The sequence below is a fragment of the Pinus tabuliformis genome, chromosome X (genome assembly GCF_031772625.1).
Source record: "Pinus tabuliformis cultivar Carrire ecotype Pingquan chromosome X, CPIR1, whole genome shotgun sequence".
In the NCBI taxonomy this organism is placed as follows: Eukaryota; Viridiplantae; Streptophyta; class Pinopsida; order Pinales; family Pinaceae; genus Pinus; species Pinus tabuliformis.
In genome coordinates this window covers 82,411,884-82,483,972 of record NC_142308.1, presented here as the reverse complement: position 1 = coordinate 82,483,972, position 72,089 = coordinate 82,411,884, and the positions used below count along the sequence as shown (strand labels likewise).

The window sequence follows — 72,089 nt, the reverse complement described above, 5'->3', positions numbered from 1 at the left end:
CTTCGATCCCAATTTACTGGTAATCCTGGCAGCTTTAATGTGCACTCTGATATTCGCACTATGTATACATTTTATTTTTAAATGGACACTTCGTTGCAGTGAAATGATTGCAGTGAGGTCTTCGGGGGACATATACAAGGAAGTGCCTAACTGTAATGGCTTAGATAAATTGGCCATGAGAGCCCTACCTACCCACTCTAGTCTATGCCAACACACAATCCCAACATGCCCAGAACGATTGTCCTGTCTGCTTGGCAGAGTTTGAAGACAGAGAATGTGAGACTTTTGCCCAAATGCAATCGTTATTTTCACGTAGTGCAATGACAGATGGTTTCTTTAGTTGTAGACGGTATTGTATTGTTCTTGATGTCATGGTTGAATGTCCAAGCTCGTGGAGGGCTTCTAGAGAAGGTGACTATGAACACTGTCAACATACACCTGGGGTATGTCTGCCTGATAAACTGTATCGACGATGAAACTAATGAGCAAGCACGAAAGAACGAGAAGGTGTTGTTAGACAAGTTCATAGTAGGGAATCGGGATTCCTATTTTGGCCAAGAAATTGATGAAAATTCAAGGGAGAAGCATTAATGAATCTTTGTCGGCGATTGCGAAGAAAATAGTCTCCATTCTCCTGAAACGTGACTAGTCTGCTGCAGCATCTGTGCAATACGGGTGAGACCGACGAGCTGTTCTACAAGCGACTGAAGACAATGGAAGAAAGTCTCAAGAAAATTCCTATATTGAAACTTGATAAACAACATTGATATATTCACAGAGTCCAAAAATATTGTTGTCACTATAGTGGACCGGATTGCAAAGGTTTAAGACATCATATTTCCACCATTGATTACATTACACTCTTCTTTTTCCTTACCCTATAGCGATTAATTGTGCTGTGAAGATTAGCGTAATATTGTAAGCAGACTATTAACTATGTATCATCTTCAGTTAATATAAAGAAATTATATATATTTTCAAATCGTAATTTTTATTAATTGTGCATGTTATAATTTTTTTGAAAAAATTAATATTCTTAATTATTAGATTCATTTATTAAATATACATTAAAATTATAAAATGAATCTCAAAGCAAGATAAATGACTCATTGAACCTCCCTTTTTGACAAAGAATTTTCAGCATTTAATTTCCTTTTCTTTACTTTTAATTTTTAAGATTATAGCATTGTAAATCACATTTATTAAAAATATTTGTTACTTCTATGAAATATAAAATTCAACTTAATTGAGATGTCTTATCAAATTGATTATTTAATAAAAAAATAATATTTTTTTTCATTTTCATTAATTTGATAATAATTTTTTTATTTTATTTTTTAAATTTCATTATATATATAAATTATATTTAATAATATAAAAATAAAGATTTACTATTTTAATATATATAAATTATATTTAATATATTTAATAATGTAAAATAAAGATTTACTATTTTAATATATATAAATTATATTTAATAATACAAAAATAAAGATTTACTATTTTGATAGAAATTTAATATTTTATTTTTTAAATTTCACATAAAAATAAAAATATACTCTTTTAATATATATAAATTATATTTAATAATACAAAAATAAAGATTTACTATTTTGATAGAAATTTAATATTTTTTTTTAAATTTCACATAAAAATAAAAATATACTATTTTAATATATATAAATTATATTTAATAATTCAAAAATAAAGATTTACTATTTTGATAGAAATTTAATATTTTATTTTTTTAATTTCAATCTATATAGATTATATTGAACGATATAAAAATAAAGATTATTTGATTAGTTATTTTAATAAAAAAATCAATAATTTTTTTTATCATTAATTTGGATGAAAAATTGAAAATTCTAATTATTATTATTATTATTATTTTTTTTAATTTAATATTTTATTCTAATATGGATTTTATTGATGAAAATTTTAATATTTTATTTTATTTTATTTTTATAAATTACATTTTAAATAGTAAATAAATATTAACTAGATATAAAAATATAAAATTTCAATAATTTTTTTTAAATATTTTGTTTTATAAAAGTTTATTTTATTTATATAGTAGTTTAAAAATTAGATTCTATTTTATATATCTTAAGAGATATATCTCATTTAAGTAGTTGAATAGCTAAATATTTTTTTAGTATTATTTTATTTTTATTTGAATTCTAATAAAATGGAACATTATTTTATTTAATTTTCATTTTATTTCCTAAAATTATATTTAAATTTGTAAGATTATGAATTGTAATTTTTTAGAACAAAATATAAAACTCAAAAAAACATTATAGTCAAATTATCTATTTTAAGTCCACGGTGTTCTGGATAAACGGTGATCAAGTGCTTTGTTAAGGCACTCCTTGATGTGAAGTAATCGGTTCAATTTCCCGCACTCATGTGAAGTCACCGGTTGACATGATGAAGATGTAGGTGCTCTGTTAAGACACTCCTTGATGTGAAGTAACCGGTTTCATTTCCCTTGACATGATGAAGATGTAGTACTTCCAGGCTTACAATTTTTTTATTATTACCTATTTTAATAAGAAACTAAATATTTTCCTCAAACTATTTTTTACTAAATAAAATTAATTATTAATCTAAATTTATTTAGATATTTTCAAGAGTACAGGATCTTAATATGTTGTTCATTGTTGTGTATGTATGTATAGAATATGGCCACTTATAATGGTACTTTTGTGATACATAAGCCATAGTCTTTATTAGTGGAAGATATTTTTCAATATAATTTGTTAACTCATTTCCTTATATATAAAAGATTGAATGGATTAAAATTAATTCAAAATAAATAATTTTTTATTTAATTTTTTTTATAGTTATGGAAATATTTTTATTAATTGCCAAATTTGTGTTCGATCACAGTTGTATATCAAGAGTTACACTATGGTATCCTTCCAACTTTAGATTCTTGAACAAAAATTGTCCTCCCAAGAGGAATACAACCTATATTAAGCATATACAAGTTTTTGGAAGTGAATACCTTTCAATAGAACCCAAATTTAAACAAAACTTGCATTACATATAGCCTACTTCAAAATATAGTCCTTGATTACAACATATTTCCCTCGATCCACTAGATTAGTCAAGTCTGAATACTTGATATTAGAGTTGTTGAAACTAATTGAATCTTTCATATTTAAGACCAAACTATCGACCAAAGTTTTCAATTCTTCAGCATGCTAATAAAGGGGTTTGATTTCTTCCTCATGTTTATCCAATTTTCCTCTCGCTTCTAGCCAAAGGTCAATGATTGTGGAGGCAGAGGTAGTGTGTTCATCATCTCGTAACTTGAACATAATGAGATCAACCTTGAGATTACACAGAGAGTCATATCACTGTAGACCCACGACTGAAGTCTCCCCGAGAAACAAATAAAGCACTCTCTTCATTGGCTAATTCTTGAAGAAAATCCAATTATGAACTAAAGGCTTTGGGAATCCTTCCAAAAGCTAAGACTAGAAACATATCCATCCAAACACCGTCTCTGTTTGCACCACCGTCGCAATCTTGACATTTGAACTCGCCTGCGTCCCATCTCATACCATCAATTGCCCATACCATCATCCATACATCATTCATTTTGAATTTTGTAATTGGGCGCGCAATAATTTTGAAATCCATTCAGGTTCCCTTCCTTCATTCTGCGCTTTACTCTGCAATCTCCTTGCTGCCATTAATGGGTAGCTTCTTATGGGGAGAAGCTACCAACACTATCATATATGTTCAAAATAGGAGCCCACAACAAGCTTTGGATTTCAAGACACCTGAGGAAGTCTTCACTGGTAAGAAACCTAATGTTTCTCATTTTAAAATCTTTGGTTTTCCAGTATACTTTCATGTCCCTAAAGAGAAAAGGAATGCGTTAGAAGCTTCTGGGAAGGAAGGTATATTTCTCGGCTACAGTGAAAATTCAAAGGCATATAAAATGTATGTACCTAGTCAAAGAGATATGGAAGTGAGCCGAGATGTTACCTTTGATGAAGGCACTACCCTAGGGAAATCCATTGATCTCCCTATCCCAAGGAAGGATGGTGATGATGTTGCTGAAAAACAAGACGAACCTTTGATGGATGAGCCTATGCCTAATATTAATGTCCCAATGGATCCTATTTATCCACCTCTTGATGATTCCTTTACCTCAAGGAAAATACCTCTATGGCTCAAAGGTACTCTCGAAGATGTTGAAAAAGATACTACTCCAAGAGTGACATTTCATGAAAGTAAGAAGTCAAATAGGTATTAAAGGTACTTGGATGTCATGAGTACTATTGTTCAAGCTGGACCTTTCACGTTCGAAGAAGTCGTAAAGAACCAAGTATGGAAAAATGCGATGAATGCAGAATATGAATCAATCATGAAGAACGATTTTTGGGACATTTTGCCTAGACCTAAGGACAAGTCTGTGGTCACCTCCAAATGGTTTTCTAAATTAAACATGGAGTTGATGGAAGCACTTAAAAATACAAGGCCAGGTTCGTTGCTCGTGGCTTCTCTCAAAATAAAGTAGTGGACTATGAAGAAATATTTTCACCGGTTGCTTGAGACATCACTATCTGATCTATAATTTCTCTTGCTGCAAATCAAGGATGGAGCCTACATCAAATGGACATCAACATTGCTTTCTTGCATGGCTCACTTAAGGAGGAAATCTACTTGGAACAACCTTAGGGGTTTGAAGTACAAGATCAAAGGACACAGGTAGGGTTGAAGAAAGCCCTCTATGGGTTGAAGCAAGCCTCTAGGGCTTGGTATGAAAGGATTGACATTTATCTCATGAAGTTGGGGTTTACTAGAAGCTATGCTGATCCAAACCTATACTTCAAGGTTGAAAAGTGTGTGCCTCTTATTTTGGTCCTTTATGTTGATGATCTCTTTCTGACCGGTGCAGGCCCTCTCACTTATAAATGTGAGAGGGAGTTGACTCCTAAATTCGAGATGAAGGACCTAGGACTTATACATTACTTCCTAGGTTTGGAGGTCTGGAAAAAGTCTGGCAAGATTTTCCTTTCTCAAGAAAAATATATTGTGAAGTTGTTAGAAAGATGTGGGATGGTGGAATGCAAGTCTATGTCTACTCTTATGGAACTCAACTTCAAGAAGCTATATGGAAGTGCTACTAGGCCCGAATTGGAAAAACCTTTTGAATATAGACAACTTGTGTGGGCCTTGATGTTCTTGGTAAAATCTCGACCGAACATATTTCTTCAACATAAATAGTTTGAGTCAATATATGGTTGAGCCTCATCACATACATTGGGTTGTTGCAAAGAATCTCTTAAGGTATCTTCGTGACACTATCAACTATGGACTGAGATACCCTGCTAGGAGGAGCCATGCTTAAGAGTCTAAGGACTGCGGGTAAGACTGTGAAGCAGTGCGCTACTTCACAACCTTGCCTATGACCCTTGGGCCCCCAGGCATGGCTCACACTGCTTCATATCCCTACACACGACCCTCAGGCTCCTGAGCGGGGCTCACTTTCTTTATGCAATTTTCTACATATTTATATCACTGAGTATTATGATAAGCAGCATTATCTAATCCATTTCTTTGTGCAATTTTATTTATATTTCTATCTCTACAACATCGTTTCAGTGTGTCCTTGGTAAATATCAAAAATTCTGACTTAGGTTGTGAGATGTTTAAGATGTAAATCTTAATGATATATGTTCCTTTAGGGAGTAAATTAATGAAAAACAAAATGATATTTTGGGTTAAATTGTTTTTAGAAATAATATTTTATTTATTTATGGTCATAAGTTTAAATGGTTTTTTTTTGCTAAGATTGGCAGGACCTAATTTTTCTATTGATTTTAACATCAAGTTACAACCAATTCTGAAATTTTTTAGGTGGCCTCAACTTTCCCTGTGGGAAACCAAGTCCGTTAGCCACCTAACAACATGGTATGCCATCAAAAAAAAATACATTTTGAGTCTTTCTATCCAAGCTACATATGACTGTATGTCCATATTTATATCTCTATCTAATTTCCTACTAACATAACTATAATTACAAGTAAAAGTAAATTTTATCCACATCAAAATCTACAAAAAGATAGAGACATCGTTTCACTGATCTGCTTCTTTTGCTGAGGCAGATTCAACTAGAGTCGGGTCTTTTGCATTCGACCTTAGGAGTTCATCTGCTGGCAGTATGCATGGAAAAATATTTTTGATTCCCTGGAGTTGCCCATCTTGCTTCTGCATATGAAACATGAGTTTTTGGAAGTCCTTTTTGTAGTCTGAGGATGTCTGCACTGTAGCAATCATATTCGAAGAAATTTGTTCCAAGGCCTTGCCTAGTATTCTCTTCATCGACCAGTAGAGGAAAAGAGTGTGTTTGAAATGGGTCACTCAGCCTCGGGTGTGCCCTAGTTCAGACACTAAGACCCGCTAGTCGTTAGATTCAATCTCCATAGAACCTGCCTGACAGTTCAGGTCTTCCTCCCACTTCTCTATCAACTTTTGAATTTCTTCATCTAAGCCTTCATGATAGGCTTTCGGTGCTTCGTTGATGATATTAACAATTGGTTTGTGACCTCTCGGCTTTCCCCTAGGATTGTTGGGTTTCCCTTCCTCTTGCTTTCCCTTGCTTTTCCAGCCTCAACCTCGACCACGCAAGGTTGGGCTGCGAGAGTTAGTCGTTGCACAAACCATCTTATCCCACTTCCTACAAGGTGTTCTATGGCGATGGATGCTCTCTGGAGGAGTGAGCCCCCGACCTTCAGAATACCCAAAACTATTTCCAAACTGCTTACTTGTACAAAGAGCAACAAGCATACATAAAACTTGAAATAATTTCTTACCAGCCATCTAAGGTTCAGAACATATTTTAATGTAATTCCTAGAAGCGACACATGCCAATTCAGACTCAGAATTGTGGTTTCCAGGTGTTTGGCTCCATATATTATACCTTGCTTGAGTGCGACTTGAGGGAATAACCTCCCCATGTTGACAGGAGGTTACAACCACAAAAATATCCCCATGCACCTGGTTACTCTACTCTCCCTCGACCGAAGTTTTCGCGGACTTCTAACACCAATCATACATAGGCTTCGCTAGAATTACCCAATTATTTGTCGAGTCAACCCTGCTTAGTTGCAAAGATGAGGCCACAATTTTAACAAGAAAGCGACAATTTATGGTTACATGGATTCGCCCACTCCCCCAGCATAAACCATTTCCCAAGGCCATTCAGCCAGAAACCCAGCAGGTCACATGCACGCAATTCCCCAACCCTGCCTACCCTCCATGCAAACCGTCCCTCCATTCCAGGCTAAGAAAATGCCCCGACAGGACAACCATATGCCAAATTGCATAGAATGGTGACACCTCCTAACCAATTCCATATATAGACCCCCCGACTCTACACAAACCCAGACAGTATAGGACCTAGACTCTCAGAACCCCACTGAATTATGCCCAGCCAACCCAGAACGTAAATCCAGCATACTTTCAACATTTCGAAAAGTGAGATGGAGCAGACAACATACCAATTCACCCACGCAGTGCCTAGTTGAGCTTTCCCCTGGTCCGTCCGATCTTCGCAGCTGTGAACTCCTTGTAACCTCCAAGTTTCTAACCTCACGCAATCACCCATCACCTCACAACGGAATTGAATACGCCTCATGTTGTCACCCACATACGTATTTCTCTTCCATCTGCCCGACGGGACCCTGCCAACCTTGCCACGCATGTGGAGGGTGGTGGGTTATTCTTTTGAGGCCATTCCCATTAAAACATTTGATTGGTCGAGATTCTCGTACGCAACCCGATTGGGGAGTCATAAGTTTAAATGTTATTTGAAAGTATATAATGTCATTTCTATCATTTTAACAATAATAATTTTCATATTAATATATTTAAGGTGGTGTAGGAGGGTGAGGAGTCTTTTACGTATGCATGGTGTTTGTGGAAGATGAAAAATAATCAGGAAGAAGTTTATGGTTTACTCCAAGACATTTTTCTTTGCAAATAATTCCATGTCTCTTCTCCCATTGCTTTGGGTGACTCCCTTTTAATAATTCAGTGTTTGGTCAAAGTATAGTGTTTTGGATATCTCATGAATATGATTAAGAAGATATAAAAATATATCCCAAAAATGAGTTTGAAGCACATTATAACTGATAATAACTAGGAAGGTGATCGATGTGCCAACCAAAGTTGCAATTTGAAGTTTGGAGAGTTGATGGTTAATGGCCAATTAAGACCATCCTCCACCCTTTAGTGGATTAAGCATGAATCCTATGTTCAAATATTAAAAAAATTGAAGGGGTGTGCTAGTGAACTTGGCACCCCCACGTTGTTAATGCATGCATACTCAAGCTTTTGTATGTGCCTCCATTCACTTCAGACATGTCACAATTATGCTACAATCATTCTTAGTAGTGGACTTAGGATAAACATCAATGAGGGAGTTATGAAATAGTACCTTGATGCGATTTGGGAGCAGTGTGGGATCACTCAAATGGTGAGAACATAGACTAATCCACCGTAGGTAATGGAAGATTTTAATGTGCGTTCAAATTAATGTCCTAATTAGAGGGATGGATATGTTTCTAGTCTTAGCTTTTGGAAGGATTCCCAAAGCCTTTAGTTCATAATTGCAATTTCTTCAAGAATTAGCCAATGAAGAGAGTGCTTTATTTGTTTCTCGGGGAGACTTCAGTTATGGATCTACAGTGATATGACTCTCTGTGTAATCTCAAGGTTGATCTCATTATGTTCAAGTTACGAGATGATGAACACACTACCTCTGCCTCCACAATCATTGGCCTTTGGCTAGAAGTGAGAGGAAAATTGGATGAACATGAGGAAGAAATCAAACCCCTTTATTAGCATGCTGAAGAATTGAAATCTTTGGTCGATAGTTTGGTCTTAAATATGAAAGATTCAATTAGTTTCAGCAACTCTAATATCAAGTATTCAGACTTGACTAATCTAGTGGATCGAGGGAAATATGTTGTAATCAAGGACTATATTTTGAAGTAGGCTATATGTACTGCAAGTTTTGTTTAAATTTGGGTTCTATTGAAAGGTATTCACTTCCAAAAACTTGTATATGCTTAATATAGGTTGTATTCCTCTTGGGAGGACAATTTTTGTTCAAGAATCTAAAGTTGGAAGGATACCATAATGTAACTCTTGATATACAACTGTGATCGAACATAAATTTGGCAATTAATAAAAATATTTCCATAACTATAAAAAAAAATTAAATTAAAAATTATTTATTTTGAATTAATTTTAATCCATTCAATCTTTTATATATAAGGAAATGAGTTAACAAATTATATTGAAAAATATCTTCCACTAATAAAGACTATGGCTTATGTGTCACAAAAGTACCATTATAAGTGGCCATATTCTATACATACATACACAACAATGAACAACATATTAAGATCCTGTACTCTTGAAAATATCTAAATAAATTTAGATTAATAATTAATTTTATTTAGTAAAAAATAGTTTGAGGAAAATATTTAGTTTCTTATTAAAATAGGTAATAATAAAAAAATTGTAAGCCGAGAAGTACTACATCTTCATCAAGTCAAGGGAAATGAAACCGAATACTTCACATCAAGGAGTGTCTTAACACTACATCTTCATCAAGTCAAGGGAAATGAAACCGAATACTTCACATCAAGGAGTGTCTTAACAGGGCACCTACATCTTCATCATGTCAACCGGTGACTTCACATCAGTGCGGGAAATTGAACCAATTACTTCACATCAAAGAGTGCCTTAACAGAGCACTTGATCACCATTTATCCAAAACACCGTGGACTTAAAATAGATAATTTTACTCTAATGTTATTTTGAGTTTTATATTTTATTCTAAAAAATTACAATTCATAATCTTACAAATTTAAATATAATTTTAGGAAATAAAATGAAAATTAAATTAAATAATGTTCCATTTTATTAGAATTCAAATAAAAATAAAATAATACTAAAAAATATTTAGCTATTCAACTACTTAAATAAGATATATCTCCTAAGATATATAAAATAGAATCTAATTTTTAAACTACTATATAAATAAAATAAACTTTTATAAAACAAAATATTTAAAAAAAAAAATTATTGAAATTTTATATTTTTATATCTAGTTAATATTTATTTACTATTTAAAATGTAATTTATAAAAATAAAATAAAATAAAATAAAATATTAAAATAAAATATTAAATTAAAAAAAATTATTAGAATTTTAATCCAAATTAATGGTAAAAAAAAATTATTGATTTTTTTATTAAAATAATTAATCAAATAATCGTTATTTTTATATCGTTCAATATAATCTATATAGATTGAAATTTAAAAAAAAAATATTAAATTTCTATCAAAATAGTAAATCTTTATTTTTGAATTATTAAATATAATTTATATATATTAAAATAGTATAATTTTTATTTTGATGTGAAATTTAAAAAATAAAATATTAAATTTCTATCAAAATAGTAAATCTTTATTTTTGTATTATTAAATATAATTTATATATATTAAAATAGTAAATCTTTATTTCTATATTATTAAATATAATTTATATATATAATGAAATTTAAAAAATAAAATAATAAATTTATTATCAAATTAATGAAAATGAAAAAAAATATATTTTTTATTTTATTAAAATAATCAATTTGATAAGACATCTCAATTAAGTTGAATTTTATATTTCATAGAAGTAACAAATATTTTTAATAAATGTGATTTACAATGCTATAATCTTAAAAATTAAGAGCAAAGAAAAGGAAATTAGATGCTCAAAATTCTTTGTCAAAAAGGGAGGTTCAATGAGCCATTCATTTGTAATTTTAATATATATTTAATAAATGGATCTAATAATTAAGAATATTAATTTTTTCAAAAAAATTATAACATAATTTCTTTATATTAATTGAAGATGATACATAGTTAATAGTCTGCTTACAATATTACGCTAATCTTCACAGCACAATTAATCGCTATAGGGTAAGGAAAAAGAAGAGTGTAATCTAATCAATGGTGGAAATATGATGTCTAAAACCTTTGCAATCCGGTCCACCATAGTGAACAATATTTTTGGACTCTGTGAATATATCAATGTTGTTTATGAAGTTTCAATATAGGAATTTTCTTGAGACTTTCTTCCATTGTCTTCAGTTGCTTGTAGAACAACTCGTTGGTCTCACCCGTACTGCACAGATGCTGCAGCAGACTAGTCACGTTTCAAGAGAATGGAGACTATTTTCTTCCCAATCGCCGACAAAGATTCATTAATGTTTCTCCCTTGAATTTTCATCAATTTCTTGGCCAAAATAGGAATCCCGATTCCCTACTATGAACTTGTCGAACAACACCTTCTCATTATTTCGTGCTTGCTCATTAGTTTCATCGTCGATACAGTTTATCAGGCAGACATACCCAGGTGTATGTCGACAGTGTTCATAGTCACCTTCTCTAGAAGCCCTCCACGAGCTTGGACATTCAACCATGACATCAAGAACAATACAATACCGTCTACAACTAAAGAAACCATCTGTCAATGCACTGTGTGAAAATAATGATTGCATTTGGGCAAAACTCTCACATTCTCTGTCTTCAGACTCTGCCAAGCAGACAGGACAATCGTTCTGGGCATGTTGGGATTGTGTGTTGGCATAGACTAGAGTGGGCAGGTAGGGCTCTCATGGCCAATTTATCTAAGCCATTACAGTTAAGCACTTCCTTGTATATGTCCCCTAAAGATCTCACTGCAATCATTTCACTGCAGCTAAGTTTCCATTTAAAAATAAAATGTATACATAGTGCGAATATCAGAATGCACATTAAAGCTGCCAGGATTACCAGTAAATTGGGATCGAAAGTGAGGGATTACCTTTAAATAAAATGACAGGAATCGATGTTGTGTTAAGCTCCAGGATTCTTCTACCAAGGGTTTTGTACACGCTCCTATTAGAATTTGGTCTGGAAAATCCATGTCCAAGCGCAAATTGAGCAACCAAATCCTGAGTACTCCTTCGTTATGCCTCTGCCAGTGACCTAAACTCTGATGATATTGGAAGATCCGAGACTGTGATGAAAAAATTACTAGTCATGCAGCGAAAACTGACATAAAACCCATTAATGGCAGCTAGGATATTGCAGAGTAAAGAACATAATGAAGGAAGAAGACGCTGAAGGGATTTCAAAATTTAAATGCGCCAAATTTCAAATTTCAAAATTATTGCGCGCCCAATTACAAAATTCAAAATGAAATTCAAAATGAATGATGTATGGATGATGGTATGGACAATTGATGGTATGAGATGGGACGCAGGCGAGTTCAAATGTCGAGACTCCGACGGTGGTGCAAACGGAGACGGCGTTTGGATGGGTAACAGAATCATGGAAACGGGAAGATGAACACGATAACATCACAGATACCAAGATGCCGGGAAAATGCGCTTTTCGGGTGACCGGAATTTCCGAAAAGTCGCATTATAGACTACTCCTTAAAAAACTAGTTTAAATAAAACAAATCAAAATTTCACCACAATTTTTTAAAACACATCAACATTTCAAACACATCAACATTTCAGCATAATTTTTTCCACTTAAAACTCCAAAAAATAACACTAAAATCAACTCCAATAACAATTACTTTTTCCTAATTATTATCTCAATAATTTGGCACATAATTCCTCGTCATCTCATTCATTCTGCCACTATCAAGAGTTGATTGAGTGCCTGGTTGTGATGGACTAGCATCACCAGAGTCCTTTCCCAAGGAACAAACCAAATCGTTTAAAGTAAAGACTATCAAAATCATAATTAAACGGCTCCGCCCAACGCCCAACGCATAGGGAAGCGAGCTTGTAATATATCTCATACCGTTGTGACCTCCACAACCTGGTTAATAATTCAATTAGATTTTTGTTTACAAAGTGCAACTGAGATTTATATAAAGGACACTTCATCCATTATCTGGAATTCCAAAATCAAATATCTAAATTAAAACATAAAGAGTTTCACTATTCTCGCGCAGTGCTCCCAAAAACAAATTCGCCACTGTCATATTTGTGAAGTGCGAATATCAGTGACGCAATTGCCCGTAAGTTTTTCACAGTACTTTAAAGTTCACAAGTTCACGCGGGTAGTTTTTATGAGGGCACGAAAATATCAGTGACGCAATAATATTGTTCGGATATGCAAAATTGACACCAACCCATGTATTCGGTTGAGAGTGGATGAATTGAAACACTCCTCCAAAACCATTACAGCCATAAATAAATATTTTTGTGTGCCCTGCCGGGATTCTATCCATGAGTAAAAGGTACTGGATTACAACAATAAATAAATCGATTGGCCCTGCAAGGGTCTTGACGAAATCACTATGTTCCCAGATTGCTCTCTACGTGAACCTATTTTATTTGATACTGCTGCGCTTTGTAGTGAATGAAGCAGATCATCAAGCAGCACCCAGTGCTAAAAATGAAAAAAAAACACACCACAGGAAGCCAACCTCTTGAGCATGGGCATTCATGTAGGACTTGCGCGACGGGCTCAAATTTCAAATTTCTGTAAACTTAAATTTCAAATTTGAAATAGAGGGATTGTGCCCCGTCAGTGCTTCAATTGAGTCGACCCTGCAGGACAATACGTGGCATTAAATGCAGGTATTCGGGCCTCTGTCGGAGGAGCTATGTGGACAAGGGCAAGCCATATTTCCCATGCTATCGGGCTTTAAATGAATGGCGGCCGTATATGCCGATCGTTTGATTTTGCTAAGGCCAAAATCGAACGGTCGGCATATACAGCTGCCGTTCATTTAAAGCCGGATAGCATGGGATTTATTGGTTGCCTTGGACAAGTACAAGAGTACTAGAGGCGCGTGGATGAGAAAGAGATGGAAATATTGGGCCTGTAGGGTTGGAAATATTGGTCATCTTTACTAGTGGTCATTAATAATTTGGTTGTTTTTTTGTCGTTTGTATGGGTTAGGATTCAAGGGGACACTATAGCCTGGTGAATAGAATTGAATCCTGTGCTAGCTTCTTACTAGCAAGATTGGAATTTCAAAACTGTCACACCAATCAAATTTGACAGTTTTCGCACTTCCCCACCAATATTCACAATTTCAACAAAAAAAAAAAACTTTTGAAAATTATTACCTATATTTGACCAGCAAATCATTCCATAACAAGAAATTTACCTGTCAAATTCCATCTCTACCCCGGAGACAATGACAGGATGTGCACATAGTTTCCGTAGGACCTGAGGGGATGTTGTAGCCGGATAGGTGGAATTGAATCCCATGCCTCGAGCTCCCTGCGAGACAATGACAGGATGTGAAACATCACATAGTTTCTGGGCGCAAAAGTTTTCCGATGATAAACCATTCCGATAACAGTTGGAATTTGGATTCCTCTTTACTCGTCATATAATTTTTTTTTTACGTTTTAGGTCTTTATTCTTCCCTTCAAGAAACGTTATGTTTAAAATTTTTCCCTTCAAGAGTGATGCTTTTATAATAAATTAACCCTTTACCAATAAAGGTTTCATTAAAAAATTACCTTTCAATAACACAATTATGTTACAAATTTTCACATATTTATGATAAGATAAGAAAAAACAAAATGACCATAACAAACAAATGACTTATTGAATTCTGAATCTTGGTTTGAAATTATATGGAACACTCACAATAAAATATTCATAACTCTGAAATCAAATGTCCTAGACCAGGACATGCCATAGCATTTGTATATATAAGATATGACTAAGGAGATCTTATGTGACATATAAGATGACCAACAAAGTAAAACTATAAGATGGTCTATCCCTTCCATCCAATCATAATCACATGGAATCAATATGGAGGTCCACCATGGAGAGTTTGAAGTCAAGCAAGCACAATGTATTAAAAGTGTTTTAATATTTCATAAGTGGTGGTAGATGTTGTTCTTCATGAGCCGATCTTTCAGAGCTTTTAAGTGATATGTTGAGACACTAAAGATCTGGTGCAGACTGTAGTTGAAGCGACACTTCCATTGTTCCACAGGTGACACGTGACATATGATAACTTTCATAAGTGAGTGTTATTGACACTGTGACAGACCCCCCGCCCAAATAAGCCAATAAAGATGGGTGGTGAATACACTCAGAGAGAGCAAGTGGCAACAAGCAGGATTGTGGTCCAAATTCATTATGACAAGGAAGAGGTTTTGTGCTTTCAGCTACGTGATGCTTTGGGCTACGTAGGTTCGATGATGCACTAGAACACTCAAGAAATGATTGTTTGTTTCATTCAAGTGGGATTGTTAATGATTTTTGCATAAGAGATAAATGGATGTTCATTGGATTTCAAGGAAACTATTTGGACTTTGATTCTAATCCAACTTACCCTGGTCAAATGAACAAATTGTGATTGATTGAATGACATTCCTTCCAAGGAGTATGAAATATGTATGTTTTTTCCCCTTTTCCCTAAGGTGAACATAGTGAACGTCTAGGTGACACCTACGAGAATTAAATCATACTAGATCGAGCACCTGATGAGATCTCATCATGAAAAAAATATTTTAAACCAAGCCAAATTTGTTATGTTGTGAGCATATTATGTGTGTGTGTGTGTGTGTGCGTGAATATGAATGACAATATTTGATATAAAGTCTTTGTAGACTAGATGTTTATTAATCACTTATTTTTGTGGACATATATTTAAGGAGACTAGGAAATAACCTTTGTTGAATGGTCTCATATCCATTTTATGTGGTTGTATGTTCTTATGCTATAGGTGCTTTTGCACAAGTTGGATGTATTTTAATTCCTACTTGAATGAAAATATGTTTTTCCTTCTTTGTGTGCACATTCAAATTCACTAGAGAGCTCCCTTCAATTCAAATGATCCACTCACATGCACCTCAAGTTGCATCAACAAGGAAAGGAATCAATCAAAGGTGAAAGGGGGTTAAATAGATTTACCCATGAAAAATTGAAATCTTGCAATATTAATGGCACAAAAGCAAATAGAGAAATACTAAGAATGTGAAGTCTAGGAGTAAAAATGCACAAAATCTTTATCTACAAGTTTATAATTTCTATTTGTAATAATTCTTAAAGCATAAAAAGAGCCAAACAAAGGTCATTTCTAGATAGTTTTGTCGAAAAGGTTTCCAAAGTAAGGTATCTACATTATCATCATGTTTACAATTGAGTTCTTCAACACCATTTCTACATTTATTAATTTTAATAAATGGTTTCTAGTGATGTTTTAGATTCATTTCCTTCTTATGGTCAAATTTTACAATTAATAAATTGATTTTTAATTTATTTAAAGTACCCCTTTCATAAAACACAAACAATGACATTAGTTAAATATATACACAGTTTTTACAAATTTTATAAACACATTTATAAAAGAATTGTGTTTATAAAGTGGAATTGTTGACAATTTTTTTTTAGGTCTAGAGTATGTCTTAAAATTGTTTTTGTTTGGCTAAGAGTTTGAGTTTATGAGACATAAAGAAACAAGTTGATGGACGTAGAAGTAGAGGCATTTGGTAAGAGTGAAAACCAGACCCAAACCACTAGTAGGGTAATTCCAGGGTCGTGATTTTTTGGAATAACTATGATGAGTCAGCTTGCATCTTGCATTATGGATGACCTTTCTGGAATAACTATGATGAGTCAACTTGCATCTTACATTATGGATGACCCCTAGGGATGATTATCCATAATATGAGTTTGACAATTGAATTATAATCTTTTTTCCCAATATGTTAAAAAAAAACTAGATAGAAAATATTAAAATATTGTGGAGAACAATTGGCTATTGTTTTAACTAAAACATCATAAAGAAAACATACTAATTTTCCCTAATATGTTAAAAAAGGAAAAAGTAGACAAAATATTAAATTACTATGGAGAGCAATTCACTAAATATATTTCAAATATGTTTTTAACTAAATCATAAAGAAAACAAGAATTGTGTTTATTAAATTCTAATTGTTTAATGTTTGAGAGATTTTTAAACATACTAAATTGATTTATACATTGAAAAAAGTGATTTAAACAACACAAAACTACAATTTCATTAAAAAATAGATTACTAAATTCCAACAAACAAAAATTAAATAGTTAATAATAATCGTCATATAAAATTTTAAAAAATACACATATAAAATAAACATTTTTCTAAATTTTAATTTTTTATATCAAACACAAAATAACTCAAAATAATCCCAATATAAAATTTTAACTCATATATATAAATAAACACTTTTCTAAATTTAAATTTAGTATACCACCACATAAAAAAATATTATATCTATTAATAAATTCAAACCAAAACTAACAAATAGCATTAAAAAATAATGATTAATGAGAAGTTCAATTCTTTAATGGTAAATATGATCTTTAATGCTAAATATGATCCAGTGTTATTTAAGCTTTTTAAAACGTAAACCAATTAATTTATATGGAAATCATATTGTGTACTTATTATAAAATGTAAGTGTAAACCATACCAATAGATTTACATTTACATTGAGTTAATTCATAATGAAAACTCACCTTAAGTTCAAATCTTAGACTATGACATCCACTGATAATCAAACACTGCCCCCACTAAGAGTATAGGACATACAAGAATTTCTTATTCAGGGTAGAGACTCGTATTCTATTCTGAGATCGCGAAGTTTCTAGTATCGATGTGATGACTCCGGAAAAATGTAAATGTGGGAATTTTACTGTGGTAAGAGATAGAGTTGAAAGTTTGTTGTCTTTTATTTTACAAAAAAGAAAAAAACAAAACTCTAATCATATTATCTTATTGGTGAATTTAAATATATTGGAAATATATATTTCTTGGAATGCTGGCAGCTTCTGAAAGGAGGATTTAAAAAAAAATAAAAAATAAAAACAGTTATGAAAACTGACTGAAACTACCCTCCCAAACGGGGAAAAAGTCCTGGGTAGTGAGAGGAGGAATTCTGTGCTGTGGGGACAGACAGAAGGATTCCAGAAAAAAAATAACAAGAAACTGGTTAAGTCTGGTAAGGACCAGATGACCAGGCACAAGGTGCATGTATCTTGTTGAGGGCTGTAGGCCTGCAAGATAGCTCGGGGGGAGAATCCAGTCTTAGCGATGGATCTCAAGGTTGGGTGGTTAAGAGCGAATATGGATTGCAGGTGAATTTTCTGAAGTGCCTATTCACAACACTGGCGAACCAGGTACGAGTTAGCAATGAAGAGAAATTAGTTCAGTAATGAATGTTGACCACACTGCAGATAAAATTTACAGTAGTCGACAATTTAGACCCTTGTAACATATATCTTCCTTTGATATCATATTGCTTAGTATATTTGTATCAGGTGAACATTTCTATTAAAATGTCAGAATATTTAAATGCTAGACAATTATAAAAGAGATAACCAGTGCGCTAAGGGTAGTTCAAAATAAAGAAAGCATATAAGAATTTAACACGGACCAGAACACCGTGGTGGGTATTCAAGCAGTTAAGTATACCAAGAAAACGACTGGAATATCTTAAGTTCCTGTGCAAAGGAAAGCCAAAGACCATAAATTTCTTTTCCATTAGAGCACAGACAGAAGTACGCCAACTGAATACCATTAAACAAATCATATAACTAACAAACTTCAGAGTTGAGAATCTTAACGAAACTGTGACTGCAAGAGGAAATGTATAACCAGACGATTAGACCCATAGAGCAAACTGCCACCGATAAGAGTAAACGCTACGAAACTGTTGTATAACAGTGAAATCAATTGCAGATAACCGAAACGGTACTAAGAAGTAAACATTTCAAGAACGAATGCAACCACTGGAGGTGTTCAACCGTGGCTGTGAACACGGCCGCGTAGATAACCACAGGTGTAATCATACAATCAACAGACAATATGCATATGTATGCGCTGTAACAATACCATAAAACTTGTTATAACCTAAACTCAGCAACAACTGGTAATGAAGCATTTCGCCACTGCATGAATAGGATTTAAACCGAAGAATAGTAAGAAAAGGAACCGCTAGCATTATTGAGATGATTTTACTATATATATAAGTAGATCGAAATTCCATACCGTTCACGGAGACGGACATAACATTTAACTATATCAGAATGACAAACGACATTATCAAATGGGCATACTGCAACCGTCCAAGAAGGACCAGGAATAAATTAGCAACATAGAACGCAAGATGATTAAGAGCGAAGGTCTGAAAACGTAAACATTGAAATATATATATTCAAAAAATCAAAATATGTGTTCATTTGTCCAGATAAAAATATCCTTAACCAGCAAGGCCCGACACAGCGGCCAGTTCAACAAATGTCTTCACATATATATACAACAGAGGCATAAAATGCCTAAAAACACAGGAAGGCAAGATTGCCCCCAAATCGATCAACTGCTGTACGAGATTTAGGCACAGGAGAAATCTGCCTGTAGCTCATAGCTCAACAGGGTAGGTCGAAAACGTAAAACCCTGAGAATAGGAAAACACATGCAAGCCATGAGGATCTCCTCTGGAAATTCCTCGTCTGGTATATAACGGAAGAAAAACAGCACAAATAGGAAACATGCGGTAATATTCACAGTCCTTTGGCACACCATGGACAGAGTAATCCTTGGACTTCGCACCCGGTAAAAGGGTCGACTGCTTACCTGGAAGGAGACGAAGGAGTCGAGACGCTGGCTCTGTCATCCCGCAAGCGGTAGGGGGGTTTGTAACGAGCCTCATCTGCACACAACCGTAACGAAAACTACCAGTCAGTGTGAGCTTTCAAACAGTAACAACCACATTCTAAACGCATGTAAGACCTGAGCCGAGTTGAAGATATATAGCCTGTAGCAAACGACTGAGTCGAAAGGCAGAAAACCATTAAAAGTAAACTGAGTATGGTACCTGTACAAAGCCCTTGAAGGGCAAACTTAAGACCTCGGAGCTGTAGACAAAGTTCAGGGGCGGCGTTGAATGAGAAACGAACCCGGTGCTTGAATGACCAGAGGGGTGCCGAGAGGCCCTCTTGTTCCAAATGAACCTCAGGCACGTTCTAAGGGGTTTATGTATGACCCCCAAACCCTTAAACATTTTCCAGCCCTCCGATCTGAGCAATAGATCTCCGCCGTTGAAGTAGCGCGGGAATCCAAAGCGTGAAGGCCAAGAGTGCAGAAACCAACGAGTCACATGGCCAAGCGGGTGAGCCATGCCACCTGTCGAAACGCTGACAAGAGAAATAAATGCTGCCAACAACTCAACGCCGGAAAGGGCTACGGGTCGGACATAACGTTTTTCTGATTGCCGTTCAACACACATGTCACCCATGCAGTCAAGCCAACCTTAAGTCAATGAGCTGTATAAACGTTAAACATTTATCATAGGTCCGAAATATATCACCACATTGCAGTTGTGTAATTGTTAAATCGCGCAGTGAAGATTATGGTAGAAGTTGAGTTTTATAATAAAGTTACCATTTGTTTCATTTAATTTTTTTTTATATTATACAGGGGTGTGACAATCGATGTCTCCGGATAAGATATTAAGAATGTTTTCAAAATATTATAAGCACTGAAAAACATTGTTTAGATAATCTTCGGAAAAATCACATAACCAATCTTTTGTCGACGCGTTTCGAACCAACCAGTGTGGTTCATCGTCAGGACAAAAACCAACCAGTGTGGTTCATCGTACCACACTGGTTGGTTCGAAAAGCGTCGACAAAAGATTGGTTATGTGATTTTGCTGAAGATTATCTAAACAATGTTATGAATCACAGAAGTCTAAATTCCTTAAACACTGAAAAACACGTTCTTCAGTCTTCAAACCACGTCATGCCAAACGGTCATTTAAAAATTTTCAACATATTTAACGGCTAAAATGGCCTCTGACGAGCAAAATGCCCGTCAAATTCCAACCCTGATTCTGATATAAGTCTTCAAGGTCAGAGGTGGGCTCACACTGCCAGGCAAGTAGGTTGTGCGAATGTGCAATCGGGACAAGGGAAAATAAAATTATCACACGGTACTGGACATAGTGCGCGCCAAGGAAAGACACAAAAACGCTGCTCCTGAAATTGTTATATATTTTCACGGCCTACTTTGAACTTTGTATTCGCCAGAGGTGGCTCGTTTGATGATTGGTGAAATTATGGCGATATCTTTATACATTAACCTCTCGCGCGTGTCTGATTCAGTGAGTCTGTTGAACTGTTCCTTCGGCAGTGCAGGTCTGCTGCTGCTGCTTGGTCTGGACGCATGGATGTCAAAGAAGAAAAAAACCCATTGGATTCTGGGGGACTCTCTCGTCCTCGGAGCTCTTACTCTTCAGCTGCTGGGATTTTTGTACCTCCCTATCACGGATCCCGTTTCATGCCCAGACAATTCTATGTATTGTTGCGTGGACCAAAATTTACAGAAGGAAAATAGCAATAACCAACTCCTGAATCTGGGCGGAAGAATCCTGATGTGCGTCTTTTTTGGAATCTTGTTATCCGATGTTGCCCGATCCCGCCACAGGAACGTTTGGAGCGACATGTTGGCGTTGTCTATCAGCGCCAGCGGCGTGCTCATTCATCTGTTTTCCGAGATATATATGATACGCATGGAGAGTGGTCATGGAGATTATTATTCCTATATCGACGAGAGGAAATGGGGATCGATTGATTGGATTAAGGTATCGAATATAATCGTTTTCGCTTCTATTGTGCTGCTCGTTCTTTTTCTGGGCTGTGCGGCTTTAGCCGGCCAGAGTATTCAGGAGTTTGTGGCTCAACGAATTCGGTTGGTCCTATTCCGGACAGAGTACCAAAACCCCAAATTTGTGGTTCCGTGGGAAGCAGTCGAAGAGCACGCTCTGCGCTCATGGATCGCGGTACGGACGCACCAGCCCCAGTACATCATCGCCCGATCAGTCCTGAGCTCCTCCATCGGTTTCCTCGTCACGGTTTGCATCGCGGTTTCTTCCGTGGCATCTGTGAAGTACGGATACACATTCGTGAAAGATGAATTCGACTCGTTGAGGGTCACGGCTCTCGCCCTGCAATGGATTTTCATCTTGTCAGGGTGGGCAATCGTCTGCTGGAGATGGCTCACGGCCGTTGTCTACTACCCAAGACTTATGGGTACCAAGGGTTTAAGTCTCCGGGAATATTTTCGCGTCGAGGATTTCTGGAAAACAGCGATCCTAGAGATGGAAGAAGATTTCAAGGAATTGGATGGAGAATCGATCTATAGGTCTAGCTATATGAAGAAATTGCTGATCATGTTTGCTAAGAAACTCCGCCTGTACAAGCTCTTGCCCATTTTGCTTTGTCTACAGGTTTTTCTAGTACTTTTGAGCAAATTTTGTTGGCTGATTTCAGAGATGCTTTTCTCTAATCGCTACATGCGGAGGCTTCTGATGGGTCGGGTTTGCCATGTTGAGTTTTCGGTGGTCTATAATCTGCACAACAACCGTGAAGTCACAGGACCAGGAAATCCTGGCGATTTCGTCAAATACTCGGAGGTTGTGATGCACATGCCCGAAGAGAATCCTGCAGGAGTGTGGATAGCCAATCGGAAATCTATCAAGGATATGAAGGCGCGGCTGAGAAAAGGGGAAATCGATGGCAAAAATTGCAAAGCTCTGATTTCTTTGTTGGAAAAAACAGGAACACGGAAGTTTAGTTTTGCGGAGCCGTTTATAAGGAAAGAAGGGAATTTCAACTTGGAGAAGAGTTCTTCTAAGATGATGGTCGTTTCCCTACTCACGATTGTCATCGAATTCTCTGCGTTTTATGAGGGCTCTGGTGGCTCTTTTGCTGGTCCTTCCACGGATACAGTGAATGACTGCATACAGGCATGCTGCGAGGCATGGAAAATCATAGACCTAGTGGAAAATTCTAATACTGAAGCCGTACTGGTGAACAAGCAAGCCGACAAACTATTCCGTGGTTTGAAAGAATCGCGCAAATGGTTCGGCCTAGATCTCCCTATTAACAACTTCCAAGCTAGAACTGTCGAGGCGGCCAAAAGTGCCCTCCAGGTGCTCGCAGACAAAGGAAAACAAACTGCAAACATTGGTAATGAATCCAAGAATTGGAAGGCAGTAATCGCAGGTAATAGCTTGTCCATGCTGTGTGAAATAATGAAAAATAATTCGGTTAACGTGCAAGAACTGTTGGATGGAATACAAAGTTCACTGGCCGATGTGATTAGGAGTTGTATGTTTAAAATGGGAGAGATTATCGTGACTGAGAGCAGGTCGTGGGCAGAGGAGTTCATGGAGGAGAAATTATGGGATGCGTTCTACGAAGCGGGAAGGGCCAAGGGAGTAACTCAACAGCTGCAAGTCCGAGGGCTTAGATTTGGAAGGCAACTTGAAAAGCTACACTCATTTTAACCCGAGAAACAAAATAATTCCCAAATTAGCCGATTGTTACATCTTGCTCAAAAGTGTAATCCTATGTGTCTATGGGACGAAAAACTCCTATGGTGGAATTAACTACTAAGCCCTCATTTCTTAATCCTCTGATGTTTTTGGTTGATATCATGGGAATGAGGTTAAGTTATTGTGTTTTGAAATGAAATGGTGATGTATTTTTTTTTGGTTTTCATCTATAAAGATTGAATTTTCAATCTTATTGTTTACATGATATAAAATATTATGAGAATTATCAATTAAATTGTTTTTTAAGTTAATTTTTCAACTTTCTTAATTTGAATTTCAAACTTTAGTTTACATGATGTGTTATATAAATGTTGAAAAAATATTATAACCAGATGTAATATAAATGTTAAAAAAATATTACTAGCATTTGCATCTTATGTTGCAAAGGAAACGTCGTTAAGGCATAGAGTGGGGAAGAATAGCGACATGTGAATGGGCATTGTTGAAAGCAAGGGTGGATGATAATGTGTATTCTGAAAATGGATATTTTGTTATGGTCAACCTAATGCATTCATTAATTAGATGACAACGAAAAAGTTTCGAGCCCAGGTTAAACCAACACAGATCTTTTCTACAAGACTGAAATTGCCTAAATGATTCCTCAATCAATGGAAATAACCATTTCCCTCCTCTGATACCTAAAATACATTGTAGGAAACTGATTTTTCAAGTAACTTAATATAACTAGCAATTGCCCCAAAAAGTGCAAAGAGAGGCCGATTATAGACAAGTTTTTTTATGTATAAAGTGTTGAGAATGGAGGATCTCGGATTAGACTTTAGTTGGACCCCGTTGGTCTGGGAGATGTATCATGTGTTAACATTTGTGCATATTATGGGTATAAAGTTTGTTATGATGATGGAGATTATTTTCAACCAGTGGTGGGTTCGCAACGGCTTTTGTGAATGCCTTGGGTAAGATTCCATCTTCTGGATAATGGAAATTCCAGTGTCCATTTAGTCTATACTAGAGTACAATGATTGTTGGCAAAGCTAAAGAAATTGTCATCAATGTATAGAGCCAACGTAACTCGTAGTCATCAGTGTTTATCCATACAAGGCTATGATTATAGGTACCAGCCATTTGAGCAGGCAGTCGATGTATTTGCTAAATAGGGATCATGTTATCCTCGTGGAGTTATTGGTTGTGCTTAGAAAATATAAAGTAGGACTAAGCATCGACTATCTAGCTGGATGGAATTTTTGATAAGCGCTGGCCAATTTTTATCTATTGTGTAATCATCCAAAACATAGAGGCTAACCCAAGTGGATGCTTCAGTGGAAATTGTGTGGCCCTTGCATTATCTAGGTCCTATAGAAGCAAATATCATAACTTAATTTTAGAGCATATTATGCTTCTCAGCAGAGGGATCAGTGATGCCTTTGAATCAATTACCTCATTGGCATTTGCAGCTACTAGCATTTGAATAATGTAGACCTGGGTAAATATTCTTAATTATATGAAGACGATAACACTTTGCAGCTGCAACTGTGAACAATAGGTGATTCCTCCTGTAATCTGTGGAATTTTAAGGCATTGAGTATTAAATAACTGGTAGATGATTGTTTTTTAGTTTTCATATTGTCATTGTAATGCGAACATTTTGTCTTGGAAATTTTTACAGTTGCTTCTGATCATTCCAAAATTTCAATAATATTTGAATTACATGAAAGTATTTTTCTATTCGAGTAACACCATGGGTTAATTATTTCGTTGTCTCCACAGCTTAAGATGCCTTGGTATTTTTTTGTTTGTTTTAATATATTTATTAATTTGTGGTGGATATGAAATGGGTATATACTATATAGTATTGGGATATTTATCTGTGAAGTATCCGTTACAATTCCTCTATTAAATAAATTATATTATTATAGTACGTTGGTTGTCTGGCCAGTTGAATGAAGATGACATCTCCAAATAAAATGTATGCAGCTCTGTGAAGTTCTATGCCGAAATGTGCCATCTAAAAGATTCATTATTTTATCATTAAAAAAACATAATTCATTATTTTATTGTGTAAATGCCATAATTTCCGTTAAAAATGGGACAATCATCCACTGAATAACTGGAATTATAAGCCTCTCTTCAATTCTATTTTTTGGGAGCTCCAGAAAGTGGTCGCATTGCTGCAATTGTATGTAGAATTGATGCAATATTTTCTTATTCAAAGGTTGAAACAACCCTTTTTTCACAGAAAGTAGAGTAGATCTATGGACAGTATTGTAATTGGTGTACACTTGGATAAAGTATATATTGGGATGGATTTTGGAAGACGCATCTAGCACATTTTTTACTGTACTAGGGAATTTCATTAATAATATAAATATGCACAAAAATATTTACAGAGACCTCGGCAGAATCCGTTAGCTTGAGACTTTCAGGACAGTTTGATCGAACAATGTTAGGTTGAGAGACTTTGAGGACATTTTTGATAATTCAACGTTCATGTAAACCTGGAAAATGGCTTTCAAAAGAGCAAATGCTTAAGTTGCGATCAATTTTGCATTTTAGAGAAAACAATTGTATATACCTGTGTTGTATTTGTAACATTTTTTTTTAGCAGTAATGGTTATGTTTTGCATTAGGAGAGGGTTGTAGTTGAACTGGTCAGTGGTGTAATACAAACACGGACCGCAACCTTCACATAAAATAGTCATAGCCAGTTTCAAGCTATTCTGCTCTGGTCGATTCTACATATCAAGCAGGTATACTGCCCGTGGCGACAAAAAAATTACACTACAATGTGGATAAAATATTCGAAGAAAATAAAAAACATTGTACTGGAGGGACATCAGTGTTCAAACCCCCTCGGCCACTAAAACTGCTGCTTGGTTAAGAGCTTGTGTTTTTGGACCTAAAGAAATAGGTTAATGGCCTAAGAGCTTGTGTTTTTGGACCTAAAGAAACAGGTTAATGGCCCAAGAAGCTCACCAAGCAGACGGGGCTTAAATGATCATTTCAGAAGCAAGTATCGTGAAAAGGAGAGGGGAAGAATGCCTGTATATGGTTCTATATCATCAGAATCCAGGGTACCTAGAGGTCAAACTTTTAGGAACACTGAAACAAGGACAGATGCCAGAAATTTTGTTGGGCCTAAGACTCTCGCACAAATCAAACAAGAAAAGAATCGTGAGAGTAGTGAAGAACCTTCTACTGCACAATCAACAGAGCATGGATCCTCACAGAATCCCTTTATGAAGAGTCCAGACAAACATAGACAAAACCTTCCTTGGGAAGGAAGGAAGATGGGATTGGACAAGGTAATTAGTGTTTCAGGTGGGGAACAAGAGTTTCAAGCTCCAAAGCCATTAAGTGATATTCTGAAGAAAAAACGGAAAGTGACTCAAGAAAATGGTGACAATGAAGGAAATATACCTACAGAAGGGCAGGGTCAAGCCATTCAGAGTTTCAATTTGAGCAAGGGAAATGATGGCTTGCCACCACCTGAAAAAGATGTTGAAGAGGGAGAACTTCCAGTTGGTGACAGTGATACATCTGAACTGCCCACTTTTACTCCTGGGGTGGATGACACTGAGGCATCCAATGACGTGGATACTCTTGTAGAAGACAAACCATCAGCCTTTTCAAATAGAGCAAAGCCTGTTGTAGTGGATGACCAGGAAGATGCAGTAATGAATGATGTTGTTCACAGCAATGAAGATGAAGATGTTGACCATGAAGAGTATGATTTGGAACATGCAGAGAATGAGGACAATGAAGAGTGGGAAAGGAATGAAGATGAGCAAGAAGATGAAGACTTTCTAGAAGATGATGATGACAACGACTTTGCTAGGAAGCTTGGTGGCATCTTCTCTTGATTTGTGACTTGTATTAAAAGATCTATTGAAAGTTGTTTGCAAATCTGTGCATGTATTGGCAAGCACAATGGTGGTTTTCTATTGTAGTTTTGCTTGGAATGTCAGTGTAAAATGCCAATTTCATGTGTTGCTTGACATGATTTTCTCGCAGCTATTCAAGATAATTGTTTCTTTTGTCTCTACTGAATCTTGTTAATGATGATACAGATCCTATTTGTTTAATATTATAGAGGAGCATATGCAGAAGCAAATATCATAACTTAATTTTAGAGCATATTATGCTTCTCAGCAGAGGGATCAATGATGCCTTTGAATCAATTACCTCATTGGCCTTTGCAGCTACTAGCATTTGAATAATGTAGACTTTGGTAAATATTCTTAATTATATGAAGACGATAACACTTTGTAGCTGCAACTGTGAACAGTAGGTGATTCCTCCTGTAATCTGCGGAATTTTAAGGCATTGAGTATTAAATAACTGGCAGATGATTGTTTTTTAGTTTTCATATTGTCATTGTAATGTGAACATTTTGTCTTGGAAATTTTTACAGTTGCTTCTGATCATTCCAAAATTTCAATAATATTTGAATTACATGAAAGTATTTTTCTATTCGAGTAACACCATGGGTTAATTATTTCGATGTCTCCATAGCTGAAGATACCTTGGTATTTTTTTATTGTTTTAATATATAATAAATTTGTGGTGGATATAAAATGGGTATATACTATATAGTATTGGGATATTTATGGTTTTTCATGTTCTGTAAAAGAAATTGTTGCATTTGAAGTTGTTCGTGAAGTATGCTTAGTGCCCTCCAGGAGCTCGCAGACAAAGGAAAACAAACTGCAAACACTGGTTATGAATCCAAGAATTGGAAGGCAGTAATCGCAGGTAATAGCTTGTCCATGCTCTGTGAAAGAATGAAAAATAATTCGGTTAATGTGCATGAACTGTTGGATGGAATACAAAGTTCACTGGCCGATGTGATTAGGAGTTGTATGTTTAAAATGGGAGAGATTATAGTGACTGAGAGCAGGTCGTGGGCAGAGGAGTTCATGGAGGAGAAATTATGGGATGCATTCTACGAAGCGGGAAGGGCCAAGGGAGTAACTCAACAGCTGCAAGTCCGAGGGCTTAGATTTGGAAGGCAACTTGAAAAGCTACACTCATTTTAACACGAGAAACAAAATAATTCCCAAATTAGCCGATTGTTACATCTTGCTCAAAAGTGTAATCCTATGTGTCTATGGGACGAAAAACTCCTATGGTGGAATTAACTACTAAGCCCTCATTTATTAATCCTCTATTGTTTTTGGTTGATATCATGGGAATGAGGTTAAGTTATTGTGTTTTGAAATGAAATAGTGATGTATTTTTTTTGGTTTTCATCTATAAAGATTGAATTTTCAATCTTATTGTTTACATAATATAAAATATTATGAGAATTATCAATTAAATTGTTTTTTAAGTTAATTTTTCAACTTTCTTAATTTGAATTTCATACTTTAGTTTACATGATGTGTTATATAAATGTTAAAAAAATATTATAACTAGATGTAATATAAACGTTAAAAAAATATTATAAGTAGATGTAATGATTATAATTTTAATAATTGTATTTTTGTTTGTGCTTTTTACACTGAGACTCAAAACTACGCACTATTACAAATTCACAATCCCAAATGTTTCATTTGGCTAGGAAATAAAAAATGATTGTGATTTTGTAGCTATCTCAAAATGGTTAAGTTTTTGTATTGCTTGTGGAGTATGTGTTTATGCCTGATTAATCCACCCGTTGTTGATTGGAAAAACGAATGACTGGTAATTTATAGTATTTATTCTGGAATTTGCATCTTTCGTGGAAATTGTGTTGAGTATTGTTCATCAAATTTTCTTTTTATGATTGAAGAATATGAACTCCCGACCTATGTATGATCGTCATGAATGAAATTATGATTATATTGCTCCGGGACGTTTACCAATATCGGTGATCGAAGATTCGAGAATTAAAACAATTAAAAGTTTAACTTGTCTGTCCGAAGGAACTATGGACGAACATTCTGACCGATTAAAGAATTTCTACCAATTCTTCAGATTCAGTTTGGATTCGATTAGAGAGCACTGATGGATCAAGACCATACCTTTTTTCCGGATGGATCATAAATAAGGATCAGGATATTTATAATTTGATTAAGAATGTCACATGTATTATTGATCAGAGTCTATTATCAACCAACGGAATTATAGACCAGTTCATGTAATTCCCAGATCCATTGAAATACAAATATCTCAATCCGATTAGGTATGTGGATAAGGTCACCTTTTTTTTAGTGAATGCGATCATGAGTCAGAATATTGGAAATTCTCGCGCACATAATGAATCCACCTGGATATCTTTTTCGTCTAATAAGTATGATGAGAAGTATAATTCTATTCCTGATCTTATAATAGAAGATCATTAGATAATGGAAAATAAAAAACTAAATATAACTTTTGTATCTGAGAAGATAAAGGTATAAGGGGTTGATCTATTATGCTCGAGCATACACTTATTCGAGTTCGAGGTGCTTTCTTCATTATCTATTGGTATTACGAGTCGAAACATGGTTAGAGCACTTATGTGTCGCCAATACTGCATACGGTCGATTCAAATTCAGTAACATATTCGGATTATCTTACAATATAGCCGGCCAGGGGCATCTTATCGATCTTTGTTATAGCTATTGTAGACGCTGAAACAGCTATTTTATCAGCTACTGACATCGTATCATATAATCAATTCGTATCGATCAATTTCATTGGTCGAAATAAATGGTGATAAAGTATCATATATCGGTATATCTATACAAAAATTAAGTTTTTGTGCTGCTTGGGATATTCCATCATCTTTTCATCATTGTTTTTATTAGAAATCTACAAAGAATTTAGAAGAACAGATTAGCAGCACTCCGCGTGATAAGAAAAACATATTTTTTCTCGTGATTACTATATAACCCACCTTGTAAATTGTATACAGGCGTTATAACCCTGGTACGCCTAGCAGAAATCCGCGTTAACTTTAGAGAGGGCCATTAGCAGAAAGCCGCGTTAGCGTGAGCAATTGCCCGTAAGTTTTTCATAGTACTTTAAAGTTCACAAGTTCACGCGGGTAGTTTTTATGAGGGCACGAAAAGTTATAAAAGGTCAAATTAAAGTGGTCTTAGTTTTTAAGAGGGCACGAAAACTTATAAAAGGTCACGTTGTTTATTAAAACGTCAAATTAAAGTGGTCTTTTCAATAAGTGAGCTTTATACAAGCTTGTTTCTTAAAGTTATATAAAGGTGTGGTAAAAATGATTTTTCAAAAAGAAAAAGGGATATATTAGTAGAAGGGGCTTATTATAAAGATTTTTTTAAGTGGTAAAATTTAAAAAGAGATATTATTATACGAAGAGAAAGGTTTTATTTAAAAAAGTGATTTTTAATAAAGATGTTTTTTTCCAATTTTATTAGGTGATTTTTGAGGTTTAAAATGGGCGAAATTATAAAATAATAGTGGAAATAATAAAATAAGATTACATAACATTATCAAATTTTAGAGGGGAAAAAAACCGTATTTTCAATTTATCTCCTTATGGGTTTACTCAATTTATCTTCTTTGTTTGAAGAAGCAATCCGAGATGAAAATTGGGTGCAAGTCACGGATGAAGAAATTGAAGCTATTGAAAAGAATAATACATGGGATTTGGTTGATTTTACAATGAACAAATCTCATTGGTGTAAAGTGGGTGTACAAGAAAAAGTTGAATGAGAAAGATAAAATTGACAGATTTAAAGCTAGACTTGTAGCAAAAGGATTCTCGCAACAACCAGGAATAGATTTTGGAGAAAAGTTTGCTCCTATAGCCAGATTGGATACTATAAGAGTAGTTCTAGCCACAACAACTTAGAACAAGTGGAAAGTATATCAGATGGATGTGAAATCAACCTTCTTGAATGGAATTCTAGAAGAAGAAATTTATGTGCAGCAACCTCCAGGGTATGAATTTGAATGTAAAGAAGATAAAGTTTACAGGTTGAAGAAAGCACTATGGATTGAAGCAAGAACCTAGAGCTTGGTGTAGCAGAATTGATAGCTACATGATTAAGAATGGATTTTGTAGAAGCAATATTAAACCTACCTTGCACACAAAGGTAAATAAGCATGGACAGATTTTGATTGTTTGCTTATATGTTGATGACATAATTTTTACAGGCGATCTTGAGTTAGTTGAATCTAAAGCAGTTGTGATGAAAGAATTTGAGATGATAGATCTTGGTCTCATGAAATATTTTCTTGGCATCGAAGTTGAGCAATCTGAAAAAAGGAATTTTTATTTGTCAAAACAAATATGCTAGAGATTTACTGAAAAGATTCAGGATGGAAAATTGCAAACCTGTCCCTACACCAGTTGCAACAGGTACAAAGTTAAACAAGTATGATGAAGGTTCAGATTTCAATCCAACTAAACTATTCAAAAGAATTGTTGGAAGCCTCATGTATCTCATAGCTATATGACCAAATATTTTGCAAGGAGTAAGTTTGATTTCCATATTTATGGAGACTCCAAAAGAAACACATTAGAGTGCAGGAAAAAGAATTATGAGATGCATAGCAGGAACTAGAGATTGCGGAATAATGTATGCAAGCACATAAAAGAAGGATTTGATTAGATACACAGATAGTGATTTTGCAGGTAGTTTGGATGATAGGAAGAGCACTTCCAGTTATGTGTTCCATCTTGGTTCAGGTGTGATAGCATGGGCATCTAAGAAGCAACCTATTGTGACACTTTCGTCAGCAGAAGTAGAATATGTAGCAGCAACATCAGCATCATGTCAAGCAATATGGTTAAGAAGAGTATTTGATGGACTCAAGCAAAAACAACAAGGATAAAAAACAATATATTGTGACAACACCTCAGCGATTGCACTATCCAAGAATAGTGTGTTTCATCAGAAGAGCAAGCATATTGATACTAGATATCACTTTATTAGAGAACTTGTGAGCAATGGAGAAGTTCACTTGAAGCCTTGTAAATCTAGTGATCAATTAGATGATATATTTACTAATCCATTAGCAAAATATGTGTTTGAGTTTCACAAAATGAGCTTGGGTGTTGTAAGCCTAGCTGAGGCATAGACCAATGTCAGGTCAAGAGGTAACTCCTCAAATGAGATTGTCTATTCATTTAGGCTGTTCATTATTATACACATGAGGGAGTGATTGTTGAGTTTCATCTCCCGATGACTCTCCATTTTCTTTATTATTTATTTACATTATTTACAGTTGTTCATTCAATCCCTATGATTAGGTGTTGTCAACATTCCCCCCCTTATTCTGAAGGGATGTTGGTGAGTCCAAGTATCGTTTTGAATCTTTCAAGCTTTTCTCTTCCAAGCGCTTTGGTGAAGATGTCTGCAATCTGCTCATTAGTGGAACAATGGCAAAGATGGATTGTTTTGGCCTCAACATGATGTCGAATCAGATGATATTTTGTATTGATGTGCTTCGTTTGGTCATGGAACTTTGGGTTCCTGGCCGAATTTATTTCCGAGGTATTGTCAATCATGAGTGGAGTCGAATGTACTTGTTTACCTGCAAATCTTTTAGAATTTTCTTGAGCCACACAATTTCTTTTGTTTCCTCAATTGCTGCCACATATTCTGCCTTTGTTGTAGAATTTGCTGGAACTGATTCTTTGCGTGATCTCCAGGAGACAGCTCCTGATCCAAGACTCATAGCATAACCCGAAGTAGATACCTCAGTTCCTTTGTCTCCATCGAAGTCTGAATCAGAGTATCCAATCAAGCTCAAGTTGCCCACCTGTGTATACTTGAGTCCAAAGTCCTGAGTTCCCTTCAAGTACTTTAGAACTCTTTTTGCAGCAGACCAATGTCCCTCACAAGGCTTTTGCATAAATATAGAGAGGATTCCAACAACAAACGAAATGTCTGGTCTGGTAGTAGTTAGGTAGTTGAGACTTTCTACAAGCTGTCTATACTTTGTTGCATCCTCAAATTCTTTTCCTTCAATGGATGTGAGCTTTAAGTTTTGTTCCATTCGAGTAGTAAGAGGATTACATTCAACCATGCCAAACCTGTTCAACAAATCTCCAATGTACTTATTTTGAGAAAGGAATATGGAATTCGGATGTTGAGTTACTTCAATACCAAGATAGTAATGAACATATCCCAAATAAGTCATTTCAAAACCTTTCCTCAATTCCTTCTTTATGGATGCAATGTAGCTCTCATTGTTCCCTGTCATCAAAAGATCATCTACATATACCACAAGATATACAACTGCTTTGCCAAATTTCTTAACAAATAAAGTTGCATCATCAAGATCATAATGTTTGAAATTGATTTTCCTAAGATGCTCAGTTAGTTTTTCATACCAGGCTTGTGGTGCTTGTTTGAGGCCATACAAGGATTTCACAAGTTTGCATACTTTATGTTAGTTAGTTAAATGAGTGTTGAGTGTTGAAGCATTGAGTCAAGTCGAGTTAAGTCATAGTCGAATTAAGTGTGTGGTTGCATGTTAAGGTATTTTAGGCGAGTCGCTAGTCGAGAAGGTTTAAATACCCTTCAACAGGTTCATTGTAAGAATCAAGTTTTTTGTGATCAATAGAAGAGCCGCATCTTATGTGTGATTTGTATTTAAGCTCCTCTTACTTTCCAACAACTTTTTGGCTATCTAGAAATCAAATGAACTCAACGAATGAGTTAAACAATTTCACAGAAATTGTCACGAAACCTGCTGGTGATTGATCGATGGAGGCATTGTGTGGGCAGATTGTGCTAGAGACCTAATCCAGGGTAACAAAATGCAATGTTGTTATCACAATAATTTCATCAATATTTATTTTGTATGACTTTTTTGGGCATCTAGAAATCGAATGCACTCAACAACTGAGTTAAACAACATCATAGAAACTCTCAATTGCTAATGACTGATCAATGGTGGAATTGTGTGGTTATATCATGCTACACACAACATCCGGAGTAACAAATCGTAATGTTGTTATCACACGAATTTCACAAATATTTCTTTCCTGTGACTTTTTGGGTGTCTAGAAATCAAATGAACTTAACCAATAAGTTAAACAACATTGCAGAAAATATCACAAAGGTGGCTAAAGGAATTTCAGGTGGTAGTTGGCAACCACCCCACCAGGTACACATGGTATCTAGAAATTGAACGAACTCAATGAAAGAGTCCAATCCATATTTCGCCACTGTGTATCTATACTTCGCAGATGCCACGAAAAAAAAAAAAAAAAAACACGACGTAAACCATGACGAGAAAACTTGTGGAGGAGCTAAGGACCGATCGAGCAATGACGTACTAGCGCTGGTGCATCTGTACCATGATCCATGAGCTCACAACATGCTATTCTTCCCACTGAGCCACCAATTGGGGGTTTTGGTACTCTTTCCAGAATAGGAGCATGCAAATTCATAATCTCGTGAACGCTCTTGCTGTCTAAATCCTTTCAACCCAGAAGAAGGACGATGATCACAATCAAAGTGAAAACACATATATATGATTCCTCGATCCAGCCAATCAATCCCCATTTTCTCTCCTTGATATATAAATACTCTCGTAACACTATGATTATCATATATATCTCGAAAGACAGATGAATGAGCATGCCGCTGAATCTGATAGAAAAGGCCAACATGTCACTCCAAACGTTCCTATGGTGGGATCAGGCATTGTCATATAACAAGATTCCAAAGAAATTCACATAACGACTCTTCCCCGAGATTTAGGAGTTGGTTATTGTTATTTTATTTTGGTAAGATCTGGTCCTCTTAACATAGCACAGACATGTCTAGGCACGAAATGGAATTCTTGATAGGGAGGTAGAAAAATCCAAGAAACTGAAGAGTAAGAGCTTCGAGGATGAGGGAGTCCCCTAGAATCGAATGAATTTTTTTCATCTTTGAAATACATGCTTGCAGACCAAACAACAACAATGGACCTGCCATGTTGAATGACAAGCTCCACAAATTCACTATATCAGACATGTGCGGTAGGTTAATGTATAAATATATCCCCATAATTTCACTAATCTTGAAGCGAGTCACCTCTGGCTAATGCTAAGTTCAAATTAGGGCATGGCATAACTCGTACAACGATTCGACACTATATAATAAGTTGAGGAGAAATTCTTTTGTACCTTTCCTTCGTGCACTATTGCAAAGTAACATGTAATAATTTTAGTCTAAATTTCTTTTTCTCACTTTCTTAAGAGTTCCCTGATGTTCCCCTAATGTGTGACTCACCTTCTTCATAGTTCCCTTTCCGTGATTTGTTTTCCATTGAGTTCGTTCAATTTCTAGATACATTGTGTATACGTGGTGGTGTGTTTGTCGACCACCATCTAAAATTCCCTTTCGCCACCTTTTTGATAGGTTTTGTGATGTTGTTTACCTCATTCATTTAGTTCACTCGATTTCTAGAATGTTGGAACTACTACACACCTACATGCAGACTCTTAGTTAGAGCATGGGACTACATGCAAGATTCCTTTTGCATGTTCGAACTACTACACACTGACATGCGGACTCTTAGTTAGAGCATGGGATTGCATGAAAGATTCCTTTTGCATGATTTACTCCTTGATTTGCTCCTTCTTTAACTCCGCAACTCACTAGTTATCTCCGGAACTTGTTGTAGGTGTTGAGTCTTCTCATTGATCACCACTATAGTGCATTACCTTGGGATTTTCACCTAGTGATGCTATATCATGAGCATTGTAACATATTTTCGAATGCATCATTCTTTTCTTCTTTCGATTTTCTTTTAGTGTTTTTGCTCTGCAAAGCTGTGTGTTCAACCTTTACTAGCTAGATTCATCTGTGCAGGTTTTCTAACACATTTACATGGTATCAGAGCCCACAGGTTGCTAGATAAAAGGTGCACCAGTACTTTATTTTGCAAGTATTACAGCTTGGAGATCGAAGATTGACAGAAAAATGGAGTTTCCCAAAGCATCGATCCTAACACCGTACAACTATCATGAATGGAAGGACCAAATGGCTCGATACCTTCGTCATAAAGGGTTGTACAGGATTACCATGGCTACAGAAGTGGAACCCACTTCAGCCATAGAGAAATCCAAGTACCTCAACCGTATGGATGAGGCCCACGGATCCATATGCATGTGCATCTCTCCAGAGTTGCAGTTTCATCTATCTGCCTGCAATACTCCCAATGAGATTTGGAAAAAGGTTGAAGAGCTCTACGGGAAACAGGATGAGATGAAAGGACATCTGCTCGAAGTGGAGCTGCTATCATTGGATCCACGGAACTATGACAGAATTCAAGACTTCTTCACCAAATATAATGATCTATTGCTGCAACTCAAGGGTTGTGGAATTGACAAATCCAAGGAGGAGAGTCGCCAAGTTCTCTCTATTATGTCAAAGCTCGGACCGGAATACTCCGTCTTTGTGTCTACCTTTCATTCAGTAAGGCTCGTAACAGGTAAATCCTACACTATGCCTTCTCTCAAAGAATTTATGGAGTCCCTTATTTTTGAGCAAGATAAACTCATTGGCATGGGGAAAATCAAACCTCCAAAAGCACATGCACTTGTTGTGCATAATGGCAGCCACAATAAAAATCACAGATCTAATTCAAATCAGAAAAATCAGCAGCAAAAAGACAAAGGAAAAACACATTCCCATCCAAAGAAGGAAGGGTACACCAAGCCCTTCAATGACTCCTCCGGCTCGAGAAATGAGAAAGGGAAGAAAGGAAACATATGCACCTACTGTCAAAGAGGATTCCATCCAGAATCCTCTTGCATGAAGAAACAAATTGACCAAATGGCAGAAATCCTTCAGAAGCACAACCTTGGGGACCACATCCCTCAGGGCGCCAAGAAGAAAACTGAGGATCCGCCACACGGGAAAGGTAACAATTTTCATGCTTTAGTTGCAATTAATTCTTCTCCTGATGCAGGGATTATAGATTCTGGTGCATCACATCATATGGCTACTGCAAAGGAAGTATATTCCTCTTTGGATGCATGCAAAGGACCTCCCATCCTCATGGGAGATGACTCACCTATTGAGGTTACCGGAAAAGGTAGAGTGGAACTTTTACACGGAAGCTTTGAAGATGTGCTTCATGTTCCAAAACTTTCGGTAAACCTGCTTTCAGTTTATCAGATCACTCATTCCGGCACTGGAAAGAGAGTGGAATTCACTCCAGATGTAGTGAACATATATGATCTACATAGCAGTGCCAAAATTGCAACTGGTGAGATAAACAATGGAGCCAGACTGTATACATTTTCTGAATTTATTGAATCTGAATCCTCCTTATTGCTTACACATGCTAATGATAGTAGTAGGCTTTGGCACGAGAGGTTTGGTCACTTAAATTACAGGTATATGCAGCAGCTAAGCAAGAATGAGATGGTGGAAGGCTTGCCAAATATCAGTTTCTCCAAAGGAGTTTGTGAAGGGTGTGTTCTTGGCAAACATCCCAGAGAAAAGTTTGACACCGGCAAGACTCACAGAGCATCCTCTCCTCTAGATCTGATCCATAGTGATCTCATGGGGCATTTTCCTCATCCTTCCATCAACAAATCAAGGTATGTGCTTACATTTATTGATGATTTCTCACGGTATACTTGGGTGTATCTTCTCAAGAACAAATATGAAGTTTTTGAGCACTTTGAAGATTTCAAAGCACTAGTTGAGACACAGTCAGAGAGAAAGATCAAAGCCCTCCGTACAGACAATGGGGGGGAATATGTTAACACAGCACTTCGGAACCTTTTCCTTCAGTCCAGCATACAGTTGCAGTATACAGTTCCATACACTCCGCAGCAGAACGGAGTTGCTGAGAGAAAGAATCGATCTCTCAAAGAGATGGCTTCCTGCATGTTGCATGCCAAGTCACTGCCTCATAAGCTTTGGGCCAAAGCACTTAATTGTGCTAACTACATCCAGAACAGATCTCCTCATAGGTCTGTCAAGGATCAGACCCCCTTTGAGGCTTGGAGCGGCACTAAACCAGAGGTCACTCACCTCCTTGTTTTCAGCTCTCGAGCATGGGCCCAGATCCCCTCTGAAAAGAGGAAAGCTCTTGATCCACAGAGCATTGAGTGCAACTTTGTTGGATACCCTGATGGTGTGAAGGGATATCGACTCCTGATTCCCTCTACGGAAAAGCTCATCTTTGAGCGAAGTCTCAAATTTGAGGAAAGTCTCTTGCATGCATGCAGACACTTTTTATCTACCTCATGTCCGAGATGATGACTCAGTGCACTCAGATGCAGATACAGATCATGCAGATGCCGAGGAAGAGCATGCAGATGCAAAGACAGAGTCTTCAGATACAAATCTAGTGCATGCAAATGATGATGCACATCCAAGCCCAGATCGGGCTTCCAGTAGTGAATCATATTCCCCTGTCATAAATCAGAGAACAAGGAGCTTACGTGAGATATATGCACAAGACCAACCAGCTGCTAGAAATGGTCTTGTGGGGGATAATTCTGATCTGCAGAGGACTAGCTCAGAGTTTATTGAGCCTCCTCTTGTCCTCACTGCCACTGAACCATCGCCCTCTTGGCATTGTCATTTGGTTCAGTCTTCTGATCCATAGTCTTATGCTGAGGCTGCTGGGCATCCATCTTGGGAGTCCGCCATGGAGGAGGAGTATAACTCCCTCCTCGAGAACCAGACTTGGGATCTGGTCCCCCTTCCTTCAGGAAGGAAACTTGTCCGATGCAAATGGGTCTACAGGACCAAGAGTGTTGCAGATGGGAAAATCACTAGACGGAAAGCAAGGCTAGTAACCAAAGGCTTCCAACAAGTGCATGGCATTGATGATGACGAGACCTTTGATCCAGTAGCAAAGATGGATTCCATACGCCTTACACTTGCCATTGCAGCTGCCCAGCGGTGGGAAGTACATCAGATGGATGTGAAGAATGCCTTTCTTCACGGAGACCTATTTGAGGAGATCTACATGGAGCAGCCACATGGTTTCATTTAGGATTCATCTTTGGTCTGTAGACTGAAGAAATCTCTCTACGGCCTTAAGCAGGCCCCGAGAGCTTGGTACGCGAAGATGGATTCTTTTCTCTTATCACAAAACTTTGAAAGATGTAAGTCTGATCCGAATGTTTACATGCTTAGGACACATGATTCTCTTCTTATCTTAGTTTTGTATGTAGATGATCTCCTAATCACTCGCAGCTCGGCTTTAGCCATTGCTACAGTCAAGAGGGCCTTGCATGATAGGTTCTTGATGACGGACATGGGTCCATTACACTTCTTTCTTGGTCTTGAGATCAGCCAGAATGCCACAGGCATCAAACTCTCTCAGGCTAAGTATGCACGGGATCTCCTCGAGAGATTTCGCATGACTGACTGCAAGCCAGCACCAACTCCTTTTCTGTCTGGGGTCTGCCTTGAGGATGGAGGTGACACTCCATTAGTTGGCAGCACTCTCTACCGACAGCTAGTGGGGAGCTTGTTGTACCTCACCCACTCCATACCAGATCTCTCATATGCAGTAGGGGCGGTTTCCAGATACATGCAGGAGCCGCATGAGCTACACTGGAATGCTGCCAAGCGCATCCTCCGATATGTGCAGGGCACCATCACCTTCGGGATTCACTATACAGCAGGCACTGCATTGAATCTCCTTGGCTTCACAGATTCTGATTGGGCGGGAGACAGCATTGATCGCAAGTCCACCTCTGGATATTCACTCAATCTAGGATCTGGCCCTATCTGTTGGTTGAGCAAGAAGCAGGATGCTATTGCTCTCTCTTTAGTTGAGGCTGAGTATCGAGGAGTAGTTAACATCACCATTCAGGCTCTGTGGCTACAACACTTCCTCACTGAGTTGGGCATCCAGTTCCACCAGCCCATTGTCATCTAGTGTGACAACCAGAGCACTCTCCAATTTTGCAGGGATCCAGTACAGCGGCAGCGGACGAAGCACATAGAGATCCATATGCACTACATCAGAGACTTAGTACATGATCAGGTCATTGATTTGTAGTTCTGTCCTTCAGCAGAACAGATTGCAGACATCTTCACCAAGACATTCACTTAGCAGAAGTTTTTCTCTTTGCGCGATCGTCTTGGAGTGAAGGACACGATTGCTTAGCAACTGTATTTTTCTTCCTCTTTTCTTTTGATTACATTGTATTTTGAGGGGGGGGGGTTTTCCCACGAGGTTTTCCCTCTTTCCTCAATTTTATTACAAGGTGCACTGTATTTTGGGTGACCTTTGGCCTTAGTTGCCAGGGCCCATTTTCTATTTTTCCCCATAGTGGTGTTCAGGGGGGGTGTTGGAACTACTACACACCTACATGCAGACTCTTAGTTAGAGCATGGGACTGCATGCAAGATTCCTTTTGCATGTTGGAACTACTACACACTTACATGCGGACTCTTATTTAGAGCATGGGATTGCATGCAAGATTCCTTTTGCATGATTTACTCCTTGATTTGCTCCTTCTTTAACTCCAGAACTGACTAGTTATCTCCGGAACTTGTTGTAGGTGTTGATTCTTCTCATTGATCACCACTGTAGTGCATTACCTTGGGATTTTCACCCAGTGATGCTATATCATGAGCATTGTAACATATTTTCGAATGCATCATTCTTTTCTTCTTTCGATTTTCTTTTAGTGTTTTTGCTCTGCAAAGCTGTGTGTTCAACCTTTACTAGCTAGATTCATCTGTGCAGGTTTTCTAACACATTTACATAGAAGCCCAAAAAGCGACAGGAAAGAAATTTTGGTGAATTCGTGTGATAACAATGTTATGATTTGTTACCATGGATGTGGTGTCTAGCATGATCTTCCCACACAATTCCACCATTGATCTGTCACCAACGGGTTTTGTGGCAATTTCTGTGATGTTGTTTAACTCATTCTTTGAGTGCATTTGATTTCTAGATTCCCAAAAAAGTCACACAAAAGAAATTTTGGTGAAATTCGTATGATAACAACATTATGATTTGTTACCCCGGATGGCGTGTCTAGCATGATTTACCCACACAATTCCACCAATCAGTCTTTAGTGGGTTTCATGACAATTTTATTTTTTTATTTTGTTATTTTATTTATTTATTTTTTTAATTCATTCGTTGAGTGCATTCGATTTCTAGATTCCCAAAAAGGTCACACGAAAGAAATTTGGGTGAAATTCGTGTGATAAAAAAATTATGATTCATTACCCTAGATGACATGTCTAGCATGATCTACCTACACAATTCTGCAATTGATCAGTCACCATCGGGCTTCATGACAATCTCTGTGATGATGTTTAACTCATTCATTGAGTGCATTCTATTTCTAGATTCCCAAAAATGTCACACGAAAGAAATTTCGGTGAAATTTGTGTGATAACAACATTATGATTTGTTACTGTGGATGGCATGTCTAGCACTATCTACCCACACAAAGACGTAATCGATCAGTCACCAACAGGTTTCATGACAGTTTATTTGATGTTGTTTAACCCATTCGTTGATTGCATTCGATATTTAGATTCCCAAAAAAGTCACACGAAAGAAATTTCGGTGAAATTCGTGTGATAACAACATTACGATTTGTTACCTTGGATGACATCCTGTAATTATCTCTAGGATGGAAATAAGATCACAAGGGTAACCACAAAGCACTTGCAGAATTGAAAACTAGCCCTTTCTATTCCAGAGAGGGCTATCTCTTTCAACTCAGTCACAACAACTCTGGTTTCCATGAAGAACAGTGGCTAGATCTTGGGAAAAGGATGAGTTTTATTGGTTAAATTTTGTGTTGGTAGGGTTTCGAAAGGAGTGCCATTGGGAATAAAGATAAACTTTGAGTGCTTATGATCAAACGAGTGACTGGTAAATCTATTTAGAAAGCAAAGGCAATATTAATAACACTTATCAGTGAAAAAGATGATTATTATGTTTGGGAGGAATAAGACTAACATACCATTACACTAAAGGCATCTAATAGAGGATAAATATTTGATATAACTTTAACAGGAAATAATGAGATGAGGATTATTCTAAATAGAAAATTTATCTTGGAAAATAATTTTGAATATATAATTATAACAAAATGGAATAATACTTAAATTACATGTGATGGAGCACCTCACAATGGATGAATTCTGAACAATACAGTTCAAACATTCAGAAGATTTCAGAGATAATAAGATAAACAAAGAAATAATACACATTCACATAAGAAGAGGGACATACATCAAATCACCATGTATTCGAATCTATGGTAAAAACATATTTGTAATTTTGAATTGGATTTGTATTAATATTGTCAAAAAGTAACAGAAAATGTAAATAGTCTTCTCTCCAAAATGCAACTACTAACCAACCAACCTCGTTTTCATTTTCTTACATTGTTAAATACAAAGAGGTATTCGAAATTACCACTCAAGGTGGTCAAATTCACTGCACAGGAGTAAAACAGGCTCGATACAATATATTTGTAGAAAAGAAGAAACCTACCATATAGAGGCTATCATAATTTTGGAAACATCATTGTTTTAAAGCTTACAAAAATTAGAAAAAACATGTGTAGACTTATCAATTAAACTAACTTATCTATGCTTATCCACACCTATCCAATCACTAACATACTTCTATAAGGTCATGGAATACCAAAATGCAAAACTAATTCTAATTGATATAGTTGCGTAGCAGAGTGGAATAGGCCTTCAAGCTTGACATTGTTTCATATCATTTTGTAAAAAACTGAGCTAATGGGTGTGCTTGAAATGGTGTTGTGCTGGTGTAGAACCTTTGATATATCCCCTTTAATATTTTTCGACCTTCCAACTAACTTATCACCACTTGCGCAACAGAATTCAAATTCTGAATTTGTTTGACATTTCCCGCTCCAATAAAACATTGTATTTCCCATCCATCCATCACATTCACCTCAGTAAATATGCCAAGGCTACCTCCTCCTCTTCTTGCTAGATGTTAATTTTCCTTCTTTAGATGGTTGTGATACTGTGGCCATATTGCTAGGTGATTGTGACTATTTGATCTTCTTAAGTTGTTTTGTAGCCCTAGCCAACTTGTGTTTCATCAGCCTTAATCTTCTTCTCATAATTAGGTTTCTTTTGTAATAGATCTTTATCTTTCTATGTAGGGGAAGAGTCCATTTTAAGACTAATTTGGCTTTATCAACTGTGTCAAGAGCTTCCACAACCTAAGCATGAGCTTTTGAGATGGTATCATTGATGGGCCTCTTGTAAATTTCATTATTTTCTATTATCTGATTAACTTTTCGTTGGAAGTCCTCAATCTCCTCAAACAACCTCTGATACTCCTACCATTCATCAAAATTTGGATTCTATTTTGATGAAAGGGTATCTTTCATCTACTCTTTCCCTTTGGCTACTAACCTTGTCATAGGCTTCCTTAGTTGCACACCGGGCTCTCTTATGTCCTCTACATCAATCAACTGTTTTCCTATATCTTGGATTGTAGGTCTAGGAGGCCTCCTGGAGAGCTCACTTTCCTTATGTTGGGCTGCTTCTTCTGTTGTGTGCTTGAGCTCTTGGTTCTCCTTCTACAAATAGGCAACCATAAGATGAGATTTATCAAGGTTTTCATGCAACTCTGCAATTTTAAGGTGTTTATCTTCCAATTGAACGTCTTGCTCACCCCCTGCGCCCTGTTATGGCAAATCCTCTGGTAGATCAATGGTCTTTTGAGAAGTTGGATCCTTAATCAACTTTTTGGTAGAAAATATGGTTCTCGGTCTATGGAGAAAATATGCTTCTTCATAGGCTACTTGTATCTTACCTTTCCCTTTACTTGTTGCTCTCTTATCCCTCATTGATTTCTTAATTGTCTCTTCAGCTTTAGGCATGTTGATTTCCTCTTCAGCTTCAGGTACCTCTTCATCTACTTCCATAGGAAAAGTTTCTGCATGAGCCAACAAATCTGAAGCTGACAAGAAACTATCCCAAGAACTTTTCTTTGTTCTTCTCTAACGCATTCAAAACTAACAGTTTGATTAGTGAAAAGTGGAACAAGTTGGGCAAGTGTTTCTCTCCCTTGGACTGAACTCTTTCTGCCATCTTGCCCAAGATTTTGAACACGTAATAAGGTAATTTTAGGCTCCTTTTTCCAGTGAAGTGCATGAGAAGCCTAATGTGATACTAGTACACTTTGTTGAAGCGGCCTTCATAGGTAAAATACCTCTGTATTACTTTCAAAAGCTAGTTGTAGTGGTTCAACAGGTAGTTTCTTGGGAATGTAGGGCCATATTTTCCTTTGTACTAAGGTTTTACAAAGATTTTATAGTGTGAGGGATCCAACCCTATGTCTTTGAACCAAATTTCACCGTGTAAGGGGATCTATGTGGCTTGGGATATGGTTTCCTTTGAAACTATAGATTCTAAGTCTCCAACCTTGACCTTGTCACCTTTAAAACTGAAGGAAAACAAACTGGAAAGTTGAAAGTGGTGGACATGTGTTTGAATTTTCTCATAGAAGGCTATGCATCTTGTCTATTCGAATGCTAGTCAGATTGAAGGGTCATCATTTACCATCTCTAAACTTCTGGGCTCAAAACAAACTACCTCTCCTCCCTTTGTTTTCCTTTTTCTTCCTAGGCTTTCCATATGATTAAATAGATTGTAGCACACCCTCTCAACACTGATCTTGTGCACACACCAAGTTTGTAGACAAGGTGTTAAATGACAGTGCAATTAAAGGGATGACAATAAGATAAGGGTGATAATGTGATGAAGTGAGCTAACTGACGTTGTTTTCACAAAGTTTCAAAGACTTTGGGTTTTGGGAAAAATCTCGTGCTCTGACAAAACTTTTACATGCAAAATTAGAAAGTGGGCATATACAAAGGGCATTAGGTCAAATTAGCAGAAAATTTGATTGATAGGTTATGCTAGACCCATATCAATGCATTACATACAAACCCTCAACATTTCAAAATATCTCAAGAATAGATCAATAGCATGCATGATTTTGCGCAATGATTACTCAACAATTACGTAGCAAACACACACAATCATTTACCAAACAATGTTTGATATATTTTCTAAGAAAATCTATTGTTGGAGAGCATATTTCCTACCTCATACACCATGAAATCTTGAGCGAAACTAGTTACACAACAGTTGCGCAATGACTGTGTGGCTTGGAGTTTGCGTAGAAGGTGTGCAACGACCCTTCTTCCACCTGAACAACACTTCCCTTAGCCATTTGCTATGATTTTGGCATTCTTCTCTACAACCTATCAAAACCTCTCAGAGCGTGGGTTGCAAATGGAGAGAATGAGGGCAACTTAAAAAAAAATGAAATTTTGCGCCTCCCTATGTCTTGTTTTGTCATGAAGGTGAACTTAGAGTAAACATGAATTATAAATTTAGGGGGTGTAATGGCATGATGATGAAATGTGAATTGAGGGGTGAATTGATGATAACTAGTGCATTGTAGGAGTACACAAAGCTGAATTATGAAATGGGAATGGTGACATGGGGATGGTGACACCACTAACAGACCCATAGAACTTTAACTCACTGTCATGGTTTTGACTTGTGATAAATAAGACCCCCATGAAAATACCCCTTGAACCCTCAATGTCTCCTTTTCTCTACATGAGTATAGATTTGGAAATATGACCTTATGACCCTCTCATGGACTTTAGGCTCTCTCAAATATAATTTTGTATTTAAATATGCCTTTATGATATGGAAAACTTGCATTGACATTAGACAATGACCCCTTAGACTAGGACATCAATGATTCATAGGATAAACTAACATACAAACCCCCAAAATGAATAGAAAGAGGTAACGACACTTTGATCCCTAGACCCTAGGACCCTAACATTGGCTCCAATGGGGATGGCAACCTCCTAGTGAGGTGCCAAGAACACCACAGACTAGTAGCGTAACCATTGGGAAATGGATTCAAAAATAAAAAGACTCAAATGACTATGATTGACTTGACTGTTACCTTACATATGGCAACAAATCACTAGAACCTTAGGGCCTTCTCCTCGGGCTTCAAGTTCCAATAATGACCACCCACACTTTGCAGTATTGAAAATTAGAATGGTATGTACAATGGAGTGATGGATCATTTGAATTTCAAATGAGACAGTCTTTTAGCACCCTGCCATTGATAGACCCTCCTCCAAGTAGTTCATTTGTTAGTTCCTTTAAGAAGTAAGCATTATTGCTAAGGAAATAAGCAATTTTGAAGGGCCCCTTCCACAAATTCTCAAACTTCCTGTGCTTTCCTTTCTCCTCATTCCCGACATCCCATTTTAACACTAAGTCTTCAATTTGAAAATATTTTACTTTATTCATCTTGCCATAGATATTCTTAATCCAGTCTTGTATTCCGTGAGTATTCTTGAAAACTTATTCCCTAGTCTGCTGCAATTAGATCATTTGATTAATCCTCCTTTGTGCATCATTGGGTTCCACTTTAGCACTTTGTAGCAACTCCTTCACCAGAACTCCTAGTGAATAAGGAAAAACAACATCGATCCCATAAACTAGCTAAAAAGGGGATGTACCTATTGATTTTTTAGTGCGTGCTTGGTCAACCCACAATGTATTCACCAACTTCTTATGCCAATTCCTTTTGTTTTCTTGTAGCAAGTTTTTGATGATGTTGACCAAAATTTTGTTAGAAGAATCGACTAGGCCATTACCTTGGGGGTAATATGTCGTTGAGTGTCCAAGGGTGATGTTATATTTGTTACAAAAAACGACCATCTTCCTTTATTTAAAAGAATCAACGTTATCCATGATAATATTCTGAGGGAAACCAAACATAGACAAGATATTATTCTGCAAAAAACTGAATGATAACCGCATCTATATCAGGCTTACTTGGGACCACTTCTATCCACTTGGTAAAATAGTTGGTGGCTGTCAAGATCCACTTATGTTGTCCGGATGAGGTTGGGCAGATTTCACCTATGAAATCAAGTCCCCACTACTGAAAAGGTGACTCAACCCCAATAAGTTTTAGGGGAAGCGGAAGTAACTTCCTCCTTCCTTCGAAAATATGGCTTTCATGACAACTAAAAACTCTTTTGGATACATATGAAAACAATGTTGGCCAATAAAAACCAGCCCTTAAGATTTTGTTAACAATTGTCTTCCAAAACAAGTGTCCTCCATAACCCCCTTTATGAAACTCCTTTATGGTTTTATGTGCCTCATCTTCAAGTAAACAACTCAAAAACATACCACCAAGCTCTTTCCAATACAAACACTGGTTTATTACATAAAACTTAACAAATTTCAACTTTAGGAATCTGGATTTTGTTTTAGTTAAACCTCGGGGTGCTTGCAAATGATGCAACACATATATAATGTTTGTATACCAAGGAGAAGAAGAAAATCTTTCATACACCTGTTGAGTTGACCTCGAAACATCCTCTTTTGGAAAAGCAGCCAAAAAATGAATATCAAGCACATGAAAATTTTATTCTGCCTTCATCTTTGCCAATCCTTTCCCTTTAATCAACTTTGTGGGAATAATTTCCACATCATATTCAAGTATCGCAGCGATCCACTTACCCCTCTTACCTTTTGGATCATTTTGAGTGAGGATGTACTTCACAGTAGAGCTTGACACATAGGAAATGATGTGTGAATGCATAATGTACACTTGAAAATACTTTAGACCTTTCACTAAGGCAAAGGCCTGCTTCTCCATACTGTTTTATTTGAGGGAAGGATCTATGAGACTCCTATTGATGACTACTATTGGCTACTCTACACCTTGATGATTCTTTTGCATTAGGACATCTGTTATGCTATGCTTCAAAGAAAATGAAAAAACAATAAAATATTGAGTATATTAAGGACTAATAAGTAGAGGAGCACGGGACAAGGAAAATTTCACTTCATTAAAATATTTTATGGCTTCCTAGGTCCACTTAATCTCACTGTCTTTCTTCAGCATGTTTGTAATTTCCCTTATGATCTCTGCTAAGTTGGGGATGAACCTCCTTAAGAAGTTTATTCTTCCAAGAAAAGACTTAATTTCTTTTTTGTTTCTTGGGATATCCACCTTCTGAATTGCTTCTATTCTACTATGGTTTATTCTAATGCCATCTTTGGAAATTATATGTCCTAACATCTTGTCTTCTTCCAACCCTAATAAAGACTTCTTAGGATTCAGAGAAATTCCATACTTTCTACATTTTTTGAGCACACTCCCTAGATGTTGCAAATGGCCCACATCAAAATTTGAATATACAATGATGTCATCAAGATATATGATCAAAAATTTCTCTTTCTCTCAGCAAAGGCTATATCCATAGATTGCTGAACTGTCTCCCACATTCATTAAACCGAAGAGAATTTTGGCATACATGAAGGTACCCCACGGTGTAGTAAATGCATTTTTTTCTTGATCGTTCTGATGAACAAGAATTTGGTTGTATCCTTCTTGCACCTACTACCTTTTGAAGAATGTGATCCATCTTGGGAAATGGATAGTTGTCCTTAAGAGACACCTTGTTTAAATTTATAAAATCCACTTCCTGACTCGAATTAAGTTGGACAACTATTTAGAAAATATGAGATGCACAATAATTCTGACATTAAACACTTTTCTTACTTCTTTTTCGATCAAGGGAAAAAAAATAGGGTTTATCCTCTACAACTTCTGTTTGAATGGCTTTTTGTTTTCTTTGATTGGGATAGTATGCTAGATAACTCCTTTATCACAGAATTTCAGATCATCATACCCTCATAGAAAAACATCATAGAATTTTGTCAAGAGATCAATGTACTTCTGCTTCATTTCTGGGCTTAAAGACTTGGATAGCTTTACCATTTTGGGCTTGTCCTTTATGCCCATGTTACACTCTTCTACCCTTGTTTCAGTAGGCATCAATTTTTTCCTTTGAGCCATATTATTTTGTTCAAAATGTTCTTCAAGTTGTACCAACCCTCTTGGAATGATATTTCCTTTTAATTGCATCACCTTCAAATCTGCCCCATTTTTTTGTAAGTGTTCTATAACCTAATTTATAAACCTTTCCTTTTCACCTTCTTCCCATCCTCTGTGATTTTCAACCTGCATATTAGCAAATTATTCCTCCATGAACATAAATTTTTCCAATTGCTTGTCATTTTCAAAATTGTGTCAGTACTTCACATTATCCGGAACAGTAGGCCTATGCAAGCATCACCTATGCTCTTCACTAGTGCTCACATTACCAGACCTGTAACAACCATTTTAGATTGAGACAGACACCTCCGACTATGCTATTGGGGTAGTTCTTACTCAGCTGGGCTATCTAGTGGCTTACCATAGTGAGTCACTTTCAGACATACTCTGAAAGTATCGTACTTAATATGACAAAGAAATGGATTCCATTGTGCAGGCTTGTTGTCAATGGAAGTATTACATTTTGACGAAGGAAATGATCATCCACACAGACCACTAACCCTTACAGTTCATATAGACACAAAGGAAGTTGCAGAATGATCGTCGTCAGAAATGGTCCACATACCTGCAATAGTTCCATTTGAACATTAAGTACAAGAAGGGAAACTTCAATAATGTTGTAGATTTCCTCAACCAACCATCAATCATGGCGCTGATCACTGTGCTCAACTCTTGTGGGCACGAGACTTCGGGGTGGCCACATCTTTACAAGAGTGATCCAGAATTTGGTAGCACATACCAGACACTCTTAGAAGGAAAGCAAATATCAATTTTTCACCTCCAGGATGCATTGTTCTACCACCTGGGACACATCTGTGTTCCTTAAGGTGAGCATGCCAAGATTATTTGGGAGGCACATTATAGTCAGGTCGTTGGGAATTTCGGAGTAGAGAAACAATGATAGTATTGTAGAATTATTTTTATTGGCCAAACCTTCATTAGTATGTTGGGAGGTACATTAGATCTTGCACTGCCTAGGGCATTTCCAAACTAACCATTAAGAATAAAGGCCTATATACTCCTATGCCTACTCCTAGTCGACCTTGGGAATCCATATCCATGGATTACATGTCGAGCCTTCCTTCTACTAAGCATGACAACGACTGTGTTTTTGTGGTCATCGACAGATTCTCTAAAATGACCATCATGGCGGCGTGCAAGAAGAGTATCACAGGAAATTTCACTACTAATATATTCTTTGAGAAAGTGTGGGTACACTTGGGGATCCCACAGTCCATTATCTCAGATCGGGACAACATATTCCTAAGTGAATTTTGGTCAAGTCTCTGGTCAATGTTGGATACCAAACTTACTAAGTCCACGGATTTCCACCCCCAAACTGATGGCTAAACAGAGGTCGTAAACAAGATGATTGTACACATTCTGTTCATGTACAACTCGAAGCATACACACACATGAGATGAAAGCCTCCCCTATGTCTGACACAACTACAACAAAGCTCTCCATAGCTCAACAGGTCACAACCCCTTTCAGGTAGGATTGAGATTTCAGCCATCATGTCCCATTGATGTGGCCATACCATTTGCAGCTACTCAGGGAGATTCAGCTCACATCCAATCCAAAATAGACGGGGCTAACAACTTCATTGATCACATTCAACACATCCACCAGCAGGTCCATGATATTTTGGATAGAGCCAATGCTAAGTACAAAGAGGGCCATGATTAGCATCGAGTGTCACAGAAATTCTAGGTGGGCAAAAAAGTTTGGCTACATTTGCAAAATGAGCACCTCATTAGACCCCACTACAAGCTTCGCTTGCTCTGATATGGGCCATACACCATCACCAACGATGTAAGGGAAAATTCTTTCAAGCTCACCATTCCACCGATCCTTGGTCTGCATTGAGTGTTCAATGTAGACCACCTTCGACCATACTTTTCACCATTGTTGGACACATGTGACATTGCAGAACAACTCACACCAATAGAGCTAAACCCGAAATCCATGGAACAGACCACAACTGATCAAATCATGGACACATAGATTAAGAACACTCGTTAATAGAGGATCTGACTATATTGAGTTGTCAAAGCAGCCCAACTCCTTAACCAGGGCAAGTGGTTCACCAGGGATCAGGTTCAATAAAAATTTCCTCATCTCATGGAGGCTCTGCACACAATGGGGACCATTTCTTCTTAAGGAGGGAGGAATGATCCAAGTGGATATTGGTGGCCACCCGTATATTCCACCTAGACCTCTAGTTGGTTTTATTTGTTTCCTTGTTTATTGTATGATTTACTATTTTTAGCAATTTTTCAATTCCCGAACTTTCGAGGCAATTTCGACCCCCTAAACAACATTTTTTTGAGGTTCACAGTGGGTCCACAACTATAGGCAAGGCTTTTTCGCAAATCTTGTACTACTTAGAGGGACCTTTCCAACAAAGTATCGTACACACCAAATAGAGATAATATGACCAAGCTACGACCCCAAGAAGTTGACTGCCCAACTAATTCCAACAGGGCCCACAAACTCTTAGTGTTTCATCTCTTAGGGTTAGGGTTTTAGTTGTTTAGGGCTTTCCCTTGTTGTTCAATAATAAATAGTTCCCGTAGACTCATTGTAACACAGTTCAAAGGCATGTAGCTGATACATCTCTTCTTAGAGATAAGATACCAACGATAGAGTTAGTTTATTTCCATTCTGTTAGTAAGCATATTTCAGCGCTTTGATATTAATGAAATGAAGTGTTATTTATGCTGCATCTCTTTACTTATGGTTATATTTTTATAATTTTTTGCATTCCTATTTAAGTTCATATTGCAAATTCATAAGTTAAAATGAGTACATTTATAGGAGTAATTAATTTTTAGATAATTAATTGTATCTTAATTGTTAAAAAAAAAGAGAGAAGAAGAAATCCAACTTCATCTCATATCATAAATGGAAATTAATACACTAATCCAAAAGATTGATATCATAAATGAAAATAAAAACCAACATTATGATTACAAGCTAGTGCAATCATTTCCATTGTAGAGAGGCCTTGTGCTTGGAATAGTGAAATTAGGTCGCTTAGGAGGAAATTTTTTAATCTTTGCATCGGAAACATTCATTGTTGTCAAGTCTCGACTCCCCAACATCACAATCCATGAAGGCCCACCCAACTGTAAATGAAATTTTTGACAAACATACTAAATATTAGACGGTATGACCAAGTTATTTCAAATTTTAGAAGCGATTACAGAAGTAGTAACATGGTCAAGCAAGGTTAATATAGGTTACTTCAACAATAGAATCATGAGCAACAATGGAAAGAACGTCTACACATGACAAGACACCATTGCACGCATTCTCGAGTTTTTCCTTTATGGAATCGATCACCTTGAAGCCACTCGACGCATTGTTATTTGGATTAGCATACTTCTTGCTAGTGAAAGTCGAGGAATTATCGAACATGGCATACCCATGGAGGCCCGCGAAGAACAAATGAATGGATGTTAAGCTACCCCTAAATCATAATGTCGTCGTTAATGACAACTGTTAAGCTGGTTCAATCAATAAGAAATTAATTCTTGCACATAAATTAACGAAGCAAACGTGGAAGTGAAGGCGGAGAAACGACATTCCCATGTGTTTCTGGTTGGCGACCGCCTACTTCATGGCAATTTCACCATTCGTGATTTCCTCGGATAAAACTTGGCATAAAAGTTGGTGCTTAGTTTCCCAACGGTGGTATTGGTGATCTAACACATCAAAAACACCATTACAATAATGTGTGGGAAGCTCTTCAACAAAGCAATGATTTTTACATACACGGTGAGAATCTGTTGTATTGTTCAAAATGCGACAATATCTTGGCTCCCTGCCATTCTAGTGGTTCCAATGCTGGTTCTGTATTTGGGTGTTGTAGTAGTTCATGTTGGATTTTTCATGTACATAAGCCCTCTAAAACTCAGTTTTATAGAAGATGGTAACAATAGGAACACCATTACTCTTTTCGTTAAAGTTTCTACAAGACCCACTTCATATCATTTGTAGAAGGAGTCGCGAAATAAAACATCCATACATCCATTTTTGCATTCAAGTTTTCCTCCTTTTTTCATCCAAGTTTGTGTCATTTTTTTCTTTCGTTTTTGTATCCACATTTGTTTCACCACAATTCATGCTAATTTTTATGCCTACTATTGCACCCATGTTTTCTTCCACTAGTTCATCCATGTTTACATCATGTTTTGTGTCCAAGTTTGCATCAACTATTGCATCTACTTTTTCATCCACTTTTGCGTCATTTTTCTGTCTTGTTTCACATCTACTTATGTTGTGTCGACTCTTCATCCAATTTTATGTCTATTGTTTCCCCCATTTTTTGTTCACTTTTGAATCCCTTTTCCAAAACTCATCATATTTTTTGCATTGATGATATTTCTTATGACATTGACAATTATGAAAAACCGATAAAAGTGTCAATAATTATGATGATAATGAAGATGATGATGATGACATGATTTGTGATTATTATGATAATGGCAATGATGATGACGATGCTAATGACCTTGGCCAATGTTCCCAATTTTTAAATGTTGTCATGGTCATAATCATAATCATTAACTTTGGTGTCGTCTTCCAAGTCATCATCATTATCATTATTTTAATCTTGGTCATCATCAACAACAATAATGGCATGAATGATGATTATGATGTTCATGAAAAATATGAAAATAATGATGATAGAAATTACATTAATTATGATGACGGGGATCATGAAAATTATAATGATGATGATAATGGTAGCGATGATGATGATGATCATCATCAATCATCTCTAAAAAATAAAGTTGTTATTTCTCTTGCATATATCATGTGTCCTAAAAACCATTTTCGAGCACTCGTAACATTTTTTGGGTTGATGATATTTCTTACGACACCTATAATTATGAACAATTGACGACAATGTCCATAATCATGATGATGATGATGACATGAATGGTGATTATGACGATAATGCAATGATGACAATAATGATTACGACAATGGTGGTGATGATGATGATAATGAAGATGATGACACTCCCTCTAAACTAGGGAGTTACTCATAATGAGACAAAAAAGTACTCTCAAGTTGAAATATTCATATAAGAAGGGATCTGGATTGATAAGCATCAACGATGATTTACATCATCATATCCAACATTGTCAAAATAGCAGGGCCTTGACTAACAAGTTTTATATCTCCATTAGATCAGAGCACAATGTTGGGAGAAATAAATTTGGACACCACTGCCTCTCTAGGCACTTACCCCACTAGGATGTTCACTAGGTATGTCCTTACATGATCATTTCCTAATTCACTGTCATAATATTTGACATGAGGAAGTGTCTATTCTCATGACTATTCTTATCTTGGATTAATGTACTTGAATTATATGGGTTAGTCCTAATCAATGTACAAATTATCAAAGAATATTGGTCCCATATGTTTATCCAATCCACCATTCTCCCTAATGGTGTCTTTACTAGGCTTACGACTGTTATTCCTAGGCATAATCCACGACACATGGATAATATGGTGTCCACCCTCACTCCCTTTCAACCAGGGAGGAGACATCCACAAGCATAAGATTTTCTCAAGAATACCCATCATTTTCAAAGAGAACAACATCATTAATTTGTTTTCATTGTATGACACCTTTATGGTTAATCATTCATAGATTTGTGGCAAAATATTTCCCCTTTTGTCATTTGTGATGAAAGAAAATAAAAAATTGAAAGCCAAAATCATTAAAGATACACTGTTATGATTTATCTAAGTCTAAACTCTAAGGTTGAAGTGAAAATTCATGTAAATTTTATATCTATGATTTGTGCCAAACTTATGGAAACCTTATTCCCTAAGTCCTATATATAAGAAAAAGAAAAAGAAATAAAAATAAGGCCCATTGAATGGTAACTCATGTATTCACTCCCTCTTTGGAAAATGTATGAATATATACACTCCTAGTCACACTTGATCACATGTTTGTGATGATTAAATCATGAAGTCCTCTTTTCCCCTTGCATTTTCAGTTCATCATTTAAGCACCTAATTGAGGATCTAGGGAATGTTTGTTGCCCAAGGGTTTCATGTATACACTTGGTTTACTTATGTCACACTACAGTCAATTTATGTGACAGAGTGACATATTTAAGTTTGTGGAGTTATTAGAAAAATGTATTAAGTTAGTCATCACACACACATGTATTACATCTCATTGATCCACATGTGTGGGTTGGATAATCATTGCTTGAGAAATTTAATGGAGACTACTTTAGGGCTTTGATGGTATAGCTTACAAAATCTCTTGTTAAACATTGTGATTCATCCTTTCTTTTCCTTGAGACACTTGATAATATTGAAGTCACTCCCAATAATCCATGGATATGGGGAGTATAAATTACTTGTGATGGAAATAGAATTGAGAAATAGAGGTTTTCCATTTGCGATATTGGATTAATAGACATTGGATACATGGTAGTAGTCCTTGATGTCAATTAACTAAGATTGTATTGTCATAATGTGAAAAGAGGTAAACATATTAGTAACCTTGATGTCCTGATCATTCCAAATAATAGCCATTCCACCCAAGTATCTCTAAGCATCAATCACTACTACTTTGCAATTCCTCCCCCATTTCATAATTATATTAGGTAGAACCTCACTTAATATTTTTGTTTCTTATATCGACATTATTGATGGGTACTTTGCGTGCCATTGTTCTTTTAGGAGTCTTTGTTTTCCTTTACTATTGAGGACCCTCATGTTCCATGCGACTATTTTCATGGAGAATTTACACAAAAAGGAAGTATAATGTGACTAAAAAATACATGTTTCAATATTTAATTGCTTGGACAATGCCACTTCATGACTCCTATATTTCCTTAACCTGGGACCAAATGGTGAACTTGATGGCCTTAAGGGAAATTGACCAATGAAAATCTCAAAAAGAGGTGACTTTTGACTTTATCGCATACAAGTTAATATACTAAAAAAAATATCCATAAAAATTTCATCAATCAATGAATCATTAAAAAAATATCCAAAACAATTTCATAAAGTGATGAATCATTACATTATAAAATACAATCTATAAACCTTTTGGGAACTTTTTGCTAAACCATGCTCAAAATCAACATATTTAATATTAATATTTAACAATAATATGGACAATAACACATTTTCAGAAATTAAATAACATGTTATGAATCCTAAGAAATGTCACTAACAGAAAACTAAAAAGCATGCAATTAATGGGAGTGACCACTCATGGCCACCATAAGACAATTAATCTATTAAGACCAAGATTAATGAGGAAAAAGATCTATAAAGGACAAAGGCAAACCTATTTTAACTTTATTGTTTTATTAGGTGCAAGTTGAACATCTCAAGATATAATGAAGAGTAGAATTAATTTTATTGCATGAAGAAAACCCAAGCACATTCTATAACTTACTGAGGAAGAGATGTATAATACGCATCTCAGCAACACAACACATGGCATTAAGTTACTTTTCTATATATAATTTAAACTTCTAACATAAAATCACAAATTTAGCATGAATGGAATGTTTAAAATCCATTTTTATAAAAACAAAATATATTTTTTTCTATAAAAAAATACCAAAAACTAAATGTTTTTTTAGAAAATGGAAAAAAAAATGACTAAAACTAAACATATATTAAAAAAAAAACTAAAACATAAGCAAATAATTTTTAGAATTTTTTTAAACACTTCCCTCCTTTCTAAGAAGCAAAAATAATAATAGAAATAAGGACGGACCAAAAATCTTCCTTTCCCTGGTAAGTGTTTCCGACCATTCATTCCACTCATTCGAGTTATTTCATAAAATAGAGATAAGTGTTATTTCACACTCTTTTGGCAAAGCCTATTGAGCTTCGCATGTGATATATCTATTCCTTGATGGAGTCCTTGATATATTGATCAAGTTTTGATTCCTTGAAGATTAATTAGAGCAAAGAAAACATGAGTACTCTTAATTCCAAGTTCAATACCTCTGATGGTGGACACGAGGCAAGGGAGAGGTTGTTATCGTGGTCATAACTCCAAGTTCATTGTCTCTGATGGTGGACGAGGCAAGGGAGGGGGTTGCAGTCATGGTCATGGAGTTTTCTCTTTTACATTATATTTAGGGAGTTCAAAGCAATTTGAATGGAATCATTGTCGTCACTAGGTATAATGGATTAAGTGTGATAATGGATAAAATGAAGTAATTATTTGTGATCATTTGTTCTTGAATGAATATTAGGCTCCATTTTATCATAGAGAAAAGTACATGCATTAAAAAAAATTCAATATTTGATCTGACATTCATATTGTATGTGACTTATTTTTCATTAAAAACAATTTACTTTTTTCATGTGACATTCTTTTTTTGTTAAAATTTCTTCTATTTCTAATTTGAATTACAATTGTAATTTGAAATAAAGCTTCCAGTAACTCTTAATTTACCAATCATGGATGGACATCATAAGAAACATTCACAATATAATATGAAGAACAAATGGGTACCTACTTCATATGCATTAATAAATACTTCTACTACTTAATGTGAATTACAAGTGTAATCTTAGTTGGATCTCCAATATATATTAAACAATATTTTCATTTTATTTTTTAGTATTATTAAATTTTATTATGTCCTACCTCATTTTATGGTTAGCATTGTAATAAAAATATGCATTGTGCTATAGAATTAGTACTAACATGTAATGACCACGAAGATGTTGATACAGACTATGCTTAGATTACATGATATATCAAAGATGATGATGATGAGAATGGTGATGGAATTGGTGATGATTATGTGGATGATATTATCAAAATGGTCAGGATGATAATCATGGAAATGATCATGAGGATGATCTTGACTATGATTTTCGTGGTGCTAGCTAGCTATGCGTTATTTTTATATTTAGTTATGGTAATCATACATTTGAATTTTAGTTGATTCAAATAATGATGATGATACTATTGATATTATTTTGTTACCTTATGAATATGTTGAAAATTGTTTACATTTTTTATTATGAAGAATTATTGTGTATGATGAGATTCCTATTTTTTTATGGATGTTGTGAATTTACCTTAGAATAATGATATCTATGAAACATTTTTATTTGGTAATAATACATTGAATTTTAGTTGATTTGATTAAATATGACGATGATATTATCATTTTTATCTTGTTATTTTATGTATATATTGAAAATTATCAACATTATTTTGATGGAGAATTATTATGTATGATGATATTACAATCTTTTGATGGATGTTGTAATTTACCTTAGAATAATGGTGTTCACGAAAGATTTTGATATGATAATCACATGTTTGAATCTTAGTTGATTTGATTAAATATGATGAGGATATTATTATTATTATCTTGTTACTTTATATATGTGTTGAAAACTATTAATGCTTTTTGATGGAGAATCATTATGTATGATAATATTACTATTTTTGGATGTAATGTTGTGAATTTATCTTGGAATAATGATATCTACGATAACTATTGATTTAGTAGTCATATATGTATATTGAAAATTGTCAATGATGTTTTGATGGAAAATTGTTATATATGAGGATACTTCTATCTTTTTGATGAATTTTGTCAATTACCTAAAATTTGTTTACAAATATTAAATTATCAATTTGAATTGTGATATCTTCTTAAATGTGTTATACATGAAAATACCTCATCATCATCTTGGAGGAGAATACTATGTTGTTGGTTGAAATATCCCTTTCTCCTAGACTATATAAGACTATAATGCAAGTTATGTACCATGAGGACCACGTTATCCTAGTCTATAACAAGTTTTCCCCTTCATCTAACTTTTGTTACCAAAATTCTCACTTAGGAGGAAAAAAGCTCGAGCTAACTAGAATGTGACACTCTTGTTCACTTTCGGAAACTCATATGGTGGAATGTGATCTCTTTATCCTCATATTTAGCTTTTTCCTAAAAACGAAAAGCATACAAAAGTGGGAAAGAGCCATAAAGCATGGGGAAGCTTTTTCCTAAGCACAAAAGCATCTAAAAAGTGGAAAATGCCATTTTTATATGAGGAAACATTATTCACCCAAAAGCTTTTGCCCAAATTGAACTAATGAGGAATTTGGGAAATCTTCATAGCCTTTACTTTCCTATATATTAGAGGCTTGGCCATTGAGAAAATGATGGGAATTCTTATATTGTTAGGCTGGTGAGATCTATGTTGAGAGGGAGAGTTTTGGAGCTAGGAGTTGGGAGAGGTAGTGTTGCAACTTCATTTGATGGTTGTAATTTTCCTCCAACTCCTTTATTAATATAGATTGGTTGTTCTTCCTTCCATATGCTGCTATTCACTCTTTACTTATTCTATTTAACTAATGAATATATGTGATTTTGGTTTATATTTATTTAATCAGTAATATTTATATGTTTTTGATAGTTTCGATTATCAAGATATTATGTTGTGAAGGTTTATTTGTTCTCTCTCTTATGTGTAGGACCAAGTTTTGGAGCTAGGTAGGAGCACTTCCCAACTACACTAAAAACTCCAACAAGACCTGCATGCGAGGACTCACAAGAATTCCTTCTCTTTTTCTTATTCTATACTCTACATCTTGATCTACTAAGAATCCTAAGCCTTAGAACAACCTTTCTCTTAATCGGTATGTCCTAGGTTTCCAAGATAAACTAAGAGGGTTTTATGTTCATCTAACCATGCATTAAATCCTACAACAAAATGATATTTAGAAACTGTAATATATTTCACTATGTAATTGAAATTAGTGAAATGAACCCATAAAGGGGGTCATAAATAGAAATAAAATTAAAACTCTAAACAAGAAGCCAAAAGTGGATATAACCATGCATGCAAAATTGGAAGTAGAATTGGATGTTAAATTAGCCATCAAAACAAGATGCAAAAAATGACACAAAAAGGTTTTTAAAGTAGAATTAAAAGAGGGTGAAATACTAGACACAAAGAAGGGAACAAAACAGGGCATACAAAAGGATACCAAATTGGGCACAAACAAGGATTCAAAAATGGACACCAAAATGAGGATGAAAAATTGGGTGCAAAAAGGATGTAAGAATAGAAACAAAACAAGATGAAAAATGGGACTAAAAAAGGGTGAAACCAAGGATGCCAAAAATGATGCATAGCTAGATGAAAATTCGAACTAAAATCTAGGTGCAAAATGAGATGCAAATGTGGACACAAAATGTGGCAGAAAAAAAGATGAAAATTTGGATGCTAAAAAGGATGAAAAATTAGACACCAAAAAGGATGCAAAATTGGACATAAAAAATGGTGCAAAATTGGACACAAAAGCAGAAAAAATGGTGCAAAAATGACTTAAATTTGGATGCAACATTCGATGCAAAATGAGGTGCAACAAATGATTGAAAACTTGGTGCAAAAACAAATGCAAAAGTAGACGAAAAAAATGGCTCACAATTGAACGTAACATTAGACACAAAATGGGATGCAAAGGAGGATGCAACACATGGTTCAACAGAGGATGCAAATTTAGATGCTCAAAAGGATGCAAAATTGGATGCAAGAAATGGTGTTAAAAATGATGCTAAATTGAATGCAACAAATGATGCAAAATTAGATGCAAAATATGGTGCAAAATAGGATGAAAAAAAGGGAGACAAATAAAATGCAAAAGTGGATGCAAAAAATGGTGTAGAAATGGATGCAAAATTTGGCATTAAATCAGATTCAACATTTGGTGCAAAATTGGATGCAAAAAGTGGTGTAAAGAAATGCACAAAAACTGGCACAAAAATAGATGTAAAAATAAGTACAAAATTAGAAGCAAAAAATGACATAAGACTAGATGCAAAAACTAGCCCAAAATGGATGCAAAAAATGCATTAAATCAAATGCAAAAGTTGGTGTAAAACTCGATGAAAATTACGACACATTAAGGAAATACTAGCACAAAATAGGAAGCAAAAAAAGATGAAAAAAATGGCACAAAACTAAAAGCAAAACCTGTTTTAAAACCAAATGCAAATCTTGGTGCAAAATATGATGAAAATTTTGTTGTAAAAAAGATGCAAAATTTGGTGCAAAAAGGACGCTTTAAAAATTGTACAATATAGCCATATTTAGTGCCAGGCTACTCATCCCAATTGAGAAAAAAATGTACTAAAATCTGGTGCTAAATCTGGCGCAAATTGCCTATTTTGTTGTAGTCATTGCAATTGGCTAAAAGAATGTGATCTCAACCATCATAAATTTTATTGAGGATTTAACATCGTTCTTTACTGCATATAGGCACCTCAAGGGAAATTTTATACACAAATTTATATATTAGACATCAACATACAATCAATTTAATTTAGGGACACCCATGAGACTGGAAAAGCATCAAGTCAAAGGAAGAAACTCTTAAAAGTTTTCAAGAAAATATTTTTACCACTTGTGGATAGTTATACACTTCATAATTCGTACCCCATCTTCACAACGGTTCAATAGTATTCAACATATTTAATAAGTCCGTATATCTTTTTGTCCCTAGTATTATTCTCTCTTCTCGAAGAGCCCTCTGATTTGATTGTTTATTTGTTCTCTATTTTTTGGAAATTTCCAAGTGATGATGTAGTTGTTAGAGGACAAGGTTATGGGACAAGAAGCATTTGTGTAAGACCGAAACACTACACTTGCTATGTACTCTGCTATTAGCAAGGAATGACACATGGCAATCGATGAGTATCTGTTATTTGATGCCAAAGTTTGTTGGCACCTTCAGTTGTTGGCTGTCATCCTTCTAGTTAGTCTTCTATAAATTTTTCCAAGAGCACATAGATACTCATAATTGAAGGAAGAAAAATAAACAATATGAACTCTCATCTAGACTATCAAAACAAGGCATACTGCGTTGAGTGGGAAAACAACCTCTTACATCTTATTAATACTACTGAGTTGATAATGAATTACATTAATAGTTTTTTGATCATATTCTCCTCACATTCACATCACACTCACATCAAGTACAATTGAGGCACCAAATTGCATAATCCACTTTGGTTAAAATGGTATAGTTTTACTCAATAGTAGTTCTTAGATAGGTATTGATGTGCATTTGGAAATTGCAGCAAGCATAATTATAGAGAGGGTACATTAGGATTGCAATTTGACCACCCTTAGTCTTGTTTTTAAATGCACATTACTTCACTGGGCCTTGGGGTAGTTCATTGTTAATTTTTTCTTCTTCTTCTTTTTTTATTATTATTTATTATTTATTTTTATTTTTTTAATTATTTTTTGTTGGGTAGTTTTGAGTTGGTCAAGTTATAGGTGATTGGTGGTTCATTGGATTGTGTGAATAATCAATGTTTTCAACCATGTAGAGGGTTTGTCACCATGTAAATTGTTACAATGGTCTGTTGCAATTGTCAATATAAATCGATGATATATACAAGAAGTTATAATACATATTAGAATTTTGGCCACCACGAGATGTAAACCTTGTATTGTTGAGGGGGCAATGCAAAATACTAAAATAGGTTGTTGCTACTAGTGTCATTGCAATTCAAAATCTTTTTTTACAATTTCAGAGATAATGTTAACATCATCAATCACACTGCACTATAGTTTCCCATCGAAGTTGCAGATTTTACACCAAAAGTTATGAATAATTGAGAGTTGATGTCTCACTCATTTTCATCTAATATGCGATGGTATTTGAAATTTGTGAGGTTGTTATGCAAATTTAGAATTGGAAATATAGGCATCACGTTGTTCATGAATTAATATTATTTTATTTAGCTTATCTGATGTCATCTACTACTTGTATTTTTTCAAAATATATCAAATATTTGCTATTGGAACTTGAAAGACCATCTTTGAAGATTAAGAGGCAATCTATGTTGGAAAGGTTATAGAATCTGTCAATTTGGCATAATGTAAGTGATTTCTCTTTATCTTCTACCTTTGAATGACATTTTGTTTACTAATTTTTATCTTCATTGATTTTTGTATATGACACAATACTTGTCGAATTTATACCTTACAAAAGTTCCTTTACAACATCGGGTACAATTGCTAGTTATAATAAAAATAAATAACTAATTATAAAATAGGAGGGATTTTTTAAATTTTGTCTCATCAATCGAGGGATGGAATGTAGGTTTTCAATCCCTTTAACTTTAAATTCTCTATGACATAAACCGTAGGAAATGGAAAGGCTAATTCATTATTTTCAATTACAAATAGAGAGCTTCGAGCCTTTACAGATATTTTATATTGTTTTATAAAGAAATATTTAAATTTATAAAACTAATGTTGATGATTTTTATTAAAGAATATTTTAGCAACCTATTTTATTTTTCTAATATGAATTATTATTATAATAATAGTATCGTATTGATTCATATTATTATTATAATAATAGTATCGTATTGTATCGTGTAGTATAGTATATGAATTCGTTTTAACTAACTTATGTTTATTTAAATTTATTTTATAAAAAAATAAATTTATATAAATATCAATGGAAAGTATAACTATCTAAATTAAATGTATAATTTAATTATAGATGATTTTTTTGATATATATATATATTTATTTTTGTTTTTTATTTTTTATTTTTTTAGATTTTTAAAAATTTCGAGTGTAAGATGTTTAATCTATAAATGTTAATTGTTTCAAGATTTTCAAGTCAATAAATCTATCTTATGGAATCAAAAATGTATTTTCAACAAAAAAAAAGATAGCAATCTCACTTGAAATTGTATCTCTAAATTAGTTTGCAAAAGAGAGATTCTGTATAGTTAGATCATGCCTAAATTCAAGTTTAAGATGTTTAATATACAAATGTTAACTTTTCGTAATTTTCAAGTCAGTAAATCTATTTTATGGAATCAAAAATGTATTTTCAACAAAAAAAAAAAATATCACAATCTCACTTGAAATTGTATCCCTAAATAAGTGTGCAAAAGAAAGATTTTGTATAGTTAGACCTTGCCTAAATAAAATGGTTGTTAAATCATAAAAATTAACTAAATTATAACATTATTATCATTATTATTAAAAATAACCAACCGAGATCCATCTTAACTCTGGATCTACCAAGTGCTGAGAGGGATCAAATATCTTGATATGCAAACTCATTTTAGATAACCAGCCTAGATCCATCTTAACTTTGAATCTACCAAGCGCTGAGAGGATCAAATCTCTTTTCACTCTAAAACAAGTTTGCATATCAAGATATTTGATCCCTCTCTTGGATCTAGGCTAGTTTAATTTCCCCCTTTAAATAGGTTATATTCCACATGAATACCATGGGCCAGTTTTATTTTTTTTATTGTTTTATTTTGATAGAATTATTTTTATTTTACTTTGACTGAGTTAAAATGTTTACATTACATTGTATCAATCTTTTTATTTAATTTTAATTTTTATGTAATTTGACTTAGTCAAAATGTTAAACATAACATTACAACGTGTCGCTTTTTGTCTCCCTTACCTCATAACTCCCCTTGCCCCCCTCTCCTCTCATTTCTCTTTTTCGTCCCCTTGATCCTCATTGCTAGCACTCATTCCTCATCAGCTTGTGACCTTGCTCTTTTGTCACTTCTCCTCCTTAGAATTCCCTACTATGATATAATGAGTCAAGACTGTTGTTGCATCCTCATTAAGAAGGTATGTGGCCTCAATCATCTTTCAATAAAAAGGCAACTCAAAATTCATAAGGCAACTTTCATTATTTAGCCCCCAAAAACAAGATTGAAATCCCATCTAGAAAGAAAATTTGGAGAGATGGAATACAAAGGAAGTTCTAATAACTTGGAGATGGATGATAGAAATATTGAAGTAAAACCAGGTTAGAAGTAATATTAAACTACACCAACCCAACTCAACTTAAAGAGTAAGGAATTATAGAAATTAATTGTTGAATTATGAGAGTTGTTAAGGTAGGTGAGTAATTATGTTGGATATATATTGATGCAGACCATTCCAATAGAATCCCCTTGTGCATAAAATAATAATGCCAAAATATGACTCTAACATGTGTGTGGAATTAGTCATGAGAGCGGCTCTAACCACTCTTGTTTACTTGTTACGTATATTTTTCTTTTTATTTTTAATAGTTTAATTTATTATAGTGTATACCGAGGGAAATATTTTAACAATATATTTTATTGTTTTAATGTTATTATTATTATTATTCATTTTAGTGCAAACATGGTTCACGCCAGCAAATCAAATAGCTCAAATTTCGTCGTCCTCGCACTTTTCCAAAGTTGACGGGTAGCTGGTTGGGGGGTGGACCTTAAGATAGCCTAGGCCTTATCCCTACAATGGCCGTCACAATTGGAAAATGCTATTTCCAACCCCATAGCCTCATTAATGCGGGGCTACATGTGCAGGAGATAGCCACCTCGCGTTTAGATAATAAAAAAAAAACGGCGTAGTACCCACCTCGCGTGTTATAAACTCCTATCTCCTGTGCATGTAGCCCCGCATTAATGAGGCTATGGGGTTGGAAATAGGAGTTGCCGTCACAATTCATCACAGTGCGTTGACTGTTGAATTTATGTTGGATATAGGTCGTGGTTAGCGTTGGGAATAGCCCCGTCAAATTGTTTTGTTCTGTGTCGTTCAATACTCCATATTGTATATTTAAAAATTACATTGTAAAATATAGTAAATAAGAGATAAGAATTTTATAGTTTTTGTTTTCAAGTTTCTGTGATCCATAATGATTTAAATAAAGTCTTTCGATATATTTTCAAGTTTCTGTGATCCATAATGATTTAAATAAAGTCTTTCGATAGAAATCACATGAGAGAATTTTTTGGACAACGTGTTTACAACCAACAAGTGTGGTTCATCATCACGAAGAGATGATGAACCACACTTGTTGGTTCGAAAGGCTTCGGCCAAAAAATTCTCTCATGTGATTTCTACAAAAAGACTTTGTTTAACTTTATAATTGCTAAAAATAATAAATTCCTATACACAAAAAAATAACAATTCTTTTATAAATATTACTAAGATATATAATCTATTTTTTTTTTTCCATATTTTCACAATCTATTTTTTTCAAATTTGGTAATTATGTTAAGTACAATTTAATGCTCTTCCCTATTGGTAATGAAATTAAGAATTATAAATTAAAACGTTTGGATATGCTTTTCTCCTTATATCTATTTTAGATTAAGTAGAATGTACAACTTTTAACCGAACCAATAAAATGCATTTTCAACAGCGAAAAAATAAAATCTACAATAAAAAATTTAGGTTTTAGATATTAATTAATAATGAAATTATTAATTATATTAAAAGGTATGATTTGAAGTTATTACACTTTCACTTTCCTAAATGAAAGTCAAAGCGATGTAAAAGTAGACGTTGTTGGTATTGCATATCGTCCAACTTCTGTTTTGTATAATGTAAATATATTTGCCGAAAAGCTTGACCAAGCTTTAAAAACTATGGAGCACCGGAGAAATCCCTCAGAGGTATCTATACGGTCCTTTCAATAAGTTAAAAAAAGACAAGTCAATTGCCCGCATTATTTGTTTTTTACACTAGATTCGATTTTAAAGTCAAACTGCTTTATTTTGAACCCAACCCGATTACATGAATTAATTTTTCCATTTTATTATAGAATTTAAAGGTATAATAAACAATTTTGATACACCTTTTCTAACCCTTTTTTTTTTACCAATTATTCCGTGTTAGGATGGGAAGAACGTCATTATAAAGTAGAAAATGACTCCAAAATAGTATAAATGAAAATGTTGAACCATGTAATATATGAATTTTTAATTAGGAAGTCAAAAGAAATAAAAGTTTTGAATTTTTTTTAAACATAAAAGATTTTATATAAAAATAAATTTATATATTATATGATATGATAGAGGTTTATAATAAAAGTTATTTGAAACGTAAGATACTTAAAAAAAATGGAATATCCATTATCAATAGCGTATTTTCATTAGAAAAGAAAACTAAAATATTCTAAATAAATCTTTATTTATTTTTAAAAGTAATTTTATTTTATATTATTTTGAAAAATATCAATATTACTAAAATAACACTTTAGTAAAATAAAGTTTTGGTTAAATAAAGTTTTGGTTAAGCAATAGCACATTTTCATTAGAAAAGAAAACTAAAATATTCTAAATAAATCTTTATTTATTTTTAAAAGTAATTTTATTTTATATTATTTTGAAAAATATCAATATTACTAAAATAACACTTTAGTAAAATAAAGTTTTGGTTAAATAAAGTTTTGGTTAATCACTTAAATTTTACTAGTTAAAATTAGTTAAAATAAATTAATATAAGTTTCACAATACTTTCATTTTTTAAATATCTTTAATATAATTGCAATAAATTTCACTTTAAGAATATATATAAAGTTAGTAATCTTTTTAATTCTATATTTCCAGTTTATATTTCTTAATTGTATGATGATATAACCATGTAATTGGTTATATATATTAATAGATACGTGGATGCTTTATTTTTGACTGGTTATGATATAGGTTAATCGCATATTTCTGCCACCATTCAAGTTTCCGAAGAGGCTGCAGGATTAATGGTGAGTGATCCTGTCTTGAGGACAAATAAGCATTTCTCTGTGTGAGGTCAAGAGACCTTGTATTGCAGAGAAGTATCATAAAGTTTCAGAAAGTTTGTTGTGTTGTAGTGAGGGTGTGGCAACAAAACTCTGTGTGCAGTGCCTAAGGTCCCGGTGAAGGGCGAGCTCGCTAAAGGATTGAGGTTACTTGTTGTCCGTCTGCTTCTGCTTAAGAGTGTGCTCCTGTGGAGAATTGATTTGTTAGGCTCATTGGAGGGAGCCGAACTGCTGAGAACGTCTGTGTGAAGTGTGCCGGTAAGAGAGGGCCTAAGAAACCTGGTAAATCCTTGACGTCCAGGGTTTGGAGTTTGATGTAAACTCTATAGTATTTGTTGACTGTGCTATAGCAAGATATTTCATATTCTGTTAGAGAGTGCAAAACATCCAAGGAGACATGGGACACTAAAAAATTTGTATGAGACGAAGACTACAAATCGAATATTGTATTTAAAGAGTAAGCTTCTTTCAATTAAGATGGAAGAAAATGAAAGTGTGAGTAATTTTATTTCTAGAATTAAGGATCTAAAGGATAAATTAGGTGACATTGGTGAAACAATATCTAGTACAAACTTGGTTACTGTGACATTAAATGGAATGCTTGATGAATATCAAATGTTTATCACTGGTCTTTCAGCTAGAGAGAAGGCTCCTACTTTTGATGAGTTGGCAGGTATACTTATGCAGGAAGAAGAGTGGAGAAGAAGTCTTAAACAAAAATCTCCTAGTTTAGTTTTGGCATTAATGGCCAAAAGGAAGAAGTCCTTCAAAGGCAAACAATGGAAAAAAAATAAAGGCAAAAAGCCACATGTAAAATCATTTCAAGGTACACCTTTACCAAGGACAAATGCCAAATCAAGTAGAGATGATGTGTGTTATTACTGTGGAAAACCTGGTCATTTTGCTAAGAATTGCATGAAAAGAAGGTCTGATCAATTCAAACAAAGAAGGCATTCATGAAATTATGTTAATAGAGATGAAGCAATTAGTCATGACTTTAGCAATCTTAAATTGTTTGTGTCCAATGTTGCTTTATCAACAGAAACTAATGATGATAATGCTTGGTTTATAGATTTTGGTGCATCAATCCACATGTCATGCAAAAGAGATTGGTTTGATACTTATCATGAGATTAATAATGGTGGACACATCTATTTAGAAGATAATAGATCACATGAAATTAATGGATATGGTGATATAAGTGTTATGATGCCTAATGGACAAGAAAAACAAATTCAAAATGTGGTGTATGTTCCAAGATTAAAGAAGAACTTAATTTCAGTCTCTACTATTATAGATCAACATTTAAAAGTTGAATTTGTTAAATCAAATTGTTTGGTAAAGGATGTGCAAGACAACTACAAGGTTGTTGCAAAAGGAATGAGAGTTGGAGGCTTATCCAAGTTGGATGTAATGAAGAATGGGCATCAAGCTTTGGCATAAAAGGTATGGACACTTAAATCATAATGACCTAATATTACTACAAAAGAAATTGATGGTAGAAGGTCTTCCAAATATTAAGGGCGAACACTTTGAATGTGAAGGTTGTGTATTAGGAAAACAACATAGGGAAGAATTTCATGTGCATGAAAATAGAAGAAAATGTGAAATACTTGAACTAGTGCATATTGATGTATGTGGTCCAATGAAAACTAAGTCACTTGGTGGAGCATATTACTTTCTTATATTTATTGATGATAGAACTAGATACACCTGGGTGTACTTTATAAGAAACAAAAGTGATGTGTTTGAATACTTTAAATAATTCAAGAGTATGGTTGAAAAGAAAATAGAAAGAGCATTAAAATTATTCGATCAGATAAAAGTGGTGAGTACACTTTAGGAGATTTGATCAAATATTGCAAACAAAACAGAATTATGCAACAATTTATAGTACCACATACACCTCAGCAAAATGGAGTAGCTGAGAGCACTAAACACCATTTGAAACATTTTATGGTTTTAAACCTAAAGTTAGTTATTTAAGGATATTTGGATGCAAGGCCTTTACTCATATTCCTAAAGAGGATAGGAGAAAGTTATATGCCAAAGCCATCAAATGCATTTTTATTGGATATTGTACTGATCAAAAAACATATAAAATGTATGATCCAAGTACTCACAAGGTATTTGCAAGTAGAGATGTTATATTTCATGAGCATGCAGATAAACAAATAAAAGAAGATGAACATAATGTATGGCAACCTCCTTATGATAGCTTTAAGGAAGAAGAAGAAGTTGTGGAATCAACTCAAGCTCAAGAACACATGGACATTCCAGAAGACATGTCAAGAAGTCAAAGTCCACAAAGAAGTGATGAAGGCACTCCACAGAGAAGAAGAAGAGGAGAAGGTACTCCACAGTGTAATGAACCTCTAAGAAGGTCAACACGACAGATTCAAACCCCTATCAGGTATAAAGATTATGCTTTAATGTCTCAAGTAATGACTGTTTTTTAGCCCTTAAATTATGAACAAGCTAAAAATCATAAAGAATGGATGGAAGCTATGAAAGAAGAATATGACTCTATAATGAAAAATGAAACTTTGGAATTAACAAAATTACCAAAAAATAAAGTCCCTATAGGATCAAAATGGTTGTACAAGACAAAATTTAATGCAGATAGTAGCATAGACAAGTATAAGGCAAGATTGGATGCAAAAGGTTATTCGCAAAAAGAAGGTATAGATTATGAAGATACTTTTTCCTGGTTGCAAAAATGAATACAATCAGAATAATGATAGCATTGGAAACTAAATATGATTGGAAGCTACATCAATTAGATGTGAAGTCAACTTTTCTAAATGGTGACTTAAAAGAAGAGATTTATCTTGTTCAACTAGAAGGATTTGTAAAGAAGGGACAAGAACATCTTGTATGCAAGTTAAAAAAGGCCTTATATGGACTAAAACAGGCACCTAGATCTTGGTATGAGAAAATAGATAAATTCTTCTTTTAGCAAGGATTTAACAAAAGCAAAAATGATCCTAATTTGTATGTCAAGATAGATATAAATGGGGATATAGTATTACTATCTATATATGTTTATGATCTAATAATAACAAGGAGTGCTGATAAATTGATTAAAGATATAAAAATGAAGTTATCACAAGAATTTGAGATGAAGGATCTTGGTCAGATGCACTATTGTCTAGGTCTTGAAGTATGGAGAGATATTGGAAGGACTTTAATCACACAAAGAAAATATACAAATGAAGTACTAAAGAGATTTCATATGAATGGATGTAAAGCAATAAGTACTCCATTGGAACAAAATATCAAATTGAGAAGTGAAGATGAAACAAAAGAGGTGAATGGAACATTGTATCAACAATTAGTGGGAAGTTTGAATTATCTCACTACCACTAGACCACACATTGCTTATGCAGTAAACATACTTAGTCAATTAATGGCTAACCCTCATGAAAGCCATTGGATAGCTGCAAAAAGGGTCCTTCGATATTTAAAGGGAACTATCAATTTTGGTATTGAATATACTAATGCTTGTAATGTTGAATTGACAGGTCATTCTGATTTTGACTGGGCTGGAAATCCAGATGACAGGAAATCCACCACTAGATATGTCTTCAATATAGGATCCAGAGCTATACCATGGAGCAGTAAGAAACAGGCAACAATTTCCTTGTCATCAACTGAAGTAGAGTATAAATCATTATGTAGTGCCATCTGTGAAGCTATCTGGCTCAGAAGAGTACTTGAAGATGTTGGTGAAGGTCAACAAGAACCTACAGTAATCAGATATGATAATCAAAGCACCATAAAATTGGGGAATAATCCTATATGTCATGCAAGGTCAAAGCATATAGACACACAATCAAAAGAAATTGCCCTAATATATTGTAATACAAATGAGAATGTAGTTGACATATTCACTAAGCCTCTTGGGAAGGCAAAATTTGATTTTTGTAGAAGTAATTTATGTGTTGTAGAAAATTCAGATTATGTTGTAAACCTAGCTGAGACTTAGACCAACAGGCATGTCAATTAAGAGTATGACTGTGTCTTATGCATTGTGCTATAGTGTATTTTGTGTGTTTATCTTATGGTTGGAATTAAGGGGGAGTGTTGGAAAAACATTAATTCCAACCACAACATTAACTTTGTTAGGTGTCTGTTAGGTGACAAGTCTTCTCGAGAGTTCAAGAGATGATCTCGAGACTTCAGGTAGCATCCTGAAGAAGCCAACGA

The 72,089-nt window shown here is 35.0% G+C and overlaps 2 protein-coding genes across 2 annotated transcripts; both read left to right on the top strand.

Moving 5' to 3' along the window:
• Positions 1-21,175: 21,175 nt before the first annotated feature.
• Positions 21,176-23,407, top strand: LOC149138472 (uncharacterized). Its single transcript, XM_089450364.1, has one exon. It carries the CDS (start codon positions 21,176-21,178, stop codon positions 23,405-23,407), a length of 2,232 nt encoding a protein of 743 aa, XP_089306490.1.
• A 3,041-nt stretch (positions 23,408-26,448) lies between these two features.
• LOC149138471 (uncharacterized) lies at positions 26,449-27,273 on the top strand. Its single transcript, XM_089450363.1, has one exon. The coding sequence runs from the start codon at positions 26,449-26,451 to the stop codon at positions 27,271-27,273; it is 825 nt and encodes a 274-aa protein (XP_089306489.1).
• Positions 27,274-72,089: the final 44,816 nt, after the last annotated feature.

Bases quoted from the DNA above. Each gene is read 5' to 3' on its own strand.
- LOC149138471 (XM_089450363.1), top strand. From the start codon at position 26,449: ATGCCTGTATATGGTTCTATATCATCAGAATCCAGGGTACCTAGAGGT.
- LOC149138472 (XM_089450364.1), top strand. From the start codon at position 21,176: ATGGCGATATCTTTATACATTAACCTCTCGCGCGTGTCTGATTCAGTG.